This window comes from Microtus pennsylvanicus, chromosome 1, assembly GCF_037038515.1.
Source record: "Microtus pennsylvanicus isolate mMicPen1 chromosome 1, mMicPen1.hap1, whole genome shotgun sequence".
NCBI lineage: Eukaryota > Metazoa > Chordata > Mammalia > Rodentia > Cricetidae > Microtus > Microtus pennsylvanicus.
Window position 1 is genome coordinate 89,772,324 of NC_134579.1, and position 72,089 is coordinate 89,844,412.

The 72,089-nt window shown below is 41.6% G+C and overlaps 1 protein-coding gene across 1 annotated transcript; it reads right to left on the bottom strand.

Moving 5' to 3' along the window:
- Positions 1-33,253: 33,253 nt before the first annotated feature.
- LOC142840221 (uncharacterized) lies at positions 33,254-42,862 on the bottom strand. Its single transcript, XM_075956834.1, has 3 exons — positions 42,829-42,862; positions 42,577-42,637; positions 33,254-34,400 (listed from the first exon to the last, which is right to left on the bottom strand). Exons 1-3 carry the CDS (start codon positions 42,860-42,862, stop codon positions 33,254-33,256), a joined length of 1,242 nt encoding a protein of 413 aa, XP_075812949.1.
- Between the last annotated feature and the right edge of the window lie 29,227 nt (positions 42,863-72,089).

A 72,089-nucleotide genomic window follows, 5' to 3' on the forward strand; every position in this document is an offset into this window, starting at 1 on the left:
AAGAGGTAACCCATGACCAACATTACCTGGATGGCAATGAATAAGAAGTTTGATGCCTCAGGGATTTAGAGCAGAACAAAATAGAAGTAGCAAAAAAGAAAACAATGGCCAATATAATGATTCCCGGCTGTACTTTGATATAATCAAAGATTGCTTCCTGGTCTAATTGTCATCAGAGGGGTTTCCTCTAATAAATAATGGTGGCAAAAACAGAGAACTTCACCCACACACTAGCTGAAGCACTTAAAAGGATGCAGAAATTTGGATGGGGGTTTCATAGAAGTCAGAGGTGTTAAGGATGCCAGAAAAACACAGCCCACAGAAGCAACTAAGAAGGGATCATAAGGGCTCAAAGAGTCTGACAGAGCAATTATGGATCTTACAGGGTCTGAGTCCTAGCCTCCCCTTTTCTTGGTGATTTTGTGGGACTCTTAACAGTAAGAGTGTGATTGTTTCTGACTCTTTTGCTTTTGTTTGGGACTATTTTCCTCATACTAGGTTGCTTAATCCTCCATGGATATGAAGGATTGTGCCTAGTTTTATTGTATTTTGTCATGATGTTCAGTTGACATCCCTGGGAGGCAGGCCCTCTCTGAAGAGGAAAAAATGAACAGTGGAAAGTTGGGGCAGTGGGAAAGTTAGGGATTAGAAAGAATAGACAGAGTTGTCGATGTGGTCAATATGTACTATAGGAGAGAAGAATTAAAAAGAGAATAAATAAAAATAAAAGAAAAGTCTAACTTCATGGTCCCCACAATCTTAAACAGCTCCAACGCCATTAAAATATCCAAAGTCCCCTCTGATCCTTAAGACAGAATATTGTCTTGTGACATCTTGTAAAATTAAAAAAACAAAGTAACTTTTTCAAACATACAAGGACACTGGATTTTTCCCCCATTTAAAAAGTGAAGAACGTGACTGGCTGTGTGCCAGCCCCCAACTTGGGCAGGCATCCCATACTCACATACAGACTACAGCAGCCAGAAGAACACTTAGGCTACCAGTCCGTGAAATTTCCCCATTTCTTTAGTTTCCAGAGACATAATCCCCTAACAAAAGTCAAGCCACCACCCCTGTAGCCATAACCCCACCCCCACCTGGGTGTGAATCCTTTGCTCAAGAGCAGGCTACACTAGCCAGAAGGAAAGGTACTTGAACTCAGACAAAGACTCCCTGTTGAAACAGAGTCCACACCAGACATTAGAAATCCAGGCAGACTGCCCATCCATGGATTTCCTCCACTCTTTGAGTAGCTCCACAAACATTATCCCTACTCCCAGCTGCCTTCTTGTCACTGTGTCCTAGCTCCCAACATGGGTGGAGATACTGTTTGTAAAAAAGAAACATGAGCTGTGAGAGGTCCATGTAAGCCACAGACATCCCCACTCTCAAAGTTCCCCACACCGCACTGTCCCCATCCCTCCATATTTCCCCAGCCCCCAATTTGCGCAAAGACTCCCTGAAAGCCTGACAGAACCCAGACCACACCTGTCACCAGATTTCCAGCTGCAAACATGATCGTGGGGAATCTCTGTTGAACCACAGGCCACAGAGACCAGAAGAACAAAGAGCAAATAAAAACCAAAAAGTAAACATCAATTCAAAAGAGACAAAATGAGAAATATGAATGTAGATTCATAATCATCACAAACCCAGCTACATAGAGGGCAGCTTAAGAAGCAAACAACAGCCAGGGCAATACAGCTTCATCAGAACCCAACTATCTTACTACAACAAGTCCTCAATATTCTAACATAGCTATAGCATCAGTAACACTGTGTATGAGATGTCTCTGACTCTTACTTGGTCTTGGGACTATTCCTCCTATTGGGTTACCTCTTCAGGCCTTTATATGAGGGTTTATGTCTAGTCTTATTGTAACTTGATATGCCATGTTTGGTTGGTATCCCTTGGAGATCTCTTTAAAGAAGGGAAATGGAGAAGGGGATCTGGAGAAAAATTGATCAAGGAAGGGAACTGAGAGGAGTGAATGGGGGGACTGTAGTTGAGATGAATTCTGTGAGAGAAGAATTTTAAAAAGAAAAGAAAAGAAAAGAAAGAGGAATAGCTCCTTTGTCCCCATAGCCTGCCTGCAGCAAGCAGGGTGGGCCCTTTGTTTGCTAGCTAACCAAGCAGCACGGATGAGTGAGTGCTGCGGCACCCGGGAACAGCCCGCCTACACTTCCCAGTCATCCTACGGGGGCTATACTGCCCAGTACCTCCTCTCTCTTCCTATCCCATCCAGCTTACATCCAGATCCCCCCACCCCCTGTCTCCCTCCCTCCCTCCCATCTTTGGCGGCAGAGCGCCTCCCAGCCCAGCCTGCTTGGGCGCTGGGACCTAACCCAAAGTGGAGGGCAAAGGGGAGCGCAGTAGCTCCTTTGTCCCCATAGCCTGCCTGCAGCAAGCAGGGTGGGCCCTTTGTTTGCGAGCTAACCAAGCAGCATGGAGTTTCGATCTGGGCACCTAGTGAAACATCATTGTGGTGAGTGCGTGCTATGGCACCTGGGAACAGCCCGCCTACACTTCCTGGTCATCCTACAGAGGCTATACTGCCAGATACCTCCTCTCTCTTCCTATCCCATCCAGCTTACATCCAGATCCCCCCACCCCTGTCTCCCTCCCTCCCTCCCTCCCTTCTTTGGCGGCATAGCACCTCCCTGCTCAGCCTGCCTGGGCGCTGGGACTGAACCCGAAGGTGAGTGCAAAGGGGAAGGCGGTAACTCCTTTGTCTTCATAGCCTGCCTGCAGCAAGCAGGGTGGGCCCTTTGTTTGCGAGCTAACCAATCAGCACGGAGATCCGATCTAGACACCAGGAGAAACATCACTGGGGAGTGACATCACTGGGAAGGTACATCAGTGGGCAAGAAGACCTGATCCTGTAAAAGAAGATCCATAGGAGAATATTGGGAGGAAGAGATGGGGAGACGCCAATGCAAGAATTCACCGAACAATCTGAAAAACAACACGAAACCACCAGAAGCCAGCAACCTCACAACAGGACAACATGAACACCTTAATCAAGAAGAAGTAGAAAAAACTGACTTCGTGAAAGTGATTGACACCCTTAAACAGCATATAAAAAACGCCCTTATAGAAATGGATGAGAAGTATAACAGAAAGTTCGAGGAATTGAGTAAATCAGTGAATGATACCCTAGGAAACCAAGGAAAAACAATCAAACAGATAAGGGAAACAGTTCATGACTTGAAAACTGAAATGGAGGCAAAGAAGAAAACACAAACAGAGGGCCGGCAAGACATGGAAAATCTAGGTAAATGAATAGAGACTACAGAAACAAGCATAACCAGCAGAATATAAGAGATAGAAGAAAGAATCTCAGATTCTGAGGATAACATAGAGAAAATAAACGCACTGATCAAAGAAAACAGCACGTCCAACAAACTCTCATCACAAAACATTCAGGAAATATGGGACACAATAAAAAGACCAAACCTAAGAATAATTGGAGTAGAAGAAGGAGAAGAAGTGCAGCTCAACGGTCCAGAAAATATACTTAATAAAATTATAGAAGAAAACTTTCCCAACCTGAAGAAGGATGTACCTATGAAGGTTCAAGAAGCATACAGAACACCAAATAGGCTGGATCAAAAAAAAAATCCCCTCGCCATATAATAATCAAAACACAAAATATACAGAATAAAGAAAGAATATTAAGAGCGGCAAAGGAAAAAGGCCAAATTACTTACAAAGGTAAACCTATCAGACTTACACCTGACTTTTCCATGGAAACCATGAAATCCAGAAGGTCCTGGATAGATGTACTGCAGAAACTGAGAGACCATGGATGCAAGCCCAGATTACTATACCCAGCCAAGCTTTCGTTCACTATAAATGGAGAAAATAAAATTTTCCAGGATAAAAACAAATTCAAACAATATGCAGCCACAAATCCAGCCTTACAGAAAGTAATAGAAGGAAAATCACTAACCAGGGAGTCCAATAATGACCACAATAACTCAGACATCTAGAGACCCTTCATCAACACAAACCAAAGAAGGGATACACACAAACTCGACGACTAAAAAAAAATGACCGGAGTTAACAACCACTGGTCATTAATATCACTTAATGTCAATGGGCTCAACTCACCTATAAAAAGGCACAGGCTAAGAGATTGGATATGAAAACAGGATCCAACATTCTGCTGTTTACAAGAAACACACCTCAACCACAAAGACAGGCACCTACTCAGAGTAAAGGGTTGGGAAAAGGCTTATTAAGCAAATGGACCTAAGAAACAAGCAGGTGTGGCCATACTAATCTCTAACAAAGTTGACTTCAAACTTGAATCAATCAGAAGAGATGGAGAGGGACATTTTATACTCATAACAGGAACAATTCATCAGGAATAAGTCTCAATCCTGAATATCTATGCCCCTAATATAAAAGCACCCACGTACGTAAAAAGAACATTGCTAAAATTCAAGGCAGCCATTAAACCGCACACAATAATAGTAGGAGACTTCAACACTCCTCTCTCACCAATGGACAGGTCAATCAGACAGAAACCTAACAGAAAAATTAGAGAATTAATGGAGGTAATGAAGCAAATGGACTTAATAGACATCTATAGATTATTCCACCCAAATAGGAAAGAATATACCTTCTTCTCTGCAGCTCATGGAACCTTCTCGAAAATTGACCACATACTTGGTAACAAAGCTAACTTACACAGTTACAAAAAAATATTACTAACCACCTGTGTCTTATCAGGTCACCATGGATTAAAGTTAGAATTCAACAACAATGCTACCCCCAGAAAGCCTACAAACTCATAGAAACTGAACAGTCAACTACTGAACCATACCTGGATTAAGGAAGAAATAAAGAAAGAAATTAAAGTTTTCCTTGAATTCAATGAAAATAAAGATACAACATACTCGAACTTATGGGACACTATGAAAGCAGTCCTAAGAGGAAAGTTCATCGCACTAAGTGCCCACTTAAAGAAAACAGAGAAAGCACATATTGGAGACTTAACACCCCACCTGAAAGCTCTAGAAAAAAAAGAAGCAGACTCACCTAGGAGGAGTAGAAGAGTGGAAATAATCAAACTGAGGGCTGAAATCAACAAAATAGAAACACAGAAAACAATCCAAAGAATCAATGAATCAAAAAGCTGGTTCCTGGAAAAAATCAACAAGATTGACAAACCCCTATCCAAATTAGACAAACGGCAGAGAGAAAATTTGCAAATTAATAAGATCAGAAATGAAAAGGGGGACATAACCACAAACACAGAGGAAATTCAGAGAGTCATTAGATCTTACTACAAAAGCCTGTATTGCACAAAACTGGAAAATGTAAAAGAAATGGACACTTTTTTAGATAAATACCATTTACCAAAATTAAACCAGGACCAGGTGAACAATCTAAACAGACCTGTCAGTCGCGAAGAATTAGAAACTGTTATCAAAAACCTCCCTAACAAAAAAAGCCCAGGACCAGATGGTTTCAATGCGGAATTCTACCAGAACTTCCAAGAAGACCTACTACCTATACTCCTCAATGTATTCCACAATATAGAAACAGAAGGGTCATTACCAAATTCCTTTTATGAAGCTACAGTTACTCTGATACCAAAACCACACAAAGACTCGACCAGGAAAGAGAATTACAGGCCGATCTCACTCATGAATATCAACGCAAAAATCCTCAACAAAATACTGGCAAACCGAATCCAAGAACACATCCGAAAAATTATCCATTATGATCAAGTAGGCTTCATTCCTGAGATGCAGGGCTGGTTCAACATACGAAAATCTATCAATGTAATCCAGCATATAAATAAACTGAAAGAAAAAAACCATATGATCATTTCATTAGATGCTGAAAAAGCATTTGACAAAATTCAACATCCATTTATGTTAAAAGTCTTGGAGAGATTAGGTATACAAGGGTCATACCTAAATATAATAAAAGCTATATACAGCAAGCCGACAGCTAACATCAAACTAAACGGAGAGAAACTCAAAGCCATCCCGCTTAACTCAGGAACACAACAAGGCTGTCCACTTTCGCCATACCTCTTCAATATAGTGCTGGAAGTTCTAGCAATAGCAATAAGACAACATAAGGGGATCAAGGGGATTCGAATTGGAAAGGAAGAAGTTAAACTTTCATTATTTGCAGATGATATGATAGTTTTTCACCTCCTGTTTAAGGTCCTCTATTATTTTCATATATATAAGCGACCCCCAAAACTCCACCAAAGAACTTTTACAGCTGATAAACAGCTATAGTAATGTGGCAGGATACAATATCAACTCCAAAAAATCAGTCGCGAGTCCTCGGGGCGCCCGGGCGGGCTGCACTTCCTTTGTTTCTGTGGCCTGCCTGCACCAAGGAGGGTAGGCGCTTTGTTTGCGAGCTGCCCAACCAGCACGGAGGCCTGATCTCTCGGCCCCAGGAGAACCAGCGTTGGGGTGAGTTTCTGGCCCGCGGCGCCAGCCAGGGACGGGGATGTCGGGGGTCCCTTGGCCTCCTGTCTTTCTTGGGCTCTCTGCAGGACCTCTATTCTCTGGTTACTGCCTCTTTCTTCCTGGCCCACCCAGCTTCCGTCCAGAGTCCTCCCCACTTGACCCCCCCGCCCTCTTTTGGCGCGTGGCATTGGGAGCTGGGTCCCAGTCCTCGGGGCGCCCGGGCGGGCTGCACTTCCTTTGTTTCTGTGGTCTGCCTGCACCAAGGAGGGTAGGCGCTTTGTTTGCGAGCTGCCCAACCAGCACGGAGGCCTGATCTCTCGGCCCCAGGAGAACCAGCGTTGGGGTGAGTTTCTGGCCCGCGGCGCCAGCCAGGGACGGGGATCTCGGGGGTCCCTTGGCCTCCTGTCTTTCTTGGGCTCTCTGCAGGACCTCTATTCCCTGGTTACTGCCTCTTTCTTCCTGGCCCACCCAGCGTCCGTCCAGAGCCCTCCCCACTTGCCCCCCCGCCCTCTTTTGGCGCGTGGCATTGGGAGCTGGGTCCCAGTCCTCGGGTCGCCCGTGCGGGCTGCACTTCCTTTGTTTCTGTGGCCTGCCTGCACCAAGGAGGGTAGGCGCTTTGTTTGCGAGCTGCCCAACCAGCACGGAGGCCTGATCTCTCGGCCCCAGGAGAACCAGCATTGGGGTGAGTTTCTGGCCCGCGGCGCCAGCCAGGGACGGGGATGTCGGGGGTCCCTTGGCCTCCTGTCTTTCTTGGGCTCTCTGCAGGACCTCTATTCCCTGGTTACTGCCTCTTTCTTCCTGGCCCACCCAGCTTCCGTCCAGAGCCCTCCCCACTTGACCCCCCCGCCCTCTTTTGGCGCGTGGCATTGGGAGCTGGGTCCCAGTACTCGGGGCGCCCGGGCGGGCTGCACTTCCTTTGTTTCTGTGGCCTGCCTGCACCAAGGAGGGTAGGCGCTTTGTTTGCGAGCTGCCCAACCAGCACGGAGGCCTGATCTCTCGGCCCCAGGAGAACCAGCGTTGGGGTGAGTTTCTGGCCCGCGGCGCCAGCCAGGGACGGGGATGTCGGGGGTCCCTTGGCCTCCTGTCTTTCTTGGGCTCTCTGCAGGACCTCTATTCTCTGGTTACTGCCTCTTTCTTCCTGGCCCACCCAGCTTCCGTCCAGAGCCCTCCCCACTTGCCCCCCCACCCTCTTTTGGCGCGTGGCATTGGGAGCTGGGTCCCAGTACTCGGGGCGCCCGGGCGGGCTGCACTTCCTTTGTTTCTGTGGCCTGCCTGCACCAAGGAGGGTAGGCGCTTTGTTTGCGAGCTGCCCAACCAGCACGGAGGCCTGATCTCTCGGCCCCAGGAGAACCAGCGTTGGGGTGAGTTTCTGGCCCGCGGCGCCAGCCAGGGACGGGGATCTCGGGGGTCCCTTGGCCTCCTGTCTTTCTTGGGCTCTCTGCAGGACCTCTATTCCCTGGTTACTGCCTCTTTCTTCCTGGCCCACCCAGCTTCCGTCCAGAGCCCTCCCCACTTGCCCCCCCGCCCTCTTTTGGCGCGTGGCATTGGGAGCTGGGTCCCAGTCCTCGGGGCGCCCGGGTGGGCTGCACTTCCTTTGTTTCTGTGGCCTGCCTGCACCAAGGAGAGTAGGCGCTTTGTTTGCGAGCTGCCCAACCAGCACGGAGGCCTGATCTCTCGGCCCCAGGAGAACCAGCGTTGGGGTGAGTTTTTGGCCCGCGGCGCCAGCCAGGGACGGGGATCTCGGGGGTCCCTTGGCCTCCTGTCTTTCTTGGGCTCTCTGCAGGACCTCTATTCCCTGGGTACTGCCTCTTTCTTCCTGGCACACCCAGCTTCCGTCCAGAGCCCCCCCTACTGATCTCTCGGCCCCAGGAGAACCAGCATTGGGGAGAATCAGCATTGGGACGAGCCAGGGTTGGGCACGGAGACCTGATCCCTTGGTGCCAGGAGAGCCAACATTGGGGAGGCCGCATTGGGTAGGCAAGGAGACCTGATCTGGTAAAAGAAGATCCATAAGGGAGTTTTTGGAAGAAGAGATGGGCAGACGCCAAGGCAAGAATTCGCCCAACAAACTGAAAAGCAACATGAAGCCACCAGAAACCAGCGACCTCACAATGGAAGGACATGAACACCTTAATCAAGAAGGAGAAAAGATTGACTTCATGAAAGTGATTGACGCCCTTAAACAGCATGTAAAAAACGCCCTTATAGAAATGGATGAGAAGTATAACAGAAAGTTTGAAGAATTGAATAAATCAGTGAATGATACCCTAGGAAACCAAGGAAAAACAATCAAACAGATAATGGAAACAGTTCAACACTTGAAAACTGAAATAGAGGCAAAGAGGAAAACACAAACATAGGGCCGGCTGGACATGGAAAATCTAGGTAAACGAATAGAGACTACAGAAACAAGCATAACCAGCAGAATACAAGAGATAGAAGAAAGACTCTCAGATTCTGAAGATACCATAGAGAAAATAAACACTATGATCAAAGAAAACAGCAAGTCCAACAAACTCTCATCACAAAACATTCAGGAAATATGGGACACAATAAAAAGACCAAACCTAAGAATAATTGGAGTAGAAGAAGGAGAAGAAGTGCAGCTCATTGGTCCAGAAAATATATTTAATAAAATTATAGAAGAAAACTTTCCCAACCTAAAGAAAGATATACCTATGAAGGTGCAAGAAGCATACAGAACACCAAATAGGCTGGATCAAAAAAAAACATCCCCTCGCCATATAATTATCAAAACACAAAGCATTCAGAATAAGGAAAAAATAGTAAGAGCGGCAAAGGAAAAAGGCCAAATTACTTACAAAGGTAAACCTATCAGACTTACACCTGACTTTTCCATGGAAACCATGAAATCCAGAAGGTCCTGGATAGATGTACTGCAGAAACTGAGAGACCATGGATGCAAGCCCAGATTACTATACCCAGCCAAGCTTTCGTTCACTATAAATGGAGAAAATAAAATTTTCCAGGATAAAAACAAATTCAAACAATATGCAGCCACAAATCCAGCCTTACAGAAAGTAATAGAAGGAAAATCACTAACCAGGGAGTCCAATAATGACCACAATAACTCAGACATCTAGAGACCCTTCATCAACACAAACCAAAGAAGGGATACACACAAACTCGACGACTAAAAAAAAATGACCGGAGTTAACAACCACTGGTCATTAATATCACTTAATGTCAATGGGCTCAACTCACCTATAAAAAGGCACAGGCTAAGAGATTGGATACGAAAACAGGATCCAACATTCTGCTGTTTACAAGAAACACACCTCAACCACAAAGACAGGCACCTACTCAGAGTAAAGGGTTGGGAAAAGGCCTATCAAGCAAATGGACATAAGAAACAAGCAGGTGTGGCCATACTAATCTCTAACAAAGTTGACTTCAAACTTAAATCAATCAGAAGAGATGGAGAGGGGCATTTTATATTCATAACAGGAACAGTTCATCAGGATGAAGTCTCAATCCTGAACATCTATGCCCCTAATATAAAAGCACCCATGTACATAAAAGAAACATTGCTAAAATTCAAGGCAGCCATCAAACCGCACACACTAATAGTAGGAGACTTCAACACTCCTCTCTCACCAATGGACAGGTCAATCAGACAGAAACCTAGCAGAGAAATAAGACAATTAATGGAGGTAATGAAACAAATGGACTTAACAGACATCTATAGAACATTCCACCCAAATAGGAAAGAATACACCTTCTTCTCTGCAGCTCATGGAACCTTCTGGAAAATCGACCACATAGTCGGTAACAAAGCAAACATCCACAGTTGCAAAAAAGTATTACTAACCACCTGTGTCTTATCAGCTCACCATGGATTAAAGTTAGAATTCAACAACAAGGCTACCCCCGGAAAGCCCACAAAGTCATGGAAACTGAACAGCCAACTACTGAACCATACCTGGATTAAGGAAGAAATAAAGAAAGAAATTAAAGTCTTCCTGGAATTCAATGAAAATAAAGAAACAACATACTCAAACTTATGGGACACTATGAAATCAGTGCTAAGAGGAAAGTTCATCGCACTAAGTGCCCACTTAAAGAAAACAGAGAAAGCACATATTGAAGACTTAACAGCCCACCTGAAAGCTCTAGAAAAAAAAGAAGCAGACTCACCTAGGAGGAGTAGGAGACTGGAAATAATCAAACTGAGGGCTGAAATCAATAAAATAGAAACACAGAGAACAATCTAAAGAATCAATGAAACAAAAAGCTGGTTCCTGGAGAAAATCAACAAGATTGACAAACCCCTATCCAAACTAATCAAACGGCAGAGAGAGAATTTGCAAATTAATAAGATCAGAAATGAAAAGGGGGACATAACCACAGAATCAGAGGAAATTCAGAGAGTCATTAGATCTTACTACAAAAGCCTATATGCCACAAAACTGGAAAATGTAAAGGAAATGGATACTTTCTTAGATAAATATCATTTACCAAAGTTAAATCAGGACCAGGTGAACAATCTAAATAGACCTGTTAGTCGCGAAGAATTAGAAGAGGTTATGAAAAACCTCCCTACCAAAAAAAGCCCAGGACCAGATGGTTTCAACACGGAATTCTACCAGATCTTCCAAGAAGACCTAATACCTATACTCCTTAATGTATTTCACAATATAGAAACAGAAGGGTCATTACCAAATTCCTTTTATGAAGCTACAGTTACTCTGATACCAAAACCACACAAAGACTCAACCAGGAAAGAGAATTACAGGCCGATCTCACTCATGAATATCGATGCAAAAATCCTCAACAAAATACTGGCAAACCGAATCCAAGAACACATCCGAAAAATTATCCACTATGATCAAGTAGGCTTCATTCCTGAGATGCAGGGCTGGTTCAACATACGAAAATCTATCAATGTAATCCAGCATATAAATAAACTGAAAGAAAAAAACCATATGATCATTTCATTAGATGCTGAAAAAGCATTTGACAAAATTCAACATCCATTTATGTTAAAAGTCTTGGAGAGATTAGGTATACAAGGGTCATACCTAAATATAATAAAAGCTATATACAGCAAGCCGACAGCTAACATCAAATTAAACGGAGAGAAACTCAAAGCCATCCCGCTTAACTCAGGAACACGACAAGGCTGTCCACTTTCGCCATACCTCTTCAACATAGTGCTGGAAGTTCTAGCAATAGCAATAAGACAACATAACGGAATCAAGGGGATTCGAATTGGAAAGGAAGAAGTTAAACTTTCGTTATTCGCAGATGATATGATAGTGTACATAAGCGACCCCCAAAACTCCACCAAAGAACTTTTATAGCTGATAAACAGCTTTAGTAATGTGGCAGGATACAAGATCAACACCAAAAAATCAGTCGCCCTCTTCTACACAAAGGATATGGAAGCAGAGAGGGAAATCAGAGAAGCTTCTCCATTCACGATAGCCACAAACAGCATAAAATATCTTGGGGTAAATCTAACCAAGGAAGTGAAAGATGTATTTGACAAGAACTTTAAGGCATTGAAGAAAGAAATCGATGAGGATACCAAAAAATGGATGGACATCCCTTGCTCTTGGATTGGGAGGATCAAGATAGTAAAAATGGCAATTCTACCAAAGGCAATTTATAGATTCAATGCAATCCCCATCAAGATCCCATCAAAATTCTTTACAGATCTTGAGAGGACAATAATCAACTTTATATGGAAAAACAAAAAACCCAGGATAGCCAAAACAATCCTATACAATAAAGGATCTTCTGGAGGCATTATCATCCCTGACTTCAAACTCTATTACAGAGCTACAGTAATGAAAACAGGGTGGTACTGGCATAAAAACAGAGAAGTCGACCAATGGAATCGTATAGAAGACCCGGATTTTACCCCAAAAACCTATGAACACCTCATTTTCGATAAAGGAGGTAAAAGTATACAATGGAAGAAAGAAAGCATCTTCAACAAATGGTGCTGGCACAACTGGATGTCAACCTGTAGAAGAATGAAAATAGACCCATAGCTATCACCGTGCACAAAACTCAAGTCCAAATGGATTAAAGACCTCATTATCAGCCCGAAAACACTGAACCTGATAGAAGAGAAAGTGGGAAATACCCTACAACAGATGGGCACAGGTGATCGCTTCTTAGGTATAACCCCAGAAGCACAGGCATTAAGGGCAACATTGAATAAATGGGACCTACTAAAACTGAGAAGCTTCTGTAAAGCAAAGGACACTGTCACTAAGACACAAAGGGAACCTACTGACTGGGAGAAGATCTTCACCAACCCCGCAACAGACAAAGGTCTGATCTCCAAAATATATAGAGAACTCAAGAAACTAGACTTTAAAATGCTAATTAACCCAATTAAAAAATGGGGCACTGAACTGAACAGAGAATTCTCAACAGAAGAACTTCAAATGGCCAAAAGATACTTAAGGTCGTGCTCAATTTCCTTAGCAATCAGGGAAATGCAAATCAAAACAACTTTGAGATACCATCTTACACCTGTCAGAATGGCTAAAGTCAAAAACAACAAGGATAGCCTTTGCTGGAGAGGCTGTGGAGGAAGGGGTACCCTCATCCATTGCTGGTGGGAATGCAATCTTGTGCAACCACTGTGGAAGTAAGTGTTTCGGTTTCTCAGGAAATTCGGGATCAACCTACCCCTGGACCCAGCAATACCACTCTTGGGAATTTACCCAAGAGATGCTCTATCACATGTCAAAAGCATTTGTTCAACTATGTTCATAGCAGTATTATTTGTAATAGCCAGAACCTGGAAACAACCTAGATGCCCTTCAATGGAAGAATGGATGAAGAAAGTATGGAATATATACACACTAGAGTACTACGCTGCGGTAAAAAACAATGACTTCTCGAATTTTGCATGCAAATGGATGGAAATAGAAAACACTATCCTGAGTAAGGTATCCCAGACCCAAAAAGAAGAACATGGGATGTACTCACTCATAATTGGTTTCTAGCCATAAATAGGGGTCACAGAATCTACAATTGGCGAACCTAAAGAAGCTAAGTAAGAAGGTGAACACAATGAAAAACATATCGTTATCCTCTTGGATAAGGGAAGTAGACAAAATTGCCGGGGAGAAAAGTGGGATCTTGGGGGTGGGGTGGGAAGGGGGTAAGGGGAGATGGGGAGAGAAAAGGTAGAAGAGAAGGAGGGGGGACTTGGGGAAATAGGAGGATCGGGATAAAGGAAGGTTGGATAGGGGAGCACGGAACCACAATCCATAGTTAAGGGACCCACTTTAGGGTGGGCAGGAGAATTGACCCTAGAGGGGCTCCCAGGTGCCCAAGCTGAGGTCCCCAGTTAGTTCCTTGGGCAGCTGAGGATAGGGAACCTGAAATGACCCCATCCTAGCGCAATACTGACGAATATATTGCATATCATCTTAGAACTTTCATCTGGCGATGGATGGAGATAGAGACAGAGACCCACACTGGAGCACTGGACTGAGCTCCCAAGGTCCCAATGAGGAGCAGAAGGAGGGAGAACATGAGCAACGAATCGGGACCACGAGGGGTGCACCCACCCACTGAGACAGTGGAGCTGATCTACTGGGAGCTCACCAAGGCCAGCTGGACTATTACCAAGAAAAGCATGGGATAAAACTGAACTCTCTGATCATGACGAACAATGAGGGCTGATGAGACGCCAAGGACAATGGCAAGCAGTTTTGATCCTACGCAATCTGCTGGCTTTGTGGGAGCCTAGCCAGTTTGGATGTTCACCTTCCTAGATATGGACGGAGGGGGGAGGACCTAGGACTTACCACAGGGCAGGGAACCCTGACTGCTCTTTGGACTGGAGAGAGAGGGGGAGAAGAGTGGGGGGAAGGGGAGAGGGGTGGGAGGAGGGGGAAAAGAGTGGGAGGAGGGAGAGAAGAGTGGGAGGAGGGGGAGAAGAGTGGGAGGCAGGGGAGGGAAAGGGGAGGCTGGGAGTAGGTGGAAATTTGTTTTTTTTTCTTTATTCTTCTTTTATCAATAAAAAAAAATGTTAAAAAAAATCAGTCGCCCTCTTATACACAAAGGATATGGAAGCAGAGAGGGAAATCAGAGAAGCTTCTCCATTCACGATAGCCACAAACAGCATAAAATATCTTGGGGTAAACCTAACCAAGGAAGTGAAAGATGTATTTGACAAGAACTTTAAGGCATTGAAGAAAGAAATTGAAGAGGATACCAAAAAATGGAAGGACATCCCTTGCTCTTGGATTGGGAGGATCAACATAGTAAAAATGGAAATTCTATTAAAGGCAATTTATAGATTCAATGCAATCCCCATCAAGATCCCATCAAAATTCTTCACAGATCTGGAGAGGACAATAATCAACTTTATATGGAAAAACTAAAAACCCAGGATAGCCAAAACAATCCTATACAATAAAGGATCTTCTGGAGGCATTACCATCCCTGACTTCAAACTCTATTACAGAGCTACAGTAATGAAAACAGGGTGGTACTGGCATAAAAACAGAGAAGTCAAACAATGGAATCATAAAGAAGACCCGGATTTTATCCCACAAACCTATGAACACCTCATTTTCGATAAAGGAGGTAAAAGTATACAATGGAAGAAAGAAAGCATCTTCAACAAATGGTGCTGGCACAACTGGATGTCAACCTGTAGAAGAATGAAAATAGACCCATATCTATCACCGTGCACAAAACTCAAGTCCAAATGGATTAAAGACCACATTATCAGCCCGAAAACACTGAACCTGATAGAAGAGAAAGTGGGAAATACCCTACAACAGATGGGCACAGGAGATTGCTTCCTATATATAACCCCAGAAGCACAGACATTAAGGGCAACATTGAATAAATGGGACCTACTGAAACTGAGAAGCTTCTGTAAAGCAAAGGACACTGTCACTAAGACACAAAGGCAACCTACTGACTGGGAGAAGATCTTCACCAACCCTGCAACAGACAAAGGTCTGATCTCCAAAATATATAGAGAATTCAAGAAACTAGACTTTAAAATGCTAATTAACGCAATTAAAAAAATGGGGCACAGAACTGAACAGAGAATTCTCAACAGAAGAACTTCAAATGGCCAAAAGACACTTAAGGTCGTGCTCAATTTCCTTAGCAATCAGGGAAATGCAAATCAAAACAACTTTGAGATATCATCTTACACCTGTCAGAATGGCTAAAGTCAAAAACACCAAGGATAGCCTTTGCTGGAGAGGCTGTGGAGGAAGGGGTACCCTCATCCATTGCTGGTGGGAATGCAAACTTGTGCAACCACTGTGGAAGTCAGTGTTTCAGTTTCTCAGGAAATTCGGGATCAACCTACCCCTGGACCCAGCAATACCACTCTTGGGAATATACCCAAGAGATGCTCTATCATATGACAAAAGCATTTGTTCAACTATGTTCATAGCAGCATTATTTGTAATAGCGAGAACCTGGAAACAACCTAGATGCCCTTCAATGGAAGAATGGATGAAGAAAGTATGGAATATATACACACTAGAGTACTACGCTGCGGTAAAAAACAATGACTTCTCGAATTTTGCATACAAATGGATGGAAACAGAAAACACTATCCTGAGTGAGGTATCCCAGACCCAAAAAGATGAACATGGGATGTACCCACTCATAATTGGTTTCTAGCCATAAATAGGGGTCACGGAGTCTACAATAGGTGAACCTAAAGAAGCTAAGTAAGAAGGTGAACCAAAGGAAAAACATATAGTTATCCTCTTGGCTAAGGGAAGTAGACAAAATTGCCAGGGAAAAAATTGGGATCTTGGGGGTGGGGTGGGATGGGGGTAAAGGGAGATGGGGAGAGAAAAGGTAGAAGGGAAGGAGGGGGGACTTGGGGAAACAGGAGGATCGGGATAAAGGAAGGTTGGATAGGGGAGCACGGAACCACAATTCTTAGTTAAGGGAGCCACTTTAGGGTGGGCAAGAGACTTGACCCTAGAGGGGCTCCCAGGTGCCCAAGCTGAGGTCCCCAGTTAGTTCCTTGGGCAGCTGAGGATAGGGAACCTGAAATGACCCCATCCTAGCGCAATACTGACGAATATATTGCATATCATCTTAGAACTTTCATCTGGCGATGGATGGAGATAGAGACAGAGACCCACACTGGAGCACTGGACTGAGCTCCCAAGGTCCCAATGAGGAGCAGAAGGAGGGAGAACAAGAGCAAAGAAGTCGGGACCACGAGGGGTGCACCCACCCACTGAGACAGTGGAGCTGATCTATTGGGAGCTCACCACGGCCAGCTGGACTGTTACCGAAAAAGCATGGGATAAAACTGGACTCTCTGAACATGGCGAACAATGAGGGCTGATGAGATGCCAAAGACAATGGCACGGGGTTTTGATCCTACTTAATGTGCTGGCTTGGTGGGAGCCTAGCCAGTTTGGATGTTCACCTTCCTAGATATGGATGGAGGGGGGAGGACGTAGGACTTACCACAGGGCAGGGAACCCTGACTGCTCTTTGGACTGGAGAGGGAGGGGGAGAGGAGTGGGGGTAAGGGGAGAGGGGTGGGAGGAGGGGGAGAAGAGTGGGAGGAGGGGGAGGGAAATGGGAGGCTGGGAGGAGGTGGAAATTTGTTTTTTTTTATTCTCCTTTTATCAATAAAAAAAAGAATATAACAAAAAAAGAAAGAGGAATGCAGAGACAGTGGGGGAAGATTTTCCAAAGCAAGATTATAAACCAACAAGACAAAATTCTGTATTTCTGTCTCAGAGACAAGGAGCTTCATCCTCAAAGAACTCAAATAGTTCTATCCCTGTAACTTTTCCTTCATGTCTCTCATTTGTTATTTACACTCTCTGTATGCATCTATCCATGGCAAATGCTTCAAAGTTTAGTATGTCAGTATCTGATTTTCTCAAAAGAATACAAGATTCATCTTCACAGCTTCATGCAAAAAACTCTCAAAGGCTCCTGACTAGGATACTGACCCTGCCAAACACAGATGGGTTCACCAGTGCTGGACTGAACCCACAGAGGGAGAATCCATGACCTTTACATTTGGCATCTTTATTGTTCCCAGAACCAGAACAACATGGGTGATTAAGGCAAGTTTGGCTACTAAGTTGTAATGGACCCATCCAGATTTGCTTGGACCAGAGTTGCAGCAGGTTTTGTAGAAAGTTGATTCCTGGAACTTGGAATCACATTTCTTACTCCTTCCATTAACTGAAGGTCAAGCTGGATGGAAGCTTATACCCTTAGAGCACCTTGCTAGGCTTCCACTCTAGAGCAGTAGGCTTTTCTTTAATGGTGACAATCTACTTGAAAATTTTTATCTGTTTCTCAACAGGACAGCCATTTGAAACTCCCCAATGCTTTTTTCCTCTATCAAACAGACTTTTCATTTCTTTCTCTTTTTAAAAAATATTTATTTATTATGTATACAATATTCTTTCTACGTGTATGCCTGTAGGTCAGAAGAGGGCACCAGATCTCATTACAGATGGTTGTGAGCCACCATGTGGTTGCTGGGAATTGAACTCAGGACCTTTGGAAGAGCAGGCAATGCTCTTAACCACTGAGCCATCATCTCTCCAGCCCTTTTCATTTCTTTCTATACGACTTGTTTCAATATTCACTGTAGACCTGAATGAGTCATCAATAATAACCATCCCAGTGCCGTCAACACTTTACCTAAGAAATCAGCACTTTAATTGTTTTAATTTACTCTTACACAATTACTCAGGTAATAGAGAAAGAAGTATTATTTGGGGCAAATATATAATACAAATTACCTCTAGCTTAATTTTCATAGAGTATATTTCCCACTGGAGAAATGCTATAAGCTCTATCTTCACTGTCTGCATTACTCTCAAGATTCCCACCTTCATAGTCCCATAATAATAACTAGTGTATCTCTTAATACAAATTTTAGAGTTTATGCCAAGTAAAATCATAATATCTTCAACAATCCTCCAAAAGTCACCAATCCCAGGAACTTTGCAGCAACAAAAATCACTCTGATGTACCACATCTTGTTATAATTTGCTTTTTACTTACTGGATTACATTCTAACCAAGAGCATCTCAGGGTTTATTTACTGTCATTACAACCCATCATTGTGGAAACTTAGGATAGAAACTCAAGTTAGCAACTGAAGACAAAAAAACACACATGGTAAATTGTTTTTATTAGCTTTTTCTCACTTAGTCACTGTCTCATGCTCAGCTAGTTCTCTTACCCAGTTCAGCCCCAGTTCCGTATGAGTATTGCCATGCTCAGTGGAAGAGCCTTCCTACATCAGTAATCAATCAACCCAATTTCTCAAAGACTTGGTAAGTAGTGATTTTGAGTGTTCATGCCTTCAACTGATGTTTCCTCGGAAGACTCTAGGCTACACATGCTGACAGGTGAATCCACTTCAAAGAGACCATAATATATTAAAAAGTATTAAAAATCAAAACCAGTGTATTAACCACATCAATTACTTATGGAGCAGAAAAACATCATCAAGATAGCAACAACTGGAAAACACAGATATCCACAGAAATAATGAAAAGCAAGACTCTAAATTCAAGAAAAAAAAAACTGTCTCTCCACAGACAGCACCCAAACCAACAAAAACCTCAAGGAAGTCATAAAAATATACTAAATTTTCTGAATATAAAAATCGACTCATGCTGGAGGAGATGTGGAGTGTGGAGAATATTCTTCCACAGACTGTGGGTATGCAAAATTATACAACCATGTTGGATATCAGTATTTCAGTTTGTCAGAAAACTGTGAGTCATCCTACCTCAAGAACCAGCAATACCACACTTTGCCATATATCAAAGGATGTCAATGATACCACAAGGGCATTTGCTCAACTATGTTCATACCGGCATTATTTGTAATAGCCAGAACCTGGAAACAACCTAGATGCCTCTCAACCAAAGGATGGATAAAAGAAAATGTGGTACATTTATACACTGGAGTAAGACTCAGTGGTAAACTAAACAATGACATCTTGCAATGGAAATGGATGAAACAAGAAAACCCCATCCTGTTTGAGGGAACCCAGACTTAAAATCAAGAAAATAGTATTACTCACTCAACAGTAGATACTACTTATAAAGCAAAGGATAACCAGTCTACAGTCCACAACCACAGAGAAGCTAGGTAACAAGGAGAACATAACAGAAACATATATAAATCCACCTGGACATGGAAAATAGAAAAGATCTCCTGAGTAAATAGAGACAACAGTCCTGTTAGGCAAGGTCATAACAGTTTACAGAGATCTTGTATTTTGGTTGAAGTAGTAAAACTACAACAATTGTGCTTCATGATAAAGTCAGTTCTTTATCCAGATTTTTTATTGCTTTTGTCTGTGGACTCCCAAAAATAGCCACTCATGCCATTTATCAATCATCTAAAACTGATTACAAAACTCCATATTGCTAATTTTTATTGGCAGACTTGAGTACCAGCCCGAATAACCCCTCAGGTTTCAGAACTGCATATCTATGGCAAGCATGGATCTCAGGGTAAAACATTCACTCAAGTACATTACCTCGGCATCTTCTTTATTTTTCATGCTAGAGGAAAAATGAAGTGAAGGGGGCATGGAGGAGAGGAAGAATAAGGAGAAGAAAGAAGGAGAGTTAGGGGAAGTAGTATAAGTAGGGGAGGTGAAGGAGAGGAAGAGTAGGGGCAGATCTCCATGAGAATTCTAGTTTTTACAGATGTGGTTAGAAAAATCCATAGGGAAGGACAATAATAATATGCATATCAAGATCACAAAAAGTGGCAGATAGAACCTGACAAAGCAGTACTCGAGAACAGGTGACCTGTCCTAGGAAAGAGCCAGCATCCACAGGGAAGTATCTGACATTCCAAGCCCTTAGATAAAGATATTAAACATCCCTGAATCCTTGATTCACCCATGGTTCTCAGCTAATCTCTGCTGTGGTACACACCTCTGAAAACACCCAGATTTGTTTGTTAGCACAGGTGGGGCATGCTGCCTTCCTGCTCAGTGCCTGTCTTCTAGAGAAATTTCTGTGTGTTCTGTTAGCAAATAATTTTGTGAGATTGGCTCTATGTAAATTTGACTGTATGGACAAAGAGTGAATGCCATTGCTCCAAGGTCTCACTGTGTGGGAAAATGGAGCAAAGTCAGTCCACTGATCAAGCAGAGGTTGTACTGCTGTGGTATTTTGGAAATGTGTCCCATTTCAAAGGAAAGAATCTTGGCTTAACAAGTATTTTACAGATATGATGGTGACTTTTCCAAGAAAAGTGTTCCCACAGCTCTGCAAAATAGGTTGTTCCATGTGGATGAGCACATATACACTTCCATGGATCTGCCTATTGGTCTGCGCATTGACTGTATACTCTTGTGGACTCTAATAAATTTTGACATCTACGAAAGCAGGAAACCTCTCATGTTGCTTCCTTCCCTCCCCTTTCTGCACTCTGCCTTCAACAGCTTCAGAGTAAGTAAATGGACTCAATTCTTTCACATATCTCTCTTCAATTATGAGTCCCCAGGAAAAGTCAGATGGATTAAAGGACTCTCATTAACTGGTCTCTTTTTCCTTCTCAATGACCAGTCAAAGCCCAGCCCGGAAGGAGTTGCAAGAGTGTTTTCCCAGCAGAGGGCAGCAAAGGCAGAATTAGCTGTGTTCAAAGCAATTCTCAGGCACGTAATGTGGGGGCAAGCCTGAGCTAGAAAACACACTGGTATAAAGAGAAATCAATAGCACTTGGAAAAAACAGGAATATAATCTTTAATAACACTAGGCTGTTTCTAGCTCTGCTAGGAGTGTCCCTGGGCTTGAGAAGGAGCTATGTTCCTTCTCCACGAGTTGGAACCTAAATGGAAAGACATCATTGATCAAGCCAGCTCTCAACACAATAGTGTTTCTCTTTTCAAATAGTCGTCACCTTGTCTCGTCGTGCGCATTACGCAGAACTATAATTATCTCAAAAAAAGAAATGGGAACTTTAAGTCACAGCATGCCCCAATGTTCATTATGATTCTATAATGCCCCTCTTAGGTAGCAGGTTAGAGGTTTGTTGTTGATATAGTGATGGGTGTGGTGGCTGTTTCTAAATCATTGGTGTCTTTGTCATCGTTTAGAGGTCAAATGTGTGAACAATCCTTGTAAACAACTTGGTGTTCTAGAATCCTAATCTCTAACAGGCCTCATTAGCATCCTACTTATCTTTGGGTAATTTAGAGACAACTCTACCTCAGGTAAATATCTCCTAAGCATTGTTGAATCCTTTATATCAACAATTCTTACTCTTCTGCACAACAGCTTAATAGTGGAGTGGAAACGAATGCAAGGATGCCATTTACAAACGCCACAAAATTAACTCCAAATGCATTTTACTCCTCAATGTTAAATGCAAAGGGCAAAGCTTCTGAAAAATATTAGAAAAACTACGCATCTCCACGATTGGGACCTTGCCTTCCCATACGTATCAAAATGTGGACCACAAAGATGTTTCTAACACACAGTTCCCTGCTGGAAACGATTTTCACAGATGCAGCCCACAGAGGAAAGTTATTTGAAGGAAAGAATTGTTTCCTGTGAGTTGCAAGGACCACATGGGACCTCAGAGAACACTGACGGTAGCAGCAGATTCCTACCCTGGCTCGGCAAGGGTCTGCCACACTGTCTCCCATGGCTCACGGATCTCTCGTCCCATATTTGGGACAGCAGCGCCTTACTCACCATGCGGTGGATTCCATGCTCACCCATGTTCTCCTCACAGCACCCAGCAGTAGCACTCACAGCACAGAAAGCAATCCCCTGGCGCCTGCTCTGCTATAAAATCAAGCCGGCAAAATGGCGCCAGGAAGTGTCCCGCAAGACTTCTGACTGACAGGTCTGTCTGGAGTCCCTGATTGGCTCGTGAGCCTTGAGTAACAAATGCACCTCCCTCCCTGAGGTTTACGGAATATTTAAAGAAACAGCGCAGGATTATTTGGCTGTGTTTTACACCCCAGACCCAGACTATTACAGATCTGCAGACATGTAAATTTCAGTACCACGTATGCCTCTATCAGATAGATAACACAGCTATCTTCCTGCAATACACAACCAAATTGCCTTCATCCTCCTGGACACGACGTGGCTAGCTAGCACAGCCCATTGCACAATGTGGAGTAGACTGATTCTCCTGTTCAAAAGATGCAAGGGTGCACAGAATACTGATAAGTACAGATTTAAGGAAACCAAAGATGATGTTTGTTCTGTGACTTCAGGCTGACACCAGGAGTCACAGGCACTTCTGACAGCCATGAGAGCAACGCAAGCACCAAATTCCATCCAAGATGATATATTTTTCTCATGCCAGAAGACTCGGTAAAAGCTCCATTGCATTGCTATATTAATTTCTGAATTTCTTGTCAAAATCTTTACTAAACATTAATAATAAAAAGTGTAGTCTATATGGTAAGTTGAATACTTCAAGAATATGGGGCTAGGAAGAATGATTTCATAGGCACTATCGTGAGCCAGGACATTTTCCTCAGTGGGCAAGTGAAAAATTACTTGCATTATTCCAGGTTCTCTACCTGAACAGGACTGGTAGATGGAACTTTCCGTGTATGTAGAAAGTAGATTTATTAGAATTTCTCAGAGGCTGTGGTCCAGTTGTTCTAACAATGGCTGCCTGCCAGTGGAAAACTGAAGATTTCAGCAGTTTTTTTGGTCCATGAATCAGGTGTGTCAGCAGGTTTTCAGTATCCAGGAGGATTCTGAAGAAGTAGGCTCTACTGCTATGAAAGGAATGAATTTGTAGCCAGAGTTATGTCAAGCAGGCAAATAGAGAGAATGCTTTCTTCTTTAATATTCCTGTATAAATAGATTGCCATCAAAAGGCGTGATCCAAATTATAGGTGAAATTATTTTGATTGATTGATTTTTTTTTTTTTTTGGTTTTTCGAGTCAGGGTTTCTCTGTAGTTTTGGAGCCTGTCCTGGAACTAGCTCTTGTAGACCAGGCTGGTCTCGAACTCACAGAGATCCGCCTGCCTCTGCCTCCCGAGTGCTGGGATTAAAGGCGTGCGCCACCACCGCCCGGCTGATTATTTTCTTAATTTTTATTTTCTCGAGACATTGTTTATCTGTGTTGGCCTGTATCACATTCTCTAGACCAGACTAGTCACCAACCCTTAAAATCCAAGTGTTTCTGCTTACAGAATTCTTGGATTAAAGATACACACTACCATCAAGCTGGAAAAGGTGGTTCTTATCACCTCAATAGACCCTGACTAAAGATGGGTCTTCCCATTTCAAAACCTTAAATAAGAGAAACCCCTTATTGGTGTAACCTGTTGTTCAGTTTTACTTCCAGAGGTAGTCAGCTTGACTAGACAGAATATCCAATACAACAGCCAAGACAAAATAAATGAGTAAAATTTGTCACCTCAACTGACAAGTAGACCATGGGTATTATTTCCAGAGCAATGCTTTTCCTAAACAAGCATGGGGATTTTACTTAGGGAGTCTGGGCATGTTCCTGTGGAGTTCTCCCTAACTCCTAAACATAGTCTGCCAACAAATCCACCTCAACAAATTCATGACAAACATGGTGACTATGTAATAGCAGTGACATTTAGGGACATCCTTATCTCAAAGTCATGCAGAAATATGTAAATTAAAAATAATGGAAAGAAATGCCTCTGGCAAGTTTATCTTGTACTAAAAGTTCTTAGTTGAAAATCAAGTAAAAGTCACTATGAAAGCAAAATTCTTTGGAACATATCCTCCTTGTTAATTAGGATGTTAGATCTAACAGGTAAGTGTGCCAATGTCACAATTCCACAAGTGTAAATTACAGAGAACACAAACACAGAGAGCATCAAGGAAGAGTCACCAATCAGCAATCAGTTATTAGATGGATGTCTCTAGTCATAAATTTTAACCTGAGAACAAGTCAGATTTAGATTCAGAACATGTTGGTTCAGAAAAGATCATAACTGCTTCCACTCTAGACAAGAAGGAGTTCATTTAACTAACTCTGGCAGCTTCTTGTCTCAGAGCTGTGACCTCCCTGTAAAGAATTCCATGCTTTCCCGTTCCTAACCATTGCTTCAAATTTTAGTTATGTGTGTGCCTTTTCTGCATGTGTAAGTGCACAGTACTTTGTAGTAATATGAACAGCGGCGGGGCTGCGTCCCCAGCACCTCGCCCCCTCGGCTAGCTTTACCCGAAATAATTACACAGACACTGTATTCATTTAAACACTGCTTTGGCCCATTTCTACCTAGCATCTTCTAGGCTAACTCTCCCACCTGGACTAGCCCATTTCTTATCATCTGTGTAGCACCGGTCTTACCGGGTAGATTCTAGCCTAAGTCCATCCTGGGTCGGAGCTTCAGAGCTTCATCGCGTGTGTCTGCCCAGGAGCCGGGAGCATGGCGGACGTCTGCTCCCGAGAGGAGAGCTGTCAAGTCTTACCTCACTTCCTCTTCCTCCCGGCATTCTGTTCTGTTTACTCTACCCACCTAAGGGTGGGCCTATACAATGGGCCTAGCAGTTTCTTTATTGCTTAGCCAATGAAATCAACAGATTGATATATGACACTCCCACATCACTTCCCCTTTTTCTGTTTAAACAAAAAAAGGAAGGCTTTAACCTTAACATAGCAAAATTACATATAACAAAACAGTTATCAAGTAAAAATTACAATAATCTTTATCATAACTAAGGAAAACTATAACTATAACTAACTATTTTACCTCCATCAAAGACTCCAGAAAGATACAATACTACATAAGCAAACAAGAAAAAAGCAACTTTTAAAACTCTAGAAATGACAGAGACATCTCGCTGCCTGGACAGTCACCCAAAGTTCCTCTGTACCGTTGGGGCATCCATCTTCAGCCTTCAGGCCCATGGTATCCAGCAGACATTTCCATAAAGCAGGAAAATTCAAAGTCAGTTCAGTCACTATCTGTTGTGTCCTGCAGAATGTCTCGCAGACTCTTTCATGAATCAGGAACCCCGAAAGATCATCTCACCTTAGGCAAGTTCAGTAGTCCTCTCTCTGTGGGTTCTCTGTGTCCAGTTTATGCAACAGTCCAGGCAAGAACAGTTTCTTGCCCAAATGGCTATGCAGTAGATTGGTGCTGCCAGGAGCAGAGTGTCTCATTGTCATGAAAAGTCCTCAGTTATTAAAACATTAAATGTCCTGAATGTAATCTTTGAAAGACATGAAGAATATCTATCTAAAATATATCTCTATATATCTAGAAAATCTAACCAACATGACTACAAGCTTTACAATTATCAATGCTATCAATAAAGCAAAATCTATACTAATGCAAATTATTCATATCTATATCAGTACTTTCAGAGGTCAGAAGATATAAGATGCCTGAAACTAGAGCTAAAGCAAATGGTTAGCTATCGTGTGGGTTCTGGGAACTGAACCCGAGTCTTCTGTAACAACACACAGTGCTCTTAATTGCTGAGCCATCTCTCTAGCCACACTTCTTTTGTTAATAGTTTGTTTTAAATTTGTTTTAAAATTTAATTAAAATGTACAAAGACATTACATCACTTTCCTCTATTTTGTCTTCCCTTCATCCCTTTTCATATATTTCTCTTCCAATGTTTTACTTTAGTATGTGTGAACAAGTCCACTGAAATATCTGAATACAATCTAATGAGTTTGTTTTTTTAGTTGTATTTCATAGTTTAGGGGCTGACAATACTGTATGGGATGAATAATTTGGAACTTCACCCTTCCCTGGGGTAATTCTCTCACCTGGAGGAGAATTCAAGTCTTTTAAATAAGCTTCAGGCCTCTGACCATGATTAGTCTGCATTGGACAGAAAATGATGAAGAACAGAAAACTTTGGTAGGGAAATATCTAAGAAGTTAAGAGGACTGAAGATTCTTCCAGAGTACACAGGTTCCATTCCCAGTACATACAGAAGCTCCGTGCTGTCTGTATCTCTAGTACCAGGTGTTCTGCCACCATCTACTGGCCTCCTTAGACACCAGGTATGAGGGGACACAAAGACGTGCATACGGGAAAAACACCCATACACATGAAATTATAAATGAACTAGATTTGTAAAAGCAACCAAAGCAAAACCATAGGAAGAAATTATATGCACCATAAGAATTATTTCTCCAGGGCTGGAGAGATGGCTCAGTGGTTAAGAGCATTGCCTGCTCTTCCAAAGGTCCTGCGTTCAATTCCTGGCAACCACATGGTGGCTCACAACCATCTGTAAAGAGGTCTGATGCCCTCTTCTGGCCTGCAGACATGCACACAGACAGAATATTGTATACATAATAAATAAATAAATATTAAAAAAATGAAAAAAAAGAATTATTTCTTCAGCTGTGCATAGTACTGCACCCTTTTAGTACCAGCACTTCAGACAGAGTGACAGGAAGAGCCTGGTGAGTTTCAAATCATGTGCTACATAGTTGATATCAACACACACACACACACACACACACACACACACAGAGAGAGACAGAGACAGAGAGAGACAGAGACAGACAGAGAGAGAGACAGAGAGAGAGAGAGAGACAGACAGAGAGAGAGAGAGAGAGAGAATAAAATAGAATAACATCCAGAAAAGGAGATTTAGAAAATTGGAGCAATACAATACCTTTTAAAATCATTACAGGTGTCTGCCACTGGCCTCACAGAAAATTTTCAAAGCTAAAAACTGCAAACATGGTCACACAGGCTATAAATCTCAGGCTTTTGTTGACAAATTCAACCTGGCATCTGTAAGTCTGAGTCAATGGTGATTTTATATATTTCCTTCCAAATTATGGTTCATCACTGAAAAACCTAAGACTACTTGTAGATATGTAAATAATTGTGAGTTATTTTCTTTGATTAAAACAGGGACTCATTTGATGCCCCAGTTGATGTTTATACACTAAGGATAATACTGCACATATTGAGTTTTTAATAGGTATTTATACACATTTATTCCTGAGCCTTTGGACCATCATTCTTAGCATGACACTCTGCTGAAAAAGAGAGATTTTCCAAACAATTTTTTTTTGTTTTTTTCGAGACAGGGTTTCTCTGTGGCTTTGGAGCCTGTCCTGGAACTAGCTCTGTAGACCAGGCTGGTCTCGAACTCACAGAGATCCGCCTGCCTCTGCCTCCCAAGTGCTGGGATTAAAGGCGTGCGCCACCATCGCCCTTTTCCAAACAATTTCATGTTGGTTGGATAAAAATAAATTATAATGTTCACAACAGTTTTGTTTCTTCATAGAAATCTTGTAATTCTTGGGATCACTTCTATCTTCAAAGGCATGAGATTTGCTCTAAAACTAAATTTACAAAAAAGCTCCTCCCTGGTTTCTATAGTTGGAATGGGAGATTTTCTGTATAGTCTTCCACAGAACACTTCTGTATAAAATACACCATGTCCAAGACAATGTATAAAATAAAGCATTAAATTAGGTTTACAGTTCTAGACTGCTAGAGCAATGATGGCCTAGAAAACAAAGGGGAAAAAAAGCCAAGAGCGCACATTTGGAACCTAAAGGACATAAGGAGTAACTGTGCATAATTCTAGGCTTTTGAAGTCTGAAAGTCCACTCACCTGAGCATACCCCTTTCAAAATGTCACAACGCTACTCATTCCTAAAAGTGTCTATCAACTGAGAAAACATGTATTTGAAAATATCTGGCTATGGATGTTATATCTTCTAACCCACATTTATCCAACTTTTACACAGTGACAACTACTTTCTATCTGACTGCACTCTACCTTATACTTAAGTGAGACTACTGTTTCCAACATGCAATAACACAGAATGACCATTCCTAGTTCACAAAGAATGAATCTGAGCATAAGAATTGATCACATCAAAGCTAGACCAAAATTGGAAAGGAAAATTATTAAATCTTGTAGCACCTTATCAACGGGGACCCACCTGAGTTCCCAGGATAGATGTGAAGTAATCAGCTTACAGCTGACAAAATGTAGGAATAATGGCAAGCTGGCTCCTTGTCTTCCAAATGGACAGGGAGCCAAATGAGACATTACTTTACTACCAGTTATAGTTTATTTTATGGGACTTTTTAAATTTGTTTTCAAGACAGGTTTTCACAGTGTAACAATCCTGACTGTCCTGGAACTCACCTTGTAGATTAGGCTGGCCTCAAACTCATAGAGATCCTCCTGCCTCTGCCTCCCAAGTACTGGAAATAAAGGCGTGTGCAACCACTTCCCAGTCCAGTTATCTCTTTTTGAGATGACTGTTTTAATGATTGCCTGTGGTCATGTTAGAGGAGCAGCAGGTGGCAATTGTAATATAAGGCATCAGCACACCAGAAGGAGAATTTCTGATGGGTGAGTCTTATATAAGCAAAGCCCCTACACCAAGGATCCCAGAATGTGTTTCTCTTCTGTGTCTTTACATGTTGGCTGCTGCTATCATTCTGTGGGATCTGGCATGGTGAGAATGTGTGTGTGGAGATCACTACTGTGTATAATGTAGTGTGTCTGGCTCATGGAAGCCTCCCATTCTATAGGAATTACTACCTGTAAATTACTATGAAGAGGATTTCTTCCTATGCTATACTATTTGATAATAATGTTAGTTAAAACAGAATTTTGATGATAAAAATATAAACAAGTGTCACACAGCTAGAACATATGAGTTTCTCCTGAGCAACTGTATAGACTGTGACATAGGGTAATAATTAAGAAAACAGTAGAGTCCCAGTAGCCCAACTAGTTTAAATTCTTTCAATCTTAATATTGGGAGATGTGTTTTGGAATGCAACATAGCTGAAACAAAGCTTTAAAAACAACTGAATGTTACATGAAAATATTTTCTCAAATAGCTTTGAGATAAAGTACTGAAGAAGACAATCTAAACATTTTATTTCTCCATGCACAAAACTCACTAAAATCAGGAACACGACAAGGCTGTGCACTCTCTCCATACTTCTTCAATATAGTGCTTGAATTTCTAGCAATAGCAATAAGACAACATAATGGGATCAATGGGATTCGAATTGGAAAGGAAGAAGTTAAACTTTCGTTATTTGCAGATGATATGATGGTGTACATAAGTGACCCCAAAAACTCCACCAAAGAACTCCTACAGCTGATAAACACCTTTAGTAATGTGGCAGGATAGAAGATCAACTCCAAAAAATCAGTCTCCCTCTTATACACAAAGGATATTGAGGCAGAGAGGGAAATCAGAGAAGCATCACTTTTCAAGATAGCCAAAAACAACATAAAATATCTTGGGGTAACTCTAACCAAGGAAGTGAAAGATCTATTTGACAAGAACTTTAAGGCATTGAAGAAAGAAATTGAAGAGGATACCAGAAAAATGGAAGGATCTCCCTTGCTCTTGAATTGGGAGGATCAACATTGGAAAAATGGCAATTTTATCAAAGGCAATTTATACATTCAATACAATCCCCATCAAGGTCCCATCAAAATCCTTCACAGATCTTGAGAGGACAATAATCAACTTTATATGGAAAAACAAAAAACCCAGGATAGCCAAAACAATCCTATACAATAAAGGATCTCCTGGAGGCATTACCATCCCTGACTTCAAACTCTATTACAGAGCTACAGTAATGAAAACAGTGTGGTACTGGCATAAAAACAGAGAAGTCGACCAATGGAATCGTATAGAAGACCCGGATTTTATCCCACAAACCTATGAACACCTCATTTTTGATAAAGGAACTAAAAGCATATAATGGAAGAAAGAAAGCATCTTCAACAAATGGTGCTGGCACAACTGGATGTCAACCTGTAGGAAAATGAAAATAGATCTGTATCTATCACCATGCACAAAACTCAAGTCCAAATGGATTAAAGACCTCAATATCAATCTGAACACACTGAACCTGATAGAAGAGAAAGTGGGAAGTACCCTACAACAGATGGGCACAGGCTTTCACTTCCTATGTATAACCCCAGCAGCACAGACATTAAGGGAAACATTGAATAAATGGGACCTCCTGAAACTGAGAAGCTTCTGTAAAGCAAAGGACACTGTCACTAGGACAAAAAGTCAACCTACTGACTGGGAGAAGATCGTCAACCAACCCTGCAACAGACAAAGGTCTGATCTCCAAAATATATAAAGAACTCAAGACTCTAGACTTTAAAATGCTAATTAACCCAATTAAAAAAATGGGGCACAGAACTGAACAGAGAATTCTCAACAGAAGAAGTTCAAATAGCCAAAAGACACTTAATATCATGGTCTACCTCCTTAGCAATCAGGGAAATGCAAATCAAAACAACTTTGAGATATCGTCTTATACCTGTCAGAATGGCTAAAATCAAAAACACCAATGATAGCCTTTGCTGGAGAGGTTGTGGAGGAAAGGGTACCCTCATCCATTGCTGGTAGGAATGCAAACATGTGCCACCACTCTGGAAATCAGTGTGGCTGTTTCTCAGGAAATTCGTGATCAACCTACCCCTGGACCCAGCAATACCACTCTTGGGAATATACCCAAGTGATACCCTATCATATGACAAAAGCATTTGTTCAACTATGTTCATAGCAGCATTATTTGTTATAGCCAGAACCTGGAAACAACCTACATGTCCTTCAATAGAAGAATGGATGAAGAAAGTGTGGAATATTTACACATTAGAGTACTACTCAGCGGTAAAAAACAATGACTTCTCGATTTTTGCATACAAATGGATGGAAATAGAAAACACTATCCTGAGTGAGGTATCCCAGATCCAAAATAGGAACATGCGATGTACTCACTCATAATTGGTTTCTAGCCACAAATAATGGTCATTGAGTCTATAATCTGTGATCCTAAAGAAACTAAATAAGAAGATGAACCCAAAGAAAAACATATAGTTGTTATCCTGGGTATGGGAAGTAGACAAGATTGCCAGGCAAAAAAATTGGGAACTTGGGGGTGGAGTGGGACGGGGGTAAGGGGAGACGAGGAGAGAAAAGTAAGAAGGGGAGAATGGGGGAACTTGGGGAAACGGGATGATTGGGAGAAAGGAAGGTTGGATAGAGGAGCAGGGAATCACGTAACTTAATTAAGGGAGCCATCTTAGCGTTGGCAGGAGACTTGAACCTAGAGGGGCTCCCAGGTGCCCAGGGCGATGTCCCCATTTAACTCCTTGGGCAGCTGAGGATAGGGTACCTGAAATGACCCTATCCTATAGCCATACTGATGAATATCTTGCATATCACCATAGAACCTTCATCTGGCGATGGATGGAGATAGAGACAGAGACCCACACTGGAGCACTAGACTGAGCTCCCAAGGTCCCAATGAGGAGCAGAAGGAGGGAGAACATAAGCAAGGAAGTCAGGACCACGAGGGGTGCACCCACCCACTGAGACAGTGGGGCTGATCTATTGGGAGCTCACCAAGGCCAGCTGGACTATGACTGAAAAAGCATGGGATAAAACCGGACTCTTTGAACATGCCGGACAATGAGGGCTGATGAGAAGCCAAAGACGATGGCACTGGGTTTTGATCCTACTGCATGTTCTGGCTTTGTGGGAGCCTAGCCAGGTTGGATGTTCACCTTCCTAGACCTGGATGGAGGGGGGAGGACCTTGGACATTCCACAGGGCAGGGAAGAATTACTGCTCTTTGGACTGGAGAGGGATGGGGAGAGGAGTGGGGGGAGGGGGAGGGAAATGGGAGGCTGGGAGGAGGTGGGAATTTCATTTTTTTTCTTTCAATAAAAAAAAAATTAAAAAAAATTGACTTAGACATTATGCTTTATCACAGACACAGAAGTTGCCCTCAAACACATCTATAAAATTTTACATTTGGATAAGTGCATTTATGTAATGGAAGAAAAGTGTGAAATCAGTGAATTCACAGAACAACTATCCATATAATTTTACTGGTACAAACAAAGTAGAAAACTCATAATGCTTAAACAGACAGCTGACACTGAAGTTGTTTTTCTTTACAATTTTATTTACATAATTGTATGCTGCTGAAAATATTACCAAACATGTATAGTCACATTCCCTTCAATATGAATCTTCTCAAGTCCTCAAAGTGTACTGTGATATGCAAAGGCTTTAAAAGATCTATTATTTACTAAAAGTTTTACTCTTGTATAAAACCTACCAAGAAGAGGCAAACTTTACCACACTCATTATACTTAAAGAGTTCCTCTGGTCAGACAGTGGTGGCACACCCCTCTAATCCAGCACTAGAGAGGCAGAGATAGACAAATCTCTGAGTGCAAGGTGAGCCTCTTCTATGGCTGAGTGCAAAAACAGACTGCAATATTATGGAAAAACTTTGTCTCAAAAAAAAAAAGTTTCACTGAAGTATGTTTTTTCTCATGATTTCAAAGCCTAATGACACATATAAAAGCTTTACCGCATTAGCTAAATTTGCAGGGTTTATATTCAACATGTGTTCCTTGGTGGATGTAAAGACTTTACATTGATTAGTCATAAGCTTTCTCTCCAGTATGTATTCTTTTGTGAAGTTGGAGGCTACTAACATATTAAAAGGCTTTTTCACATTGATGACATTCCTAGGGTTGTTTTTTCCTGCTATGTGTTCTTTTCTGTATTTGAAGTTTAGAGCTCTGTGAAAAATCTTTATCACATTGCTTACATTCAAAGGGCTTCTCTTTTGTATGTGTGGTTTTTTGTCTGTGAAGCTGGCCATCACATGCAAAAGCTTTATCATATTGACTACATTCATAAGATTTCACTTCAGTGTGTGTTCTTTAATGATTTTGGTGACTACTAAGTTGTGAAAAGCCTTTACAACATTGATTTCACTCATGTTTCATGTAAAGTATGTGTTTTTTTATGTGCTTTGAGACTACTAAGTTGTGAAAAGGCTTAATCACATTCATTACATTCATATGGTTTCTCTCTAGTATGTGTTATTTTGTGTTTTTTGAGACTACTAACTTGTGAAAAGGCTTTATCACATTCATTACATTCATACGGTTTCTCTCCAGTATGTGTTATTTTGTGTTTTTTGAGACTACTAAGTTGTGAAAAGGCTTTATCACATTGATTACATGGATAAGGTTTCTCTCCAGTGTGTGTTCTTTTGTGAAGCTGGAGAACAGTGACATAGGAAAAGGATTTTCCACATTGATTACATTCATAGGGTCTTTCTCCAGTATGTGTTCTTTTGTGTATTTGGAGCTTACAGCGATGTGAAAAAGTTTTATAACATTCATTACATTCAAATGGCTTTTCTCCAGTATGTGTTTTTTTATGTCTGTTAAGCTGGCCATGACTCTCAAAAGATTTATCACATTGATTACATTGATAAGGTTTCTCTCCAGTATGTGTCCTTTGATGTATGCGGAGAGCACTGTTCTGTGAAAAGGCTTTATCACATTGATTACATTCAAAGGGCTTCTCTCCAGTATGTGTTCTTTTATGTACTTGAAGATAATGATTATATGCAAAGAATTTACCACATTCAGTACATTCATAGGGTTTCTCTCCAGTATGTGTTCTTTCATGTCTTTGGAGTCCAGAGCGCCGTGAAAAAGCTTTATCACATTGATTACATTCAAAGGGCTTCTCTCCACTATGTGTTCTTTCATGTCTGTGAAGCAGGTCATGACTTGCAAATGCTTTACTACATTGATTACACTGATAAGGTTTTTCTCCAGTATGTGTTCTTTGGTGTAGTTGGAGAGCATAGTTCTGTGAAAAGGCTTTATCACAGTGATTGCATGTGTAGGGTTTCTGCCCAGAATGTGGTTTTTTATGTTTTTGAAGCTGACCATGACTGGCAAGAACGTTACTGCATTGATTACACTCATAGTGTCTCTCTCCAGCATGTACTCTTTTAAATATTTGAGGACAACTGTGACATGCAAAACCTTCATCATGTTGAATACAATCACATGGGTTCTCTGAAGAATGAATTTTTTCATGCCTGTGAAGAAAACTGTAACATGCAAAGGATTTAACACATTGTGTATATTCAGAGGCTTTCTCTCCAGTATGGCTTCTTTCATACCTGCAAAGATAATTGGAACATTTAAAAAATTTATGCATTACTCTAGTGAATTTTATTATCTGTATGAATTAATTTTATATGAGACTTTTTATGTATTTGAAAAAACTAGAACCACTCAGTTTTAAATAAGCTTTACCATACTTATTTCATTCTAAGATTTTCTTATAGTTTAATAGATACTGCATAACAAAGAGAACTTGGATAAACAAAGTAAGTACACAGTCCAACACTCATAGGGCTTGTCTTCAGTGAGAGTTTGTTGATGTCTTTCCAATGAAGTTGGAAAACTAATTAAATATTGTTATTCCTTTGCCGAACTACAGTTCCCAGCATTCTCCTGGATACGGACATTTCCCAGAAGCCTTTGCATTCCCCGTTAAAAGCGAAGGTCTTTACGAGTTCCCCCTCTTTTTCCCTTCCCCCCTTGTTCTCCTAGTGTTTTGCACACCTGTACCTGCCTGTTGCCCCTCCCCCATTAAAGTGCACCCACGTGGGACCGCCGCGTGTCTGTGTCTTTTCCTCGCGTAACCGCCTCCGCTTTTACATTACAGCCAAGCCAGGATATTTTATTATTTAACAACAATTTGGTGCCGTTTGACTCATCTCGACCGATTACCTGCGCCCAACTTCACCTGCTTGCCACGGCCTCATCCTCAACCGTGAGTTAACCTGAATTGGCTTCCCTTCCCCTGGGGCGCTCAGAGACTGTCCGGCCGCTCAGAGACTGTCCGGCCGGCTTTCTCTGCTGTGTCCCGGACTGGGTCGCCAACCTCCTTTCCCACCCCCCCCTTGCTTCTTGCCCTTGGCCTAGGCCTGCGTCACCCACAACCGGGAGTTCGGTGCTTCCGGCTTTTTTCTCCTTTTTTTCTAAACTTTTCTGTCTCCAGCCCCGCTACGTTGCGGTGCTTCTCGGGCAACACGCCCTAAACAGCTTAATTGTCTCCTCCCAACTGGGGTTTCTTTCTACCCCGTATGGTTGTTGGGTTCGGGCCAATTAAGCCTTAGCATGCCCCAAGAACACTTGGACGCCTGTGTTTTTGGCCTGCCGTGTTCGCGGTACTTTTCGGGTACCTTTTCGTGGGTGACCTCCGCTTTAACCATGGGCTCCAAGCAGTCAAAGCCAATCCCTCCATCCTCCCCGCTCGGGCAGCTTCTGGAGGCTCTGGAGCCTCATGCCCTCATTCCCTCCATAAAACTATCCAAGTTAATACGACTTTGTTCCAAAACTTGGCCTAAATACAATTTACAAGGTTCTATCCGCTGGCCTTCCCAAGGGTCATTTGACCCCGATATTCTGCGGGAGCTGGCCAATTTCTGTCACCGATCAGCTAAATGGAAAGAGCTCATGTACATAATGGCTTTTTTCTATATGGCTCTGAAGACTGACCCATCCACCTCGTCTCACTGCTCACCGGCTCACATGTTTCTGGCTTTACCCTCCCTCCAGGAACCCTCAGCTCCCGCCATGTCGCAACCTTCCGCTCCGACCATGGACCCCGCTGACGACCCCCCTCCCCCCCGACCTCGTGGGGCCACTCCTTCCCGCCCTGCCCAATCGGGGGCTACCTCTCCTACCCTCCCCCCTTCAAAGGTTTCTTTTAGGTACAGAAAGGATTCGCTTACACCTTCCCCCCATGCCTCTAAACGTTTCATTCCTAGGTCTCCAGGAGCTCGGCGTAAATATCCTTCTGGGTCACCTTCCCATTCCCCTAAATCTCCCAAAAAATCTCATTCCCCCCGTCTCATGTATCCCAGCCTTTCTGATCCAGCTTCACCCAACGTCTCCCGCAGCCGGAATCGAGTACGAAGACAGCTAACAATTTCTTCCCGTCACAGGAGGCGTAGCCCATCAAAGTCAACTTCGGAATCATCCGATTCACCTTCCCGCCCCAGCCCCCCACCTCGGTCTTCCAAAACCCCCTCAGGCCCTAACCCCACCCACCGCCTTGCGCCTAATTTCACCCCTCCCCTCACGCGCTCGCGAGCCGCTGCCGCCGCCCCCGCCGCCCCCGCCGCTGCCGCCGCTGCCGCTGCCGCTGCCGCCGCTGCCGCCGCGGCGGCGACAACAAACTCTGTTCAACTTAAACCAGCTTCCGTCCTACCCTTGAGGGAGGTGGCCGGCGCTGAGGGATTGCTTCGGGTTCACGTACCCTTCGCGTTATCGGAACTTTCACATATTTCTAAGCTACTGGGGTCGTACACAGCTGACCCCACTAATTTTACAAAAGAGTTTCAGTATTTAACCCAATCTTATAATCTAACTTACCATGATATCTTCATGATTCTCTGTAACAACTTACTTCCCGAGGAACGCAGGCGTGTCTGGGAGCAGGCCAGGTTGCACGCGGACGAAGTGCACCAAACCCAGCCTTCCCACCCACCTGGTGCAGAGGCTGTACCTGACAAGGAACCCCACTGGGATTACAACTCCCCCAGGGACATCCTGGCCAGAGACCGGTTCCTAACCTGCCTCCTGGTGGGATTAAGAAAGGCCGCTCTTAAACCAGTAAATTATTCTAAACTCGCAGAAATTTTCCAAGACACTAAGGAAAATCCTTCTGCATTTCTTGACCGCCTTACCAAAGCTATGTTACAGTTCACCAACATGGATCCAGAATCCACGGAGGGCAGACAGCTCCTGATGACCCACTTCGTGAACCAGTCCTACTCAGACATCAGGGCAAAGCTCAGGCGTTTGGAGAAGGGTCCCCTAACCCCACAGGCACAGGTCCTGGAGACGGCCTTCAAGATCTACCACGCAAGGAACGACAAGGCCAGAAATCATTGCCATGTGATCGCGGCACCCGCCAGGCCAGCCGAGACGATGGACTCCACTGCCCGCCCTTCGCGCGCGGCTCCCCCGCCCCCCGGCCCATGCTTCAAGTGTGGTAAGACGGGTCACTGGTCAAAGGAATGCCCCAATCCCCATCGCAACCCAAGGGGCCCCTGCCCAAGGTGTCACAGGGAGGGTCATTGGTCCACAGACTGCCCGCGTTTGCTCAATGACGCGGGGGCAGCCGCCCCAGAGGACCCCCAGGCTGACCTATTGGGCTTGGCTCTGGAAGACTGAAGGTTCCCGGGCTCCTCTACCGACAACCCGACTGCTACGCCCATCTGCAACCAGGAGCCTCGGGTACTTCTTACAGTGTCGGGACGCCTCATCTCCTTCCTCTTAGACACCGGAGCAACATATTCGGTTCTAAGGGAATTTTGGGGGCCAACCTCCCCCTCAAGTTCCCCTATTGTCGGGGTAGGGGGACAGCCTTATCTACCTCTCCAAACTCCACCTCTCAATTGCATATTTAGAGGTATCTTTCTCACTCATTCATTCCTAGTTCTGCCAACTTGTCCAGTCCCACTCTTGGGAAGGGATCTTCTGACCAAGCTGGGAGCTTCCATTTCTTTTGCGACCCCCACCCGTTTCATTTCAGATTCGTCGGTGACACAGCTGCTGCTTCTCCTGGCTCCGCGACCCCCTGATACTAACATGCCTTTTCCCCTCCCGGCTTCTCAGGTGGACCCTCTCGTGTGGGACATCCAAAACCCAGCTGTTGCTAAACATCACCCCCCCGTCGTTGTTCAGTTAAAAAACCCTACTGGGTATATCACTCAAGCCCAGTACCCACTTCCTTCCCAAAGCCTGAAAGAACTAAAACCTATAATTTCTGATCTCTTGAGAAAGGGGCTGCTTCGCCCCACCTCATCTCCCTTTAACACTCCTATACTGGCTGTCAAAAAATCTAACGGGACTTATCGTTTGGTTCAGGACCTCCGGCTCATCAATTCTGCTGTCGTCCCCTTACACCCAGTGGTACCTAATCCCCTCACACTTCTGTCTAACATTCCTTCAGGGACCTCCCACTTCTCAGTCTTAGACCTAAAGGATGCATTTTCTCTATTCCTCTCAGCCCTCAGTCTCAGAACATCTTTGCCTTCACCTGGACAGATCCTGATACTAATTTCTCCACTCAACTAACCTGGACCGTTCTCCCACAGGGATTCCGGGACAGCCCACATCTCTTTGGCCAGGCTCTGGCCTCTGATCTGCTCTCACTGTCCCTCCCTAAATCAAAACTGGTACTCTATGTTGATGACATCCTGCTATGTAGCCCGTCTTTGGAGACTAGCAGGACTGACACCGCCACCTTATTAAATTTTTTATCCAAAAAGGGCTACAGAGTCTCGCCTTCTAAGGCTCAATTGTCCACCACTCAGGTAACGTATCTGGGGTTAACCATAACCCCAACACAAAAAGCTATCACCCTGGACAGAAAAAGACTAATTCAATCTCTTGCAGTTCCTTCCACCAAAGAAGAGGTTTTGTCATTCCTGGGAGTGGCCGGTTTCCTGCGATCCTGGATTCCCTCATTCTCCCTCCTCGCCCGCCCCCTATATGAAGCAGCTCTCGGCTCTATGCACGAGCCCCTGCTTCACCCCATCACCAAACCTTTCCGGAGACTCCAACAGGCCCTCACTCAGGCCCCAGCCCTCCATCTTCCGGATTTAACCCGCCCTTTTTCCCTTTATGTAACAGAAAGAGAGGGCTATGCCCTGGGAGTTCTAGGTCATCAACTGGGACCTTCCTTCGCACCTGTAGCCTACCTGTCAAAGAAGATGGACCTCACCACTCGGGGCTGGGCACCCTGCATACGGGCCTTGTCAGCTGTGGAACTTCTTATTCGTGAGTCAAAAAAGCTAACCTTCGGAGCAGCTACCACGGTTTTCTCTCATCATAACCTGTCTAACCTCTTAACTTACAAAGGCCTACAGACCCTACCTCCTTCTCGGGTTCTTTCGCTTCAGGTGGCGCTGGTGGAAGACACGAGTCTCACATTCCAGTGCTGCCCACCTCTCAATATTTCAAATCTCCTACCTCAACCTAGTGCTAATGATTCCCCATCCCATTCCTGCATTGAGGTCCTGGAGGACCTGCTGCCCCACCCCTCACATATACAGGAGGGCAGTCTGCCCCAGGCTACTCACACCTGGTACACGAACGGCAGCTCCTTTCTATGTGACGGGACCCGCAGAGCAGGTTATGCCATAGTGTCAGACACAGAGATAGTCGAGGCAAAGGCACTCCCTGCTCATACTACCAACCAGCAGGCTGAGCTAATAGCCCTCACCCGTGCCTTTCAGTTAGCCGCGGGACAATTTACACAGATTCTAAATATGCTTTTCATATCCTGTTGTCACACGCGGCCATCTGGAAGGAACGCGGGCTTCTCACAGCGAAGGGAGGGTCTATTACCAACTCAGAGCATATTATGAACTTGTTGAGGGCCTCCTATCTTCCTAAAGCTATAGGAATTATTCACTGTCGGTCTCATCAGTCTGACAGTTCGATTGTTTCCAAGGGAAATAACCGGGCTGACAGAGCAGCTAAGACAGCAGCACTTAGCTCAGACCTGCCTCAGTTACCTCAGGGAGTCCTCACAGCACAGCCCACAACCCCGCAGACATCTCCTAACACTCAACAGATCTTGTCCTACCTACATCAGCTTTTTCATCCTAATGAAAAAGCTCTGCTTCACTTTGTAAAAACACATATCAAACCCACGCCTGAGGATATCAGGTTTCTAAAAGCCACCACTGCCTCCTGTCAGATCTGCCAAAAGTCAGATCCCAGGACTAAATATCGTAGTTTCCCTTTCCCTACCCACCAAGCAAGGAGCTCCCTTCCGGGAACTGACTGGCAGCTGGATTTTACTCATATGCCCACAGTCAGGAGAATTAAATATCTCCTGGTTCTGGTGGATACAATGTCTGGGTGGGTTGAAGCCTTCCCCACCTCTAACAAAAGGGCCCAAACAGTCTCTGATATTCTTCTCCAAGAGATTATTCCTCGGTTTGGACTCCCAACTTCTCTTCAGTCAGATAACGGTCCAGAGTTTACTTCTCAGATCTCTCAAAATCTGTCAAAAGCGCTCGGAATCCCCTGGAATTTTCACATACCGTACCATCCTCAGTCATCAGGTAAGGTAGAACGAACTAACCGCTCTTTAAAGGAAGCCCTCATGAAGATGTCACAAGAACTTCACCTGGACTGGGTAAGGCTCTTACCTTTAGCTCTTTTGCGGCTCCGAGCCCTTCCAAGAGGCCCTCTCCTCATCTCGCCCTTCGAACTCATGTATGGACGGCCGGTCTTAACCCCCGGTTTCTCATCAGAGATCTCTCCCCTACCTGAACACCTGCTCACCCCCCTCCTTTTCCACTTACGCTCACTACTGTGGGACTTCACAGATCATTCACTACCTCGACCATGTGCTAATACATGTCCACCGCCAGTTAAAATAGGAGATAAGGTACTACTCTCACCTCCAGGCCAGCGCCCTGCACCCCTTTCCCCTAAATGGCAGGGCCCTTTCAGGGTAATTCTTTTAACTCCTACAGCCGCCAAGCTTGAAGGGATTCCTCATTGGATTCACCTGTCACATCTTAAACCGTTTATCTCCACAGCTCAAGATAATCCTTCATATACGGTAACTCAAACTGGAGCCTGTTCTCTTAAGTTTCAGAGAACACCTGATCCAGTCCCCCTACCACAGGCTGAAGAGAACACTGGTCCCCATCCGTCGCTGTGTTAAATCCATAAATAATCTAGCTGTCGTTTGCAGGTACCCTCACTAAACACGGAGTCAAGTGGTAAGCAGATTCTCCTCTACAAACTCTTTAACATAACAGGCCAGCCATTGACTGCAGCAGTGGCCCCTGAAATGTTAAGAAATGTATGGTTAGAATCTATTTCTTTTAAGACAGTTTCTTTAAGCTCCAGGATGCCAGCCCAACCTATCCAAACAAATCAAGCACAAGCGGACCACTAAGGATAAGTATCTCCCCCAAATTTTTTAACCTCCTTTTTACTTTTTTAATCTTTTTCCTTTTACTAATGCAACTTTGCCTTCCAGCGTCTTAATGATGACCCAGCTACTCAGGAGAGCCAGACAGAAGCTACCTCAGATGACAGCGATTTCTTCAATCAGCGAACTCAAACATCAGCGATTCAAACAACCAGCAGCTACACCAGCGATCTCAGGCACCATCAATCAGCGACTTCAAAGGCCAATGAAACATTCCCTGGACCCCTCGACGCCCAAAGCCAGCAGGAAGCAGTTAGAGACCGGACTACGCCCCTACTCCCTACCCTTCAAGGTCCCCCAATTTTTTTTTCTTTTTTAATCAAACCAAAAGGGTGTAATGTTATTCCTTTGCCGAACTACAGTTCCCAGCATTCTCCTGGATACGGACATTTCCCAGAAGCCTTTGCATTCCCCGTTAAAAGCGAAGGTCTTTACGAGTTCCCCCTCTTTTTCCCTTCCCCCCTTGTTCTCCTAGTGTTTTGCACACCTGTACCTGCCTGTTGCCCCTCCCCCATTAAAGTGCACCCACGTGGGACCGCCGCGTGTCTGTGTCTTTTCCTCGCGTAACCGCCTCCGCTTTTACATTACAGCCAAGCCAGGATATTTTATTATTTAACAACAATTATAACCTTGTATCACATTCAACATGTCTACCCAAGGTTGAAATACTAAATTTCTTTCATATTTTCTCGTTATTCTGAGAGAGTTCCACTCATTCTTCACATAGTCACATGCTCACTTGCTTGTGTTCAGAGTGACATATGATAGTCTTATTAAAGGAAGAACAAATAAATGATCTTTTTCCATTGAATTCACACAATTTGAGTTTTTGTTCCTCACAAACATGTGGAGTAGGGATTTAGGTTTCTCCACAGAAGCCTTTTTGACTTTCATAAACTAACCATTTCCATAAGGTTAGCAAAGCCACAGGTATATGAGTAACTCTAGCTTTACTACAGACTCTATTTCTCATACAGATTTGGACATATACTTATCATCTATTCAATGTCTATGCCTTGTGCAGTACTGGAGTTGCGTAAACTATATGAATTGACATTTCTATGGCACAGTTCTCATGGGGCTATGATTCAATTGGTGGTATCAGTAAAACATTGTTTCCTTATCTTCTTTTTTTGAGAGGAATGCCTTGAAAACACTGAACAGCTACCCGATATGGAGGCATATGACTTTGTGAGAAATTGATAATGATCAATACATTTCAAGCTGTTCTTCTTTATTACTGTTGTCTTGCTTTAAATCTGCCAGGACACATTAATTTTTTTCAATGGAAATTTGAAAATTTACATAAAAATTACCTTCCATGTCTTCTAGCACTTTGACAATGTTCTCTGAAATTATGATCTTCCCAACTATAGCCTAAAATATAGTACCAGAAAATGGATGATATATTATTGGAAATTGTGCAAAATGTAATATCATAAATAAACAATGCAGTATTTATTCAGCCCATTCTTATTCTTTCTTAAACAAAACTATGCAAGAGAATCAATAACCAAGGCACAGTTGTCCCTTTACATTAAAATGTGAAGGAAAGTTCACAGTCTTACCTACGGCTGTGAGGTTCCTGTATGTCTCCAGCATCACATCTTTGTAGAGACTCTTCTGAGAAGGATTGAGCAAGGCCCACTCATCCCGAGTGAAGTCAATGTGCACATCATCATAGGTCACTGCATTCTAGAATAATCCAAACAATAGTAAAACAAAGTGTGAACCTGACCTTGTAAAGGAATACTTCTTTTACTGTAATATATTCACATATTTCTTATGCTTCCTACAGTTCTTTCATGAAATAATGTAATCACAACTAACTTTAGAAATGAGCTGAAGAGGAGGCTCATATGTGCCATTCCTTGGCCCATTACATAGAATACAGCCTTGAGAAAGAAATGGCAATGAACAGACATACAGACAGAGACAAGCAAGCAGATCAACACTACTGAGAACACATCAGAAAAATAGTGTGGATGATTATTAACTAGAAAAGAGATGGGAAACATGGGTATATTGGCTCATATCTTAATACCATCACTCAATGTAAAAGCAGATGACTTAAATTAAGTTGGATGCCAGTCAAAACCTATGCAGTGAGTTATAGGTAAGCCAGAGTTACACATTAATAAAACCCTGTCTTCTCACCAAAAATCATTTAAACAAAAAAAATGTAAAAAGAAATCAGAGGTTTTTACTGAAGTTCCTACAAAATGTTTTGCATTCCTGTAGTTCTGCATTCATCTTCCAGAACCTGCCATGGCCCAGTTACATTGTAGCACAATAAAACCTTACTAAAAAGGAGTACATGTTGAACAGTGGATGTCATGATAGTCTAAGGAGATACTTTCAGGACAGCCAGAGTTACACACAAAAACATTGTCTTTCAGAAACAAAACTAAAAACAAATATTTAAAATAAAAAATCAGAGCAGCAAAAATGATTAACACTGAATAGCAATTGCTTCAACTGCATGTTTTGTCATTTAGTGATACCATCTATAATGATGGTGAAGTCATGGCAGCAGGACACAAACAATCAGATATGAGTTGAAGCTATAAACATGTAAATCCAATCCCCAATGTGGAATTTCATTAAAAAGCCTTCTCCTAGTAAAGTTTCCACAAATACAACAAAGAAGGGCACCAAGGAAAGACAAGTGTTCAAATACCTCATTATATCTTGGAGCTTTTCCTTTAATCAACTACATTCTGACCCATATCTCTAAATGGTCATAGTCACCTCATGATGTAAAAGTATTTAGTCTAACTTCAATGATTGTCATAGGCTGCAACAGTCCCTGAAATGTTTGTCTTTTATAACATTTATGATAATGAATTGACTTGGCCATATCCAGACCAAAAAACCCACACATCCTACTACTGCCACTCTATAGGAGATTATGGAGTCCAACTACATTCAAACCACCACAGTGATGTAGCTGAATTTTGAGATAGATAGATTCCTAATTATCTGAAGAACTGCCATATTGATTTCCATAAGGGCTATACAGGTTTGCAATCCCAGCAGCAATGGGGAAGTGTCCCCTTTATTCCACATTCTTGCCAGCATGAGATGTCACTTGTGTTATTGGTCTTAGCCATTCTGACAGGTATAAGATGAATTTTTAAGGTAGTTTTGCTTTACATTCCCTTGATGGCTAAGGGTGTTGAAATTTTACTTAAGTGTTTTTAAGCCAGTTTAAATCCAGCTATTTATAATTCGTTGCTTTAATCTTTACCACACTTTTTTTTGATCATTTATGTTGTTGATATCTACTTTCATGAGGTCGTTTTTATTCTGAGCAAGTAAATCTGGAACCACACAGACAAACATGGTGTATACTCACATGTAAGTGCATATTAGCTATTCAATAAGGAATCATCACAGTACAATCCACAGACCCAATAAGGATGGCTGTAGCAGGGGATGCACTGATTTCCCATGAGAAGACGAAACAGACTAGGTTTTACGGGTGGACTGGGAGCACCAATGGGGAGGATCTTAGGAGTAATGGAAGGAAAGTGGGAAAGAATACAGGGAGAGATGACTGGAAAAGGGAAGCTTTTAGGGTTGACATAGAAACATAGTTCAGTGGAAACCTTCTGCAAAATATGACAGTGACCCTAATGAGAACTCCCAGTAACTAATAATATGGAGCCTGAAGCAGCCATCTTCTGTAATGACATATAGCTCCCAGTGGTGGAATTGGAAAAGAAAGCCAACCATAAAATATTTGACACACACTTCTGTTGTCTGAAAGATATACCAGAGAATTGGTGACTTAAATTAATGTTGTGGCAAACCAATGACTGGAGCAAATTGAGGCCTAAGCCAAAAGAGGTAACCCATGACCAACATTACCTGGATGGCAATGAATAAGAAGTTTGATGCCTCAGGGATTTAGAGCAGAACAAAATAGAAGTAGCAAAAAAGAAAACAATGGCCAATATAATGATTCCCGGCTGTACTTTGATATAATCAAAGATTGCTTCCTGGTCTAATTGTCATCAGAGGGGTTTCCTCTAATAAATAATGGTGGCAAAAACAGAGAACTTCACCCACACACTAGCTGAAGCACTTAAAAGGATGCAGAAATTTGGATGGGGGTTTCATAGAAGTCAGAGGTGTTAAGGATGCCAGAAAAACACAGCCCACAGAAGCAACTAAGAAGGGATCATAAGGGCTCAAAGAGTCTGACAGAGCAATTATGGATCTTACAGGGTCTGAGTCCTAACCTCCCCTTTTCTTGGTGATTTTGTGGGACTCTTAACAGTAAGAGTGTGATTGTTTCTGACTCTTTTGCTTTTGTTTGGGACAATTTTCCTCATACTAGGTTGCTTAATCCTCCATGGATATGAAGGATTGTGCCTAGTTTTATTGTATTTTGTCATGATGTTCAGTTGACATCCCTGGGAGGCAGGCCCTCTCTGAAGAGGAAGAAATGAACAGTGGAAAGTTGGGGCAGTGGGAAAGTTGGGGATTAGAAAGAATAGACAGAGTTGTCGATATGGTCAATATGTACTATAGGAGAGAAGAATTAAAAAAGAGAATAAATAAAAATAAAAGTCTAACTTCATGATCCCCACAATCTTAAACAGCTCCAACGCCATTAAAATATCCAAAGTCCCCTCTGATCCTTAAGACAGAATATTGTCTTGTGACATCTTGTAAAATTAAAAAAACAAAGTAACTTTTTCAAACATACAAGGACACTGGATTTTTTTCCCCCATTTAAAAAGTGAAGAACGTGACTGGCTGTGTGACAGCCCCCAACTTGGGCAGGCATCCCATACTCACATACAGACTACAGCAGCCAGAAGAACACTTAGGCTACCAGTCCATGAAATTTCCCCATTTCTTTAGTTTCCAGAGACATAATACCCTAACAAAAGTCCAGCCACCACCCCTGTAGCCATAACCCCACCCCCACCTGGGTGTGAATCCTTTGCTCAAGAGCAGGCTACACTAGCCAGAAGGAAAGGTACTTGAACTCAGACAAAGACTCCCTGTTGAAACAGAGTCCACACCAGACACTAGAAATCCAGGCAGACTGCCCACCCATGGATCTCCTCCACTCTTTGAGTAGCTCCACAAACATTATCCCTACTCCCAGCTGCCTTCTTGTCACTGTGTCCTAGCTCCCAACATGGGTGGAGATACTGTTTGTAAAAAAAAAAAAACATGAGCTGTGAGAGGTCCATTTAGGCCACAGACATCCCCACTCTCAAAGTTCCCCACACCGCACTGTCCCCATCCCTCCATATTTCCCCAGCCCCCAATTTGCGCAAAGACTCCCGGAAAGCCTGACAGAACCCAGACCACACCTGTCACCAGATTTCCAGCTGCAAACATGATCGTGGGGATTCTCTGTTGAACCACAGGCCACAGAGACCAGAAGAACAAAGAGCAAATAGAAACCAAAAAGTAAACATCAATTCAAAAGAGACAAAATGAGAAATATGAATGTAGATTCATAATCATCACAAACACAGCTACATAGAGGGCAGCTTAAGAAGCAAACAACAGCCAGGGCAATACAGCTTCATCAGAATCCAACTATCTTACTACAACAAGTCCTCAATATTCTAACATAGCTATAGCATCAGTAACACTGTGTACGAGATGTCTCTGACTCTTACTTGGTCTTGGGACTCTATTCCTCCTATTGGGTTACCTCTTCAGGCCTTTATATGAGGGTTTATGTCTAGTCTTATTGTAACTTGATATGCCATGTTTGGTTGATATCCCTGGGAGATCTCTTTAAAGAAGGGAAATGGAGAAGGGGAGCTGGAGAAAAATTGATCAAGGAAGGAAACTGAGAGGAGTGAATGGGGTGACTGTAGTTGAGATGAATTCTGTGAGAGAAGAATTTTAAAAAGAAAAGAAAAGAAAAGAAAAGAAAAGAAAAGAAAAGAAAAGAAAAGAAAAGAGGAATGCAGAGACAGTGGGGGAAGATTGGCCAAAGCAAGATTATAAACCAACAAGACAAAATTCTGTATTTCTGTCTCAGAGACAAGGAGCTTCATCCTCAAAGAACTCAAATAGTTCTATCCCTGTAACTTTTCCTTCATGTCTCTCATTTGTTATTTACACTCTCTGTATGCATCTATCCATGGCAAATGCTTCATAGTTTAGTATGTCAGTATCTGATTTTCTCAAAAGAATACAAGATTCATCTTCACAGCTTCATGCAAAAAACTCTCAAAGGCTCCTGACTAGGATACTGACCCTGCCAAACACAGATGGGTTCACCAGTGCTGAACTGAAACCACAGAGGAAGAATCCATGACCTTTACATTTGGCATCTTTATTGTTCCCAGAACCAGAACAACATGGGTGATTAAGGCAAGTTTGGCTACTAAGTTGTAACGGACCCATCCAGAGTTGCTTGGACCAGAGTTGCAGCAGGTTTTGTAGAAAGTTGATTCCTGGAACTTGGAATCACATTTCTTACTCCTTCCATTAACTGAAGGTCAAGCTGGATGGAAGCTTATACCCTTAGAGCACCTTGCTAGGCTTCCACTCTAGAGCAATAGGCTTTTCTTTAATGGTGACAATCTACTTGAAAATTTTTATCTGTTTCTCAACAGGACAGCCATTTGAAACTCCCCAATGCTTTTTTCCTCTATCAAACAGACTTTTCATTTCTTTCTTTTTTAAAAAATATTTATTTATTATGTATACAATATTCTTTCTACGTGTATGCCTGTAGGTCAGAAGAGGGCACCAGATCTCATTACAGATGGTTGTGAGCCACCATGTGGTTGCTGGGAATTGAACTCAGGACCTTTGGAAGAGCAGGCAATGCTCTTAACCACTGAGCCATCATCTCTCCAGCCCTTTTCATTTCTTTCTATACGACTTGTTTCAATATTCACCGTAGACCTGAATGAGTCATCAATAATAACCATCCCTCTGCTGTCAACACTTTACCTAAGAAATCAGCACTTTGTTTTAATTTACTCTTACACAATTACTCAGGTAATAGAGAAAGAAGTATTATTTGGGGCAAATATATAATACAAATTACCTCTAGCTTAATTTTCATAGAGTATATTTCCCACTGGAGAAATGCTATAAGCTCTATCTTCACTGTCTGCATTACGCTCAAGATTCCCACCTTCATAGTCCCATAATAATAACTAGTGTATCTCTTTACACAAATTTTAGAGTTTATGCCAAGTAAAGTCATAATATCTTCAACAATCCTCCAAAAGTCACCAATCCCAGGAACTTTGCAGCAACAAAAATCACTCTGATGTACCACATCTTGTTATAATTTGCTTTTTACTTACTGGATTACATTCTAACCAAGAGCATCTCAGGGTTTATTTACTGTCATTACAACCCATCATTGTGGAAACTTAGGATAGAAACTCAAGTTAGCAACTGAAGAAAAAAAAACACACATGGTAAATTGTTTTTATTAGCTTTTTCTCACTTAGTCACTGTCTCATGCTCAGCTAGTTCTCTTACCCAATTCAGCCCCACTTCCGTATGAGTATTGCCATGCTCAGTGGAAGAGCCTTCCTACATCAGTAATCAATCAACCCAATTTCTCAAAGACTTGGTAACTAGTGATTTTGAGTGTTCATGCCTTCAACTGATGTTTCCTCGGAAGACTCTAGGCTACATATGCTGACAGGTGAATCCACTTCAAAGAGACCATAATATATTAAAAAGTATTAAAAATCAAAACCAGTGTATTAACCACATCAATTACTTAAGGAGCAGAAAAACATCATCAAGATAGCAACAACTGGAAAACACAGATATCCACAGAAATAATGAAAAGCAAGACTCTAAATTCAAGAAAAAAAAACTGTCTCTCCACAGACAGCACCCAAACCAACAAAAACCTCAAGGAAGTCATAAAAATATACTAAATTTTCTGAATATAAAAATCGACTCATGCTGGAGGAGATGTGGAGTGTGGAGAATATTCTTCCACAGACTGTGGGTATGCAAAATTATACAACCATGTTGGATATCAGTATTTCAGTTTGTCAGAAAACTGTGAGTCATCCTACCTCAAGAACCAGCAATACCACACTTTGCCATATACTAAAGGATGTCAATGATACCACAAGGGCATTTGCTCAACTATGTTCATACCGGCATTATTTGTAATAGCCAGAACCTGGAAACAACCTAGATGCCTCTCAACCAAAGGATGGATAAAAGAAAATGTGGTACATTTATACAATGGAGTAAGACTCAGTGGTAAACTAAACAATGACATCTTGCAATGGAAATGGATGGAACAAGAAAACCCCATCCTGTTTGAGGGAACCCAGACTCAAAATCAAGAAAATAGTATCACTCACTCAACAGTAGATACTACTTATAAAGCAAAGGATAACCAGTCTATAGTCCACAACCACAGAGAAACTAGGTAACAAGGAGAACATAACAGAAACATATATAAATCCACCTGGACAGGGGAAATAGAAAAGATCTCCTGAGTAAATAGGGACAATAGTCCTGTTAGGCAAGGTCATAACAGTTTACAGAGATCTTGTTTTTTGGTTGAAGTAGTAAAACTACAACAATTGTGCTTCATGATAAAGTCAGTTCTTTATCCAGATTTTTTATTGCTTTTGTCTGTGGACTCCCAAAAATAGCCACTCATGCCATTTATCAATCATCTAAAACTGATTACAAAACTCCATATTGCTAATTTTTATTGGCAGACTTGAGTACCAGCCCGAATAACCCCTCAGGTTTCAGAACTGCATATCTATGGCAAGCAAGGATCTCAGGGTAAAACATTCACTCAAGTACATTACCTCGGCATCTTCTTTATTTTTCATGCTAGAGGAAAAATGAAGTGAAGGGGGCATGGAGGAGAGGAAGAATAAGGAAAAGAAAGAAGGAGAGTAAGGGGAAGTAGTATAAGTAGGGGAGGTGAAGGAGAGGAAGAGTAGGGGCACATCTCCATGAGAATTCTAGTTTTTACAGATGTGGTTAGAAAAATCCATAGGGAAGGACAATAATATGCATATCAAGATCACAAAAAGTGGCAGATAGCACTGACAAAGTAGTACTCCAGAATAGATGACCTGTCCTAGGAAAGAGCCAGCATCCACAGGGAAGTATCTGACATTCCAAGCCCTTAGATAATGTTATTAAACATCCCTGAATCCTTGATTCACCCATGGTTCTCAGCTAATCTCTGCTGTGATATACACACCTCTGAAAACACCCAGATTTGTTTGTTAGCACAGGTGGGGCATGCTGCCTTCCTGCTCAGTGCCTGTCTTCTAGAGAAATTTCTATGTGGTCTGTTAGCAAATAATTTTGTGGGATTGGCTCTATGTAAATTTGACTGTTTGGACAAAGAGTGAAAGCCTTTGCTCCAAGGTCTCACTGTGTGGGAAAATGGAGCAAAGTCAGTCCACTGATCAAGCAGAGGTTGTACTGCTGTGGTATTTTGGAAATGTGTCCCATTTCAAAGGAAAGAATCTTGGCTTAACAAGTATTTTACAGATATGATGGTGACTTTTCCAAGAAAAGTGTTCCCACAGCTCTGCAAACTAGGTTGTTCCATGTGGATGAGCACATATACACTTCCATGGATCTGCCTATTGGTAGCGCATTGACTGTATACTCTTGTGGACTCTAATAAATTTTGACATCTACGAAAGCAGGAAACCTCTCATGTTGCTTCCTTCCCTCCCCTTTCTGCACTCTGCCTTCAACAGCTTCAGAGTAAGTAAATGGACTCAATTCTTTCACATATCTCTCTTCAATTATGAGTCCCCAGGAAAAGTCAGATGGATTAAAGGACTCTCATTAACTGGTCTCTTTTTCCTTCTCAATGACCAGTCAAAGCCCAGCCCGGAAGGAGTTGCAAGAGTGTTTTCCCAGCAGAGGGCAGCAAAGGCAGAATTAGCTGTGTTCAAAGCAATTCTCAGGCACGTAATGTAGGGGCAAGCCTGATCTAGAAAACACACTGGTATAAAGAGAAATCAATAGCACTTGGAAAAAACAGGAATATAATCTTTAATAACACTAGGCTGTTTCTAGCTCTGCTAGCAGTGTCCCTGGGCTTGAGAAGGAGCTATGTTCCTTCTCCACGAGTTGGACCCTAAATGGAAAGACATCATTGATCAAGCCAGCTCTCAACACAATAGTGTTTCTCTTTTCAAATAGTTGTCACCTTGTCTCGTCATGCGCATTACGCAGAACTATTATTATCTCAAAAAAAGAAATGGGAACTTTAAGTCACAGCATGCCCCAATGTTCATTATGATTCTATAATGCCCCTCTTGAGTAGCAGGTTAGAGGTTTGTTGTTGATATAGTGATGGGTGTGGTGGCTGTTTCTAAATCATTGGTGTCTTTGTCATCGTTTAGAGGTCAAATGTGTGAACAATCCTTGTAAACAACTTGGTGTTCTAGAATCCTAATCTCTAACAGGCCTCATTAGCATCCTACTTATCTTTGGGTAATTTAGAGACAACTCTACCTCAGGTAAATATCTCCTAAGCATTGTTGAATCCTTTATATCAACAATTCTTACTCTTCTGCACAACAGCTTAATAGTGGAGTGGAAACGAATGCAAGGATGCCATTTACAAACGCCACAAAATTAACTCCAAATGCATTTTACTCCTCAATGTTAAATGCAAAGGGCAAAGCTTCTGAAAAATATTAGAAAAACTACGCATCTCCACGATTGGGACCTTGCCTTCCATACGTATCAAAATGTGGACCACAAAGATGTTTCTAACACACAGTTCCCTGCTGGAAACGATTTTCACAGATGCAGCCCACAGAGGAAAGTTATTTGAAGGAAAGAATTGTTTCCTGTGAGTTGCAAGGACCACATGGGACCTCAGAGAACACTGATGGTAGCAGCAGATTCCTACCCTGGCTCGGCAAGGGTCTGCCACACTGTCTCCCATGGCTCACGGATCTCTCGTCCCATATTTGGGACAGCAGCGCCTTACTCACCATGCGGTGGATTCCATGCTCACCCATGCTCTCCTCACAGCACCCAGCAGTAGCACTCACAGCACAGAAAGCAATCCCCTGGCGCCTGCTCTGCTATAAAATCAAGCCGGCAAAATGGCGCCAGGAAGTGTCCCGCAAGACTTCTGACTGACAGGTCGGTCTGGAGTCCCTGATTGGCTCGTGAGCCTTGAGTAACAAATGCACCTCCCTCCCTGAGGTTTACGGAATATTTAAAGAAACAGCGCAGGATTATTTGGCTGTGTTTTACACCCCAGACCCAGACTTTTACAGATCTGCAAACATGTAAATTTCAGTACCACTTATGCCTCTATCAGATAGATAACACAGCTATCTTCCTGCAATACACAACCAAATTGCCTTCATCCTCCTGGACATGGCGTGGCTAGATAGCGCAGCTCATTGCACAATGTGGAGTAGACTGATTCTCCTGTTCAAAAAATGGAAGGGTGCACAGAATACTGATAAGTACAGATTTAAGGAAACCAAAGATGATGTTTGTTCTGTGACTTCAGGCTGACACCAGGAGTCACAGGCACTTCTGACAGCCATGAGAGCAACGCGAGCACCAAATTCCATCCAAGATGATATATTTTTCTCCTGTCAGAAGACTGGGTAAAAGCTCCATTGCATTGCTATATTAATTTCTTAATTTCTGGTCAAAATCTTTACTAAACATTAATAATAAAAAGTGTAGTCTATATGGTAAGTTGAATACTTCAAGAATATGGGGCTAGGAAGAATGATTTCATAGGCAAGTGAAAAGTTACTTGCATTATTCCAGGTTCTCTACCTGAACAGGACTGGTAGATGGAACTTTCCGTGTATGTAGAAAGTAGATTTATTAGAATTTCTCAGAGGCTGTGGTCCAGTTGTTCTAACAATGGCTGCCTGCCAGTGGAAAACTGAGATTTCAGCAGTTTTTTGGTCCATGAATCAGGTGTGTCAGGAGGTTTTCAGTATCCATGAGGATTCTGAAGAAATAGGCTCTACTGCTATGAAAGGAATGAATTTGTAGCCAGAGTTATGTCAAGCAGGAAAAAGAGAGAATGCTTTATTCTTTAATATTCCTGTATAAATAGATTGCCATCAAAAGGCGTGATCCAAATTATAGGTGAAATTATTTTGATTGATGGATTTTTTTTTTTTTTTTGGTTTTTCGAGTCAGGGTTTCTCTGTAGTTTTGGAGCCTGTCCTGGAACTAGCTCTTGTAGACCAGGCTGGTCTCGAACTCACAGAGATCCGCCTGCCTCTGCCTCCCGAGTGCTGGGATTAAAGGCGTGCACCACCACCGCCTGGCTGATTATTTTCTTAATTTTTATTTTCTCGAGACATTGTTTATCTGTGTTGGCCTGTATCACATTCTCTAGACCAGACTAGTCACAAACCCTTAAAATCCAAGTGTTTCTGCTTACAGAATTCTTGGATTAAAGATACACACTACCATCAAGCTGGAAAAGGTGGTTCTTATCACCTCAATAGACCCTGACTAAAGATGGGTCTTCCCATTTCAAAACCTTAAATAAGAGAAACCCCTTATTGGTGTAACCTGTTGTTCAGTTTTACTTCCAGAGGTAGTCAGCTTGACTAGACAGAATATCCAATACAACAGCCAAGACAAAATAAATGAGTAAAATTTGTCACCTCAACTGACAAGTAGACCATGGGTATTATTTCCAGAGCAATGCTTTTCCTAAACAAGCATGGGGATTTTACTTAGGGAGTCTGGGCATGTTCCTGTGGAGTTCTCCCTAACTCCTAAACATAGTCTGCCAACAAATCCACCTCAACAAATTCATGACAAACATGGTGACTATGTAATAGCAGTGACATTTAGGGACATCCTTATCTCAAAGTCATGTAGAAATATGTAAATTAAAAATAATGGAAAGAAATGCCTCTGGCAAGTTTATCTTGTACTAAAAGTTCTTAGTTGAAAATCAAGTAAAAGTCACTATGAAAGCAAAATTCTTTGGAACATATCCTCCTTGTTAATTAGGATGTTAGATCTAACAGGTAAGTGTGCCAGTGTCACAATTCCACAAGTGTAAATTACAGAGAACACAAACACAGAGAGCATCAAGGAAGAGTCACCAATCAGCAATCAGTTATTAGATGGATGTCTCTAGTCATAAATTTTAACCTGAGAATAAGTCAGATTTAGATTCAGAACATGTTGGTTCAGAAAAGATCATAACTGCTTCCACTCTAGACAAGAAGGAGTTCATTTAACTAACTCTGGCAGCTTCTTGTCTCAGAGCTGTGACCTCCCTGTAAAGAATTCCATGCTTTCCCGTTCCTACCATTGCTTCAAATTTTAGTTATGTGTGTGCCTTTTCTGCATGTGTAAGTGCACAGTACTTTCAGAGGTCAGAAGATATAAGATGCCTGAAACTAGAGCTAAAGCAAATGGTTAGCTATCGTGTGGGTTCTGGGAACTGAACCCGAGTCTTCTGTAACAACACACAGTGCTCTTAATTGCTGAGCCATCTCTCTAGCCACACTTCTTTTGTTAATAGTTTGTTTTAAATTTGTTTTAAAATTTAATTAAAATGTACAGAGACATTACATCACTTTCCTCTATTTTGTCTTCCCTCCATCCCTTTTCATATATTTCTCTTCCAATGTTTTACTTTAGTATGTGTGAACAAGTCCACTGAAATATCTGAATACAATCTAATGAGTTTGTTTTTTTAGTTGTATTTCATGGTTTAGGGGCTGACAATACTGTACGGGATGAATAATTTGGAACTTCACCCTTCCCTGGGGTAATTCTCTCACCTGGAGGAGAATTCAAGTCTTTTAAATAAGCTTCAGGCCTCTGACCATGATTAGTCTGCATTGGACAGAAAATGATGAAGAACAGAAAACTTTGGTAGGGAAATATCTAAGAAGTTAAGAGGACTGAAGATTCTTCCAGAGTACACAGGTTCCATTCCCAGTACATACAGAAGCTCCGTGCTGTCTGTATCTCTAGTATCAGGTGTTCTGCCACCATCTACTGGCCTCCTTAGACACCAGGTATGAGGGGACACAAAGACGTGCATACGGGAAAAACACCCATACACATGAAATTATAAATGAACTAGATTTGTAAAAGCAACCAAAGCAAAACCATAGGAAGAAATTATATGCACCATAAGAATTATTTCTCCAGGGCTGGAGAGATGGCTCAGTGGTTAAGAGCATTGCCTGCTCTTCCAAAGGTCCTGAGTTCAATTCCCGGCAACCACATGGTGGCTCACAACCATCTGTAAAGAGGTCTGATGCCCTCTTCTGGCCTGCAGACATGCACACAGACAGAATATTGTATACATAATAAATAAATAAATATTTAAAAAAATGAAAAAAAAAAGAATTATTTCTTCAGCTGTGCATAGTACTGCACCCTTTTAGTACCAGCACTTCAGACAGAGTGACAGGAAGAGCCCGGTGAGTTTCAAATCATGTGCTACATAGTTGATATCAACACACACACACACACACACACAGAGAGAGAGAGAGAGAGAGAGAGAGAGAGAGAGACAGAGAGACAGAGAGAGAGAGACAGAAAGAGACAGAGAGAGACAGACGGAGAGAGACAGACAGAGAGAGACAGAGAGAGACAGAGAGACAGAGAGAGAGAGAGAATAAAATAGAATAACATCCAGAAAAGGAGATTTAGAAAATTGGAGCAATACAATACCTTTTAAAATCATTACAGGTGTCTGCCACTGGCCTCACAGAAAATTTTCAAAGCTAAAAACTGCAAACATGGTCACACAGGCTATAAATCTCAGGCTTTTGTTGACAAATTCAACCTGGCATCTATAAGTCTGAGTCAATGGTGATTTTATATATTTCCTTCCAAAGTATGGTTCATCACTGAAAAACCTAAGACTACTTGTAGATATGTAAATAATTGTGAGTTATTTTCTTTGATTAAAACAGGGACTCATTTGATGCCCCAGTTGATGTTCATACACTAAGGATAATACTGCACATATTGAGTTTTTAATAGGTATTTATACACATTTATTCCTGAGCCTTTGGACCATCATTCTTAGCATGACACTCTGCTGAAAAAGAGAGATTTTCCAAACAATTTTTTTTGTTTTTTTCGAGACAGGGTTTCTCTGTGGCTTTGGAGCCTGTCCTGGAACTAGCTCTGTAGACCAGGCTGGTCTCGAACTCACAGAGATCCGCCTGCCTCTGCCTCCCAAGTGCTGGGATTAAAGACGTGCGCCACCACCGCCTGGCTGATTATTTTCTTAATTTTTATTTTCTCGAGACATTGTTTATCTGTGTTGGCCTGTATCACATTCTCTAGACCAGACTAGTCACAAACCCTTAAAATCCAAGTGTTTCTGCTTACAGAATTCTTGGATTAAAGATACACACTACCATCAAGCTGGAAAAGGTGGTTCTTATCACCTCAATAGACCCTGACTAAAGATGGGTCTTCCCATTTCAAAACCTTAAATAAGAGAAACCCCTTATTGGTGTAACCTGTTGTTCAGTTTTACTTCCAGAGGTAGTCAGCTTGACTAGACAGAATATCCAATACAACAGCCAAGACAAAATAAATGAGTAAAATTTGTCACCTCAACTGACAAGTAGACCATGGGTATTATTTCCAGAGCAATGCTTTTCCTAAACAAGCATGGGGATTTTACTTAGGGAGTCTGGGCATGTTCCTGTGGAGTTCTCCCTAACTCCTAAACATAGTCTGCCAACAAATCCACCTCAACAAATTCATGACAAACATGGTGACTATGTAATAGCAGTGACATTTAGGGACATCCTTATCTCAAAGTCATGTAGAAATATGTAAATTAAAAATAATGGAAAGAAATGCCTCTGGCAAGTTTATCTTGTACTAAAAGTTCTTAGTTGAAAATCAAGTAAAAGTCACTATGAAAGCAAAATTCTTTGGAACATATCCTCCTTGTTAATTAGGATGTTAGATCTAACAGGTAAGTGTGCCAGTGTCACAATTCCACAAGTGTAAATTACAGAGAACACAAACACAGAGAGCATCAAGGAAGAGTCACCAATCAGCAATCAGTTATTAGATGGATGTCTCTAGTCATAAATTTTAACCTGAGAATAAGTCAGATTTAGATTCAGAACATGTTGGTTCAGAAAAGATCATAACTGCTTCCACTCTAGACAAGAAGGAGTTCATTTAACTAACTCTGGCAGCTTCTTGTCTCAGAGCTGTGACCTCCCTGTAAAGAATTCCATGCTTTCCCGTTCCTACCATTGCTTCAAATTTTAGTTATGTGTGTGCCTTTTCTGCATGTGTAAGTGCACAGTACTTTCAGAGGTCAGAAGATATAAGATGCCTGAAACTAGAGCTAAAGCAAATGGTTAGCTATCGTGTGGGTTCTGGGAACTGAACCCGAGTCTTCTGTAACAACACACAGTGCTCTTAATTGCTGAGCCATCTCTCTAGCCACACTTCTTTTGTTAATAGTTTGTTTTAAATTTGTTTTAAAATTTAATTAAAATGTACAGAGACATTACATCACTTTCCTCTATTTTGTCTTCCCTCCATCCCTTTTCATATATTTCTCTTCCAATGTTTTACTTTAGTATGTGTGAACAAGTCCACTGAAATATCTGAATACAATCTAATGAGTTTGTTTTTTTAGTTGTATTTCATGGTTTAGGGGCTGACAATACTGTACGGGATGAATAATTTGGAACTTCACCCTTCCCTGGGGTAATTCTCTCACCTGGAGGAGAATTCAAGTCTTTTAAATAAGCTTCAGGCCTCTGACCATGATTAGTCTGCATTGGACAGAAAATGATGAAGAACAGAAAACTTTGGTAGGGAAATATCTAAGAAGTTAAGAGGACTGAAGATTCTTCCAGAGTACACAGGTTCCATTCCCAGTACATACAGAAGCTCCGTGCTGTCTGTATCTCTAGTATCAGGTGTTCTGCCACCATCTACTGGCCTCCTTAGACACCAGGTATGAGGGGACACAAAGACGTGCATACGGGAAAAACACCCATACACATGAAATTATAAATGAACTAGATTTGTAAAAGCAACCAAAGCAAAACCATAGGAAGAAATTATATGCACCATAAGAATTATTTCTCCAGGGCTGGAGAGATGGCTCAGTGGTTAAGAGCATTGCCTGCTCTTCCAAAGGTCCTGAGTTCAATTCCCGGCAACCACATGGTGGCTCACAACCATCTGTAAAGAGGTCTGATGCCCTCTTCTGGCCTGCAGACATGCACACAGACAGAATATTGTATACATAATAAATAAATAAATATTTAAAAAATGAAAAAAAAAGAATTATTTCTTCAGCTGTGCATAGTACTGCACCCTTTTAGTACCAGCACTTCAGACAGAGTGACAGGAAGAGCCCGGTGAGTTTCAAATCATGTGCTACATAGTTGATATCAACACACACACACACACACACACAGAGAGAGAGAGAGAGAGAGAGAGAGAGAGAGAGACAGAGAGACAGAGAGAGAGAGACAGAGAGAGACAGAGAGAGACAGACGGAGAGAGACAGACAGAGAGAGACAGAGAGAGACAGAGAGACAGAGAGAGAGAGAGAATAAAATAGAATAACATCCAGAAAAGGAGATTTAGAAAATTGGAGCAATACAATACCTTTTAAAATCATTACAGGTGTCTGCCACTGGCCTCACAGAAAATTTTCAAAGCTAAAAACTGCAAACATGGTCACACAGGCTATAAATCTCAGGCTTTTGTTGACAAATTCAACCTGGCATCTATAAGTCTGAGTCAATGGTGATTTTATATATTTCCTTCCAAAGTATGGTTCATCACTGAAAAACCTAAGACTACTTGTAGATATGTAAATAATTGTGAGTTATTTTCTTTGATTAAAACAGGGACTCATTTGATGCCCCAGTTGATGTTCATACACTAAGGATAATACTGCACATATTGAGTTTTTAATAGGTATTTATACACATTTATTCCTGAGCCTTTGGACCATCATTCTTAGCATGACACTCTGCTGAAAAAGAGAGATTTTCCAAACAATTTTTTTTGTTTTTTTCGAGACAGGGTTTCTCTGTGGCTTTGGAGCCTGTCCTGGAACTAGCTCTGTAGACCAGGCTGGTCTCGAACTCACAGAGATCCGCCTGCCTCTGCCTCCCAAGTGCTGGGATTAAAGACGTGCGCCACCACCGCCCTTTTCCAAACAATTTCATGTTGGTTGGATAAAAATAAATTATAATGTTCACAACAGTTTTGTTTCTTCATAGAAATCTTGTAATTCTTGAGATCACTTCTATCTTCAAAGGCATGAGATTTGCTCTAAAACTAAATTTACAAAAAAGCTCCTCCCTGGTTTCTATAGTTGGAATGGGAGATTTTCTGTATAGTCTTCCACAGAACACTTCTGTATAAAATACACCATGTCCAAGACAATGTATAAAATAAAGCATTAAATTAGGTTTACAGTTCTAGACTGCTAGAACAATGATGGCCTAGAAAACAAAGGGAAAAAAAAGCCAAGAGCGCACATTTGGAACCTAAAGGACATAAGGAGTAACTGTGCATAATTCTAGGCTTTTGAAGTCTGAAAGTCCACTCACCTGAGCATACCCCTTTCAAAATGTCACAACGCTACTCATTCCTAAAAGTGTCTATCAACTGAGAAAACATGTATTTGAAAATATCTGGCTATGGATGTTATATCTTCTAACCCACATTTATCCAACTTTTACACAGTGACAACTACTTTCTATCTGACTGCACTCTACCTTATACTTAAGTGAGACTACTGTTTCCAACATGCAATAACACAGAATGACCATTCCTAGTTCACAAAGAATGAATCTGAGCATAAGAATTGATCACATCAAAGCTAGACCAAAATTGGAAAGGAAAATTATTAAATCTTGTAGCACCTTATCAACGGGGAACCACCTGAGTTCCCAGGATAGATGTGAAGTAATCAGCTTACAGCTGACAAAATGTAGGAATAATGGCAAGCTGGCTCCTTGTCTTCCAAATGGACAGGGAGCCAAATGAGACATTACTTTACTACCAGTTATAGTTTATTTTATGGGACTTTTTAAATTTGTTTTCAAGACAGGTTTTCACAGTGTAACAATCCTGACTGTCCTGGAACTCACCTTGTAGATTAGGCTGGCCTCAAACTCTTAGAGATCCTCCTGCCTCTGCCTCCCAAGTACTGGAAATAAAGACGTGTGCAACCACTTCCCAGTCCAGTTATCTCTTTTTGAGATGACTGTTTTAATGATTGCCTGTGGTCATGTTAGAGGAACAGCAGGTGGCAATTGTAATATAAGGCATCAGCACACCAGAAGGAGAATTTCTGATGGGTGAGTCTTATATAAGCAAAGCCCCTACACCAAGGATCCCAGAATGTGTTTCTCTTCTGTGTCTTTACATGTTGGCTGCTGCTATCATTCTGTGGGATCTGGCATGGTGAGAATGTGTGTGTGGAGATCACTACTGTGTATAATGTAGTGTGTCTGGCTCATGGAAGCCTCCCATTCTATAGGAATTACTACCTGTAAATTACTATGAAGAGGATTTCTTCCTATGCTATACTATTTGATAATAATGTTAGTTAAAACAGAATTTTGATGATAAAAATATAAACAAGTGTCACACAGCTAGAACATATGAGTTTCTCCTGAGCAACTGTATAGACTGTGACATAGGGTAATAATTAAGAAAACAGTAGAGTCCCAGTAGCCCAACTAGTTTAAATTCTTTCAATCTTAATATTGGGAGATGTGTTTTGGAATGCAACATAGCTGAAACAAAGCTTTAAAAACAACTGAATGTTACATGAAAATGTTTTCTCAAATAGCTTTGAGATAAAGTACTGAAGAAGACAATCTAAACATTTTATTTCTCCATGCACAAAACTCAAGTCCAAATGGATCAAAGACCTCAATATTAGTCTGAACACACCGAACCTGATAGAAGAGAAATTGGGAGGTACCCTACAACAGATGGGCACAGGCGATCGCTTCCTAGGCATAACCCCAGCAGCACAGACATTAAGGGCAACATTGAATAAATGGGACCTTCTGAAACTGAGAAGCTTCTGTAAAGCAAAGGACACTGTCACTAAGACAAAAAGGCAACCCACTGACTGGGAGAAGATCTTCACCAACCCCGCAACAGACAAAGGTCTGATCTCCAAAATATATAAAGAACTCAAGAAACTAGACTTTAAAATGCTAATTAACCCAATTAAAAAATGGGGCACTGATCTGAACAGAGAATTCTCAACAGAAGAAGTTCAAAGGGCCAAAAGACACTTAAGATCATGCTCAACCTCCTTAGCGATCAGGGAAATGCAAATCAAAACAACTTTGAGATATCATCTTACACCTGTCAGATTGGCTAAAATCAAAAACACCAATGATAGCCTTTGCTGGAGAGGTTGTGGAGGAAGGGGTTCCCTCATCCATTGCTGGTGGGAATGCAAACTTGTGCAACCACTTTGGAAAGCAGTGTTTCGGTTTCTCAGGAAATTCGGGATCAACCGACCCCTGGACCCAGCAATACCACTCTTGGGAATATACCAAGAGATGCCCGACAATCTAAACATTTAAAAGGGAACAGAGTTGGGTAAGGAGATGTTACGGTCAGAGAGCAAAAACAAAGCATCCCAATTACTACTAGCTGACCTGCCTTTCTTGTTAGGATTGGTTGATTATCAAAGGTAATGATGATTTCCTTATACCCATTTTACCCAAATCTCCGGATATGAAAATCTATGAATGAGTAGATTTGCACACTAAGGATTTAAAGTAGAGCAGACTGATTTTATTTACATACATAACAGTTTAGATTAGTGATTCCTTTAAGTTTCCTTATAAGAATAGCTTTCAAAGAAAATAATAAAGTAATTGTCTGTCAATCATACCACAAGGACACTAGCTCAACTATGTTCATGGCAGCACTATTTGTAATATCCAGAATCTGACAACAACCTAAATGCCCCTCAACCAAAGAATGTTTAAAGAAAATGTGGTACATTTATACATGGAATATTACTTTGCTGTAAAAATATGATGACATCATAAAATTTGCAGGAAAGTGGACAAAACTAGAAAAAAATTATCCTGAGTGAGGTCACCCACATCCAGACAGGAAAACAGAGTATGTACTCACTCATAAATGGATATGAAATGTAAAGCAATGGATAACCAGACTACAATCCACCGACCCAGAGAACTTAAGTAACAGGAGGATCTAAATATTGATGAATAAATTGCCCTTGGAAGAGGAATTAAATGAGATATCCTGGGTAAACTGATCATGGGCATGGTAGTGAGGAAAGAAAGAGGGATGAGAACATGATGGAACAGGACGTTTAAGTTGAGGGAGGAACAGAGTGGGAGAGCAATGAAAGAGATATCTTCAAAGAGGGACCAATCGTGAATTTATGGAGAAATATGGTGCTGGATAAATTTTCAGCGGTTTACAAGTATGACCCCTGCTGAGAATCTTAGCAGTGGTGGAGAGGGTGTCTGAATTGGCCTTCCCTTGCATTCAGATTGGTGACTACCCTAACTGTCATCAAACATCCTTCATCCAGTAACTGTAAGGAGCAAGTGCATAGATCCACAGCCAAACACCAGACAGAACTCTGGAAGTTCGGTCAAAGAGGAGAAACGATTATATAAACAAGTAGGGGTATTAAGATCATGATGGGAACATTCATGGAGAGAGCTGATCTAAGCTCATGGGAATTCATGGACACTAGACCAACAGTTGGAAAGACTGAACGGGACTAAACTAGACCCTCTGCGTGTGGGCAACAGATGTGTATCTTGGCCTGTTTGAGGGGTCCATGGAAGTGGGACCAGGATCTAGCCCTGATGCATTAGCTGGCATCTGGGAAACCATTCCCTATGGTGGGATGCTTTCTTCAACCTTGATGTAGGGGGAGGGGCTTATTCCTTCCTCAATTTAACATGCCAGGCTTAGTTGACTCCACATAGGACGCCTTGGCCCTTTAGGCAGAATGAGAGTCAAGTGAGGTGGAGGGGAGTTGGACTGGAGCAGGATGACAGGAGTGAGGGGCACCTGAAGTTGGTATGTAAAATGAATAAAAAAGGGGCTGGAGAGATGGCTCAGTGGTTAAGAGCATTGCCTGCTCTTCCAAAGGTGCTGAGTTCACATACCAGCAAAATAAAGGAATTTTCTGCAATTTTGTAGTATAAAATAACAACACATTTGCATCTTATTTCAGTAACAACATTTGTTACAGAAAGCTTCATATTTAATGTTTCTTCTTCACATACCAATGAGAAGTATGTTCGAAAGACCCCTTGAAGGTGATTGCCTCTGCATGATTCTGTGTTCTTTTGCCCTTCATCTTCTGTTGTTATCAGTAGTACAAGAAAAATGCATGAAGATCTTCCAAGAAAAAAAAAAACCCTCTTTTACTGAGTGGTCTTCCTTTATTTTCCCTATGCACCTCTCCATTTTTCCTCTCAATTCATCCAAACTCTATAAAATTTTTCCTACTGTCAATGGTTACTTGTTCTGTGTATGGTCCTGGAGTTATTTTTATTTAATCCTGTTTACAATATTCAAGCAGAAAGCTCTTGGATAAAAGGTGTGTGCTACGTATGAAGGTGCGGGAGGTCCTTCTGTCTGTGTGTTGCTTTTCATGCTTAATGAACAAAGAAATTGCCTTGGCCTGTTTGTAGGGCAAAACTTAGGTAGGCAGAGAAGATGGAATTTAATGCTGGGAGAAGGAAGGCAGAGGGAGAGATGCTATGGAGCTGCCGCCAGAGTCAGACATGCTGAATCTTTGCTGGTAAGCCACTGCCACATGGTGATATACAGATTAATAAAAATAGATTAAATTAAGATGTAAGAGTTAGCCAATAAGAAGCTAGAGCTAATGGGCCAAACAGTGATTTAATTAATACAGTTCCTGTGTGATTATTTCAGGGTTAAATGGCCAGGATCCTACAAGACCCTGTCTCCTCTAACAGTCTGAAACACAGCACTACTAGAGTTAGGTTTCTCCAAGAAATAACTAAATTCAAGTGTTCACAGTAAAATCAAATACCTACAATATTATAATTTCAGAGGGTTTAGTCCATTTTCATCATGACATGAAATATGGAAGTGTGCATGCAGACGTTGGCTAGAGAAAAAGCTGATAGTTCTAAATCCAGATCAGCAGGAAACACAAAGAGACTGTGATATATTTCCTACAACAGGGCCACACATTCTCCAACAAGGCAACACTGCCTAATAATAATACTACCTATGAGACTATAGAGAGCATTTTGATTAAAACTGCCACAGTATTCAAACTCCTATAAGTATCTCCTCAACTGTTTTCATGTTCAGTAAATAACCTCAATAAACTCATTGGTTCCCCTGGGTGGACTTTGGTGAAGTTGTACTTTGCAATGTTATTGGTACTTACAAGGATGGGATAGATAACTGCTTTGCCTCCCTTGCTGGGGAGAAAATTCTCACAACATATCATGAATCATAAAAACATTTGTGAATATCCTTGTATGTCATGTTGATGGCAAAATGAATCAGCACATAAAATAACATGTGAGAAGAATCTAAATATGGAAATTGTCTTAATAAAAAGGATATAGATGCATGAAAATAATAATGACTAGATGGTATCAGAATAAAGATACCCAATTGTAGTAATATGAGCGGCATGGCTGCATCCCCAACACCCCAGCCACCTGCCCGGCTAGTTTATGCCCCAAAATAATTACACAGACACTGTATTCATTTAAACACTGCTTTGGCCCATTTCTCTCTAGCCTCTTCTAGGCTAATTCTCACATATTAATTTAGCCCATTTCTAATCATCTGTGTAGCACCTCTAGGTGCGCTTACTGGGAAGATTCTAGCCTAAGTCCATCCTGGGTCGGAGCTTCATAGCATGTGTCTTCCCTGGAGCAGGTAGCATGGCGTCTCTGCTGAAGGCGTCTGCTCCCAAGAGGAGAGCTGTGGAGTCTGACCTCACTTCCTCTTCCTCCCGGCATTCTGTTCTGTTTACTCCACCCACAGGGCCAAACAGTTTCTTTATTGCTTAACCAATGAAATCAACAGATTGATATATGACACTCCCACATCACCCAATAGATTTTCTAATTTAAAAAAGAACTGAGTAAGTTATATATAATTCACAATAATGAGTTTTAGATATAATATATTATACTAAAATTAGTAAGATCAGGTATCAACTGTTTCAACAACTTGATAAAGTATATGTCAAACAAAAGATTGTTGAGTTATATCTGGCTATTTAAATATTGCACAGTAGTTAAAAGTGCCAAAGTAGTGTACAGCTCATCTTCTAAGTGTTTAATAATAATTTTGGATGCTATCTTAAAGTGTTTAGAGCAATTAAAAGGTTTTGTATTTCTCCCATTTCTCTATAGGATCAATGAAATCCATGGGGACTGAGGTTATTGATCTCTTGTTTTGTCCATGCAGACCTTCAAGACCCCACTCAATGAATTTGAAACATCCACTCAATAAAAAGGAGGGCCATGGTGGGAAAGGTTTACTCAGAGATACAAAAGAAATACAGAGACATAGGATAGTAGTGAGAGGGCAATTCTGTGAATTCTGAATATTCAATTCACTCCTGTTTAATTTTCATGTTCTTTTGTAATACAATAAAAAAAAGGGAGAAGAAGGCAAAAGACTGCTTTAACATGACACAAAGGATAACCACAAGAGTTACTTGTTTCAATCCTTGAAACATCAAGCAATTATTTCCTGAGTAAAACATTTGATGTTTTGTGTAGGATATGCAGCAAATACACCCTAGACCAAATATTCTTTAGAAACAACTCCTTATGTCGAACCTCCTATTTTAAAATGAAGGACCAGGAATAGACTTGAACTTTGTGACCTTTGTTCTGGGTGGAGCAGATCCACTGCAATGGACCATTTTATTGTTGAAAACACCAGGTAACTACACACTAGGTCAATATTTCTTGTTTGTAGTCACACTTGTTTTCAAGAACTTTGAAAGAGTAAAAATAACCTCAGTCTCTCTGACTTTTAGTCAAAGCAAAACAGGCTCACATTTATGTGCCTTCACAGTTTTCTTCCCAGTTCTGTACAGCAGAGGAATAAATGTTCAAAGCGATTCTCAATTACATAAATATAAGAAAGCCTGATCTATAGAAGAAACTGTTCCAAACAGAAAAAAATTAAAAGTGCCTGAGAAAATAAAAAGAAATTCTTAATGACTACAAAACATTGGAGAATAAAGGCACTTAAGAGATTACAACAATGACGCATTTAAAGAAAATCAAATTTAAACCATTAAACTAATAATCAGCTTTTTAAAAAGATAAATATAATTGAAAAAGACATAGCTATCTTACATTTGGAAAAGAGAAGGCCACTCCCTGGTAGAGTACTGGCATTAATAAGAGACCATTTGATGTAAACCAAGGCAGAGTTTTTCTTTGGACAGCCCAGTCTTAAATAATCAAACAATGCTTATACATATATTTGCTTTTTTGACAGAGGGTTTCTCAGCAGCTTTGAAGCCTATCCAGGAAGTAGATATGTGGACCAGTCTGACTTCGAACTCACTGAAATCTGCCTGCCTCTGCCTCCTGAGTGCTAGGATTAAATGCATGTGCCCACACTTCCTAGCACCTTACATTAAATAGAAAATCTTTGACCTATAGTTCAGGCTTATTACTAGCTAGTTCTTACAGTTAAATTAGCCAATTTCTATTAGTCTACATTTTGACACATGGCAACCCGACTTCACCTGTTCTCCTACAGGCCTTATTCCTCTGGCTTGCATCTCTCCTTAACCTGCCCTTCTTTTTTCCCTGTATCTCCTTCGGACACTAATGCCTAGCCTTATTCTGCCTAACTATAGGCCAATTCTGGTATATTATTAACCAATGAAAGGAATATATAGTCAAATAATACAGAAGCATTATCCCACAGCAGTGTGAATTTGTATAATGTTAGCTGATTTAGATCTGTGACATGAAACCACTGCTACAGTCAATGGCCTGTGTCTGAAACCTTGGGATGACCCAGTTGTGTCAATCAGGATTACACACATTTGTAGGCTGAGATTTCCTGTTCTGGCAGTTTCCAAATAACTGACATGGAGACTTAATATTAATTGTAAATGCTTGGCCAATAGCTTAGGCTTATTGCTAGCTAACTATAGCATTTAAAATTAACCCATATTTCTTATCTATGCTCAGCCATGTGGTGGTACATTTATTAGCATGACACACTCATCTCCCGATACATGTGCATTTGGTTTGTGAGTTCTCTGACTCTGCCCTTGCTCTTCCCAGAGTCCTCAGTTTGGTTCTCCTTCCAAATGTTTTTTATTAACAATGACAGCAACACACTGTCACAGTGTATAGTATACAATACTACCTGTTTACAAAAAAACAACAAAAAAAACCCTTCCTTAAATATTCATTCAAGAGAAGCCCCCAATTTGTATACCTAGTAATCTGGTCAGTCTTCATTAACATGACATGCATTAATACATGTTGGGAAATTACAGAATCAGAAATTAGTACAAGCCACAGAATTATGCAGCAATTATACAATCATCATTTTATGAGATTGACCCATCAGAATCAATGATTCTGTTGTGAAGGATTTAATCAAGACGTAAGGCATATTGGCATAATTGCCTTGAAATGAACTGGATGTTTCCTGACTACACAATTCTCCATAGCTTACTCACATCTGTTACCTATTGGAGATAAATCTCCCACAGTTCAGCACTATTTGATCACTTTTTGGGCACAATTTCCCATAATTATGTGCAAACACACACACACTGTCAAAAAAAAAAACCTGCCCTCAACTACCAGATCTTCATTGTTTTTTTTTCCAATGTAAACACAGAACACTAACTTCCTGTGATTATCTTTATTGGCAGTCTCTTGGCCAGCATTAAGTGTCCAGGCAAAAGCACTTCAATAAAGTCATTCATAGATATTCAATAGCATAGAAATACTACATTCATAAGACTGTTGGTTGATAGTCAATCAAATAGATAGCAAAATAAGTATACTCTGACCTCATTTAGAGATAAGAGAAGAGATTGGCCTAACGTAACCTTGCTGTGAAAGATTCCTAAATCTTCATAGTCACCTTTATCTCAATTTATAGATGACTTTATTCCATGAGATTTACTACTTATGTTTTACTCTCTCCAGCAGAAAACATATTTAAATATCTGCCCACTGCCCATCTTTTTCTGGGGCCTCCAGACTTACACTACCAATGACCAGAGTGGCAGAGAGGCATCAAGGACCAGATCTGATAATTTAGATCTTCAGTACCTCTTATCAAGGTTTTTTTGGGGGGTAAAATCCACTAAACCATTCAGTGTTCAGAAAGATTGGAGATAGCACTGGGAAATCTGACTAATAGGATATGAGCACAAAAAATAAATAAATTAACTCATGCATCCTTTTATCATGTCCTGTTTATTCTTTCTATGGCCTCTCTATTAACTATGCTCCTCATAGTTCTTTGCTGTTCCTGGTGGTTGTGCTGTGCTTGCTGTTCCCACCTAGCATGAGCTTTCCAGCCTATATAACCCACACAGACATTAACAGTCATCTCTACATGCACTACAGAATCATAAAACACAGGTAGGAAGAACCTGACAAAGCATTTTTGCAGGAAAAGTGATATTTCCAAGGGGAAATATCTGACATTCCAAACCATTAGATAGGATCAGTAGACATCCATAAAACCTGGAATCACCTACTCCACTCACTCCAATCTCTATTGTGATCACCAGCTTTGATGACATCCAAACCTGTTTGCCAATAAGGGTGGGCAAACAGTCTTCCTATATTTTTGGAATTCTTCCATGGTCTATTAGCAAAGGAAATTTTGGGGTATTAATTTTATGTAGGCTTGACTATTAAACATAGGGTGATGTTACTGGTCAAAGACCCCATGGCATGTGAACGAGAGAAGGTAATTTGGTGCTCATATACTTATTGGGTAATTTTGTGTGAATAAACTTTTGAAGGAGAGAAATGCCATGATTTCACAATATTTATACAGAATTGATGGTGACTATCCAAACTACAAGTGTTCCCATAGCTCTGCAATCAGGTTCTGTCAGGTGTGCATTCATTGTGTAATACTTGTGGCTGCAACATCACCCCTTCCTTTGTTTAATAAAAACAGCATGTGCAGATTTCTCTGGGCAATGATAATAACTTTAAAATTAATACCAAATAGTCTATTGATGGTAATGTGAGAACTAGGTTGGCCATCTTGCAGATGAGTTTTATAGGATTTTAGAATATCTCTCATCTATGGTAAAACACAGCACTAATGTAAAAATTGACTTGATGTACTCAAGTGCATCTAAAAGTTGTAGAATTGAGTTCTTAAAGAAAGGATTGTAAGTTTAGAAGGCTAGTTTTGTCTATTAGTCATTGATTATTAGAATGTACTTTGATGAAGAATGGTTAGGTGGAGTTTACCTGGTGTGCATCTGTGGGACCATGGTTGCAGTTGAAATAGACCTGATAAGTAAAATTTTTTATTAAGGCAATAATAACTCATTTTGTCTGAAACATGGTATTGCCAACTCTCTCAAAACATAGATAGCAAGATTTTCATAGCAGAACAGTTGTCAGAAATACATTAGGAGAGTGTCTGATAACATATACATTACAGGCTCATAGGCAGAATATAGACATTAGTGAAAGAATATTTTTAAAGACAGTCTAGTCTCTGGGGCATAGAGCTTAACACAGTAAAAGGTGACATAAGATATGAGGTTCTCTCATAGTTGCTTCCTGCTGATGAGGGGAGAAGTTGTAGGTCTTGTCTTGAAGGCTGGAACATAGGGGAAACCCATGGAGACCAGGGAAGAGCAGGCTGCCTCAGACTGTGTGAGGCCTACAGGCAGCCTTGGGGCAGTCTTTGTCAGGAGAATGCAATAGGGATTCCTTGGGTGAGAGCTGCAGAGAGAGCTGGAGGGCAAGGTGCACAGCTGTGGCAAGGAAGCTGCCTAGCAATCTCTAACTCATTAAATGATTATAAATCTGGTGGAATAAATACATGTTAATGGAAGAATAAGAAGTTAAGTAATCTTAAAGAAGAAACTTTATCTCTTAGATGCACACTTGAAATTTTTAAGTGCAGTTTTGGCAGATTAGAAAAAGGCAAACCAGGCCAGGGACACAGGGAAAGTTCCTCTCCAGCATAAAAGAATTGGGCAGGTGGAAAAACAAATTCTAAACAAATAATACTTAGCTGAGTTTATTTTTACTTGTGACGATTGAAGGAACCAATCCTGTAGAATTTTTACAGTCATCGGAGAGGGCATCCCCTCTCAGGGATGTGGTTTTGGATGCACTAGGAGGAACTCTGTGCATGGCCACTTATTTTTTGTAAACATAAATGGAGAAGGATAGCCTCACCCAGAAAGAAAGAGAGGTTTTAGACAGGTGACAGGAAGAAAATCTGTAGGAATCATTTATGCAATGTTGAGAAATCATCATAAGAGTTTTTACAACAATTGAAATAGTCTCTCCACAAAGCCTAATGCTGTGGGCCTGTTAGTGAAACTTGCTTTGTCATTTAAATGAGAAGCACCAGGGGAACATACCTGGGCTGCCTATGAGGCAGGGTTTAAAGTGCAAATTTGATCATTTAGTTTTCAGCAAGTTACAGTGAAGGACTCCACTTAAGGTCTACTGACCTGGCAGCAGTACATTCATTCACTGTGCAGTGTTTGTGGCTCCAACATCCTCTCCTTGTTTCAACTGCTTAGAGAAAAAGGTGTAAACATCTGATGGAAACAACCCCTAGAGGCTGCTAATCTTTGGCAGAGGTGGTCTTGGACGAAGGGACAGATGTTTCCCCTGGTTGTTACATAGTTTGCCTTGTTACCCTATACCCTATGCATACTGGGGAAAAAAGTTCAGTAAAAAGTCAGACTTGCCTTGCTCCTAATTTTTAGTGATTATAAACCCATTAATTTCTCGTGTAATCATTGAAGAATATAGTGTAGCACACAAGTTCCCCCCCCCCCCCAGATTTCAGTGATGATTTAATCTCTCCCTTAATAACCCTCTCCACTCATTATCCACAACCACCTAGAGTCATAAGGTAAGCTGGCAGCTACTGCTTTGTATATAAAAATCCTTATCTGTCTTTTATGGCCCTGATTGAATTCCAGTCCTGGACTCTGCTAGGGCTTCAATTGAAAATCTTTTGAGCGTCAGAGAACAATAAAGAGATACACATGCTCAGGAAAAAATCGCTGGTTAGTGGATGCATTGTTTACACTTAAAGATTTCCTTCACCAGTTGCAATGCCTTAGGTGAATCCTAAAGGGATCTGGGGAGCTAGTACCCCCAAAGACACTGTTTACTGCCCTTACCATAATCAGTAAGTTTTTTCATAATGGTGACTCCAGAAAATGACTACCTTCCTTGCCCCCTCCCCGCAGGGTACTCAAGAAACTGTTCCTCCTATTCTGCTCTGAAGGAGAAACCAGGCTCCATATGCAAATCCTTTCCCTGTTACTTCAATGGACAGTTGACTACATGACTCAAATGGGAAATTTTAAGGTCAATGGTGTTAATATGAGAATTTATTTGGATTACTAAAAATGACAAGAAAGAGATTGTCCAGAAGACTAAATGATTGGGATTAAGGCTACCTGAGTCAACATAAGAGGGCTTGTCTCAGAAATACTTTTCTAAAAGGCTGCACATGCACCTGTTCTAAAATTATTATGCATTCCCAGGGGTAAAGCCTATTAAACACCTCGAAGACAGACAAAAAAACATATCTGATTAATAGCAGCATGCATTCA

What these genes read in the sequence shown, in the direction of transcription:
- LOC142840221 (XM_075956834.1), bottom strand. Translation starts at nt 42,862, where the DNA reads ATGCTGGAGACATACAGGAACCTCACAGCCGTAG. An exon ending in CAGGAACCTCACAGCCGTAG is followed by an intron (nt 42,638 to 42,828) that starts GTAAGACTGTGA and finishes ACTATATTTTAG; the next exon opens with GCTATAGTTGGGAAGATCAT. An exon ending in AGTGCTAGAAGACATGGAAG is followed by an intron (nt 34,401 to 42,576) that starts GTAATTTTTATG and finishes TTATCTTTGCAG; the next exon opens with GTATGAAAGAAGCCATACTG.